The sequence below is a fragment of the Phocoena sinus genome, chromosome 11, assembly GCF_008692025.1.
Source record: "Phocoena sinus isolate mPhoSin1 chromosome 11, mPhoSin1.pri, whole genome shotgun sequence".
Taxonomy (NCBI): domain Eukaryota; kingdom Metazoa; phylum Chordata; class Mammalia; order Artiodactyla; family Phocoenidae; genus Phocoena; species Phocoena sinus.
In genome coordinates, this window is record NC_045773.1 from 83,124,421 (window position 1) to 83,196,509 (window position 72,089).

The 72,089-nt window shown below is 39.1% G+C and overlaps 3 protein-coding genes across 7 annotated transcripts in view; 2 read left to right on the forward strand and 1 right to left on the reverse strand.

Moving 5' to 3' along the window:
• The window catches only part of TRIM38 (tripartite motif containing 38), a 14,262-nt gene extending 13,367 nt beyond the window's left edge, over nt 1-895 (reverse strand). The window contains exons 1-2 of one of the 4 annotated variants that reach the window (XM_032649763.1): nt 575-824; nt 336-371 (exon numbers count right to left, since the gene is read on the reverse strand). The gene's annotated coding sequence lies outside the window, so the exon portion shown is untranslated. Of the gene's footprint in view, nt 1-335 lie in introns of all 4 variants that reach the window. The other 3 variants (XM_032649760.1, XM_032649762.1, XM_032649761.1) reach the window with 3 other exon arrangements.
• An 18,065-nt stretch (nt 896-18,960) lies between these two features.
• On the forward strand, nt 18,961-43,535 carry SLC17A2 (solute carrier family 17 member 2). 2 transcript variants are annotated; one of them, XM_032649241.1, is made up of 12 exons: nt 18,961-19,017; nt 25,696-25,806; nt 27,645-27,856; nt 29,697-29,930; nt 30,016-30,103; nt 38,063-38,149; nt 39,508-39,626; nt 39,749-39,910; nt 40,411-40,543; nt 40,629-40,776; nt 41,567-41,692; nt 42,865-43,535. In XM_032649241.1, exons 2-11 carry the CDS (start codon nt 25,779-25,781, stop codon nt 41,673-41,675), a joined length of 1,320 nt encoding a protein of 439 aa, XP_032505132.1. In that variant the 5' UTR covers nt 18,961-19,017; nt 25,696-25,778; the 3' UTR covers nt 41,676-41,692; nt 42,865-43,535. The 2 variants fall into 2 exon arrangements, with proteins under 2 accessions (XP_032505132.1, XP_032505130.1); XM_032649239.1 differs by lacking the exon at nt 18,961-19,017 and having other exon boundaries at nt 25,779-25,806; nt 41,567-41,657; nt 42,865-42,999.
• A 22,294-nt stretch (nt 43,536-65,829) lies between these two features.
• The window catches only part of SLC17A3 (solute carrier family 17 member 3), a 13,785-nt gene continuing 7,525 nt past the window's right edge, over nt 65,830-72,089 (forward strand). The window contains exons 1-4 of the mRNA XM_032649247.1: nt 65,830-65,914; nt 69,436-69,647; nt 69,851-70,084; nt 70,166-70,253. Of these exons, the coding sequence (XP_032505138.1) occupies nt 65,830-65,914; nt 69,436-69,647; nt 69,851-70,084; nt 70,166-70,253 (619 nt within the window). The remainder of the gene's footprint in view (nt 65,915-69,435; nt 69,648-69,850; nt 70,085-70,165; nt 70,254-72,089) is intronic.

Below are 72,089 nucleotides of genomic sequence, written 5' to 3' on the forward strand. Positions count from 1 at the left end.
AAACCTAGCCCTGTTCCCTGCTTTCCCATTCCTGGGATTTTGTCAGGGAGGGCAGCAGAGGACGGAGGAAGAGAGTGGCTTTTCCTTTGAACTGACAGTGGCAGAATTAAAAGCAGGGATTCAACTAAAGTTACTGGATAGGCTATGTCCCTCTAATAACCAGGACCACTCTCTTGGATCCGTAGAGAATTTCTTCCGGAGACTTCTATTCTTTGGCAGGTTATCTCCCCCAAGAGATACACTAGGCTCCGCTCTGCCTGGGGTGCTTTGCTCCCGGGGAGAAGGACGTCCCCTCCTCTGAGGCCCCAGGGTTCTTGTCCTGGGCCTTCACTCACCTCACATCCTGGATCTTCGGAGATCTGACATGGAGTCTGGCGAAAGAGAAAGCAGACAGGGTGTGAGAGCTATGAAGCACAGTCCTGACCATTTTCAGAGTTCCAGCAGCTGTTATCAGGAAACAAACTCCCTTCCCCGTGCCGCCCACCACCCCCCCCCCACACACACGTCTCTTTTCCCTCCACCAAAAAAACCTGGGCCCGGACCCTTCCCACTCCCTTCACCATGCAGCAGGCACATATGCACTGCTAGCTCCCTCCGCAGCTGCCGGTTCCTGAGATCTGGGTGAGGAAGTTAACTCAGACTGGACTAAACTCAGAAGTGAAACTGCGGTGGGAGGTGGCGCCCTGTAGATCCGGGGAGGAAGCTCGTGAAATTGCCGGTGTCTTTTGCACTCAGCTTGTCCTGAAAGGGAGGGGAGACAGTAGGAAAAATATTTTTCTTTTACAGCAATAAAACGAAGGGACAACTTAATAATTCAGTAAACTCTTTTGTGACCCCAGCACAGAGGATCTAAAAGCAGGAAGTCTGCAGAGTTCACAGACTCTGACGTGAGATCTTTCTACTTTTGCCACCAACCCCCTTGGGATTTATAAGCCTTTCTGGCTGATGTTATGTTTTACTATTTTTAGTCGCCGATTGTTTTAGAACTGCTCTGAAGGGTGTGGTGAAAAAAGGGGCGGTACAATAATAGGGCTCATTGGTATCAGAGAATTTGCTCAAGCCGTTCTCCCATTCCTTTCTGTCCTGATACTGTGTCTCATTTTCCTCCTCGGTATCCCTCCGCAAGATTCAAATACTTATCAATAGTCAGAGTCAGGCACCAAGGACAGCAAACGGGAGCCACTAATGGCCCAGCAGTGAGTGGACTCAGCTGGGGGCCATCACCTGCAATGTGCAGGAAAGACTGTGGCGTCTGGGATTGAGTACTTGGTGCCTCAGCTCCAGCCTCTCCAGTTCAAAGTAAGAGCAAAAATACTGTCCCCCAAAAAAAAAAAAAAAAAAAAAAAAAAAAAAAAAAAATACTGTCCCTACCCAATTTAGAGTTATTATTTAATGGGCAAAAAATAAATAAATACATAAGACCCTGCCACATTTATAGCCTTAGGTGTAAGATGTATTTATGATAAGTGCACAATAAGTGTTTGCTTAGGAAATAAATATATGCAGTGGCCCAAAGGAGCCAGTAAGGAAGGCTGAGGACACAGGCAGGGGAAGTTAAATTTGGCTTCTGAGAGCTGCCTGGGGTAAACTCTGGGCCCCTGGCCTGGCAGGTCAGCTGCTGACCTTGAAAGCTCACAGAAGCCTGTGCTCAGGCCAACGGACCCACAGATGGGGGCTGGGGGGAGTTGGGTGCAGCCACAGTCCTGCTGGTCCAGCAGCTCAGTCTGGAGGCAAAATTGTGAAACAGGTTCTTCTCTTCCCACCCAAACAGGAGTCTCTCTTCAGCACCGCATCCTCCTGGGTGCCCACAGAGCCTTCTGCAATTTTGCCACCAGGTGACTGAATCATCGTGCTCAGGCATGTCCTGTAGTAGCAGGCCCGTCCTGTAGTAGCAGGCCCTGCACACAGTACAGGACAGATCTACTCCTGAGGCAACCAGCACACAGACAGAAGAGAAAGAACGAGCCCCTGTATCCCTGATCCAATGATGACTCCTTACAGATTCCCACGACTTTCATTGTTGTGGCTGTGACTCTGGACGTAGGCACAGCTCACCCCAAATTTGTCCTGTCAAAGGATCAGGAAAAGGAAGCTAGTGAATGCCCAAAAGAAAACAGACTGCCACTACAGGCAACACAAGCAAGACAAAAGCATCAACCTCATGATGGGGAGTGTCTTGTGACAGCTGCCCCATCTTGCACCTGTTTCCTGTTCCATGAAGGAGGGACTGGTTCACACAGAGAGCTGCAGGTCTTAAAGGGGAGAGGGATGCAGATGAGGCTTCAGAGATTTGTTCTCCAAAGGTGAGCCTAGGGAGAGACCAATCGGAGCTGCCCCATGGAGGATGCATCCCCTCCAGTAAGTGAGGCTGGGCTTGACCCTGTGAGTCTGGGCTGTAGGAAGCTGAAGACCCAGAATGGCGAGTGGGTCACTGGAGTCTCCTTAAAAAGGCCTGGACTCTGGCTGCTCCTTCTGTGGGGAACAGTCATCCCTTAGATATCCCTAGGGTGCCTTCCCTCAACTCCTTCAGGTGTCTCTTCTCAGCCAGGCTTACTCTGACCACCCAGTTTACAGTTGCACCCCTCCCCCCACTCCCAAGCCCTCTAACAGTGCTCTTTGTTCCCATGGCACTTATTACTGAATATTTTATTTATTTTATTTATGTTGCTTATTGTCTGCCTCCTGCATGAGAATGCAAATTCCACAGCGGTAGGGAGTTTCGTCTGTGTTTTTAATTGATGAATCTCGAGTGTCTAGAGTGGTTCCAGGCATAGTGGTATGTGTTAAACAAGAGAGTAACTTTCTATGCTGCACTAAACATACATCATAGGAGGTGTGCACACATGCGTGTAATGTATGTAGTGTGGCGTGGGTGAGATGTGTGATGGTTTGTGCTATATGTAGTCTGTGATGCATGCTTGCATGTGTGTGATTTGTGTGATACGGTGTCTGGTACGTGTGTGTATAGTGTATGTTGTGGGGTGTGTGGTGGTGTGTGCTAGGTGTGGACTGTGGTACATGGTTCGTGTTTGTGTGATATGTGCGCTGGGGTATGTCTGTGGAGTGTGAGCAGAGTGTGTGTATGTACATGTTGGAGGTGGTAGGCAAGTTAACATGGCGAATAGTGCCAGAAAATACCAGAATCCATGATGGCTACTGGTTTTCTAGAGAGCTGTTTCTCTCTCCTGTAGGATATATTAATGATGTGAACTGGAAGAAAATGAAAATGAAAGAGAAGACCTAGGCTTCTGAGAAAGAGAGCTTAGCAGAGGTTTGATAAGAGCACACTGCAAAAGTGATCTTGAGGACAAATTTTTCAGATGAGCAAAGGGGAGAGAGGAAGCAACACCCAGAGGTAAAAAGAGAGGACACAGGATTATAGGTTTTAAAAAAATAGCCTGAGAGAAGACTTATCTGAGCTATTCAGAATGATGAGCATGACAAAGACTTCTCCAAAGAAGTCTTAGCATCCTTTGCAAATAGTTTGTACCTATATCTCTCATGATATGGATGACTGTTTCACTGCAGCCTGCTCTGAGGTGAGCTGGGACTTAAAGACAGCATTTTCCTTGGCTGGACCTAGGAAGAGCTGGTAATAGCACACCTAACAAGAAAAGGATGTGTGCTCTCACCATTTCTATTCAACATTGTACTGAATATTCAAGGAAATAAAAGGCATCCAGATTTAAAAGGAAGAAGACAAATACTCTATCTGCCAATAACATAATTTTGTATACAGAAAATCTTAAGGAATCCGTATACAAAAAATATAGATCTAATAAATGAGTTCAGCAAGGTTGCAGGATACAAGATCAATATATAAAATTTCATTGTATGTCTATATACTAGCAATGAACAATCTGAAAATAAAATTAAGGAAATAATCATTTATAATAGCATCAAAAGTAACAAAATACTTAGGAATAAAATGAACAGAAGCAAAACAAAATTGTACACTGAAATTTGTAAAACATCATTGAAGAAATTAAATTGACCTAAATAAATAGACATTGCATGTTCATGGATTAAAAGGCTTCATATTTTAATTAGCAGTACTTCCCAAGTTGTTCTACAGACTCAGTGCATGCCTATCAAAATTCCAGCTGGCGTTTCTTTTAGACATTGGCAAGCTTATCCTAAAATTCATCTGGAAATACAAGAGGTCCACAATAGCAAAAACAATCTTTAAAAAGATCAGAGTTGCAGGACTCGCAGTTTGCAATTTCAAAATTTACTATAACACTACAATAATCAAGGCTATGTGTTACTGTCATAAGGATAAACCTATAGGGCAATAAAATTTAGTAAAGAGTCTAGAAATAAACCCATACATTTATGGTCAATTAATTTTAACAAGAGTGCCAAAACAGTTCAATGTACAAAGAATAATCTTATTACCAAACAATAGTGGGACAACTGGATAATGCATATGCAAAAGAATGAATTTGGAGCCCTACCTCACACCATATACAAAAATTAACTCAAAATGAAACAAAGATCCAAATGTAAGCACTAAAATTCCATACAACCCTAAGAAGAAAACTTTGGGGCAAATCTTTGTAATCTTAGCTTAGCAATGGTTTTTTGGATGACACGAAAAACACAAGCAATAAAAGAAAAAACTAGGTGAGTTGGAGAGCATCAAAATTAAAGACTTTTGAGCTTCATAGGACTCCATTAAGAAAATGAGATGACAGCCCACAGAATGGGAGAAAATTTTTGTGAATTATATATCTGACAAGGGACTTGTATCTAGAATGGTAACTTGTATATAAAAGTTCCTACAACCCAATAACAAAAAGATAAATAACCCAACTTAAAAATGGGCAAAGGATCTAAGTATACATTATTCCAGAGAAGACATACAAGTACCCAATAAGCACCTGAAAAGATATTCAACAACATTAGTCATTATGTAAATGTAAAACAAAACCACGAGATACCACTTCACATCCTCTAGGATAGCTATAATAATAATTTTAAAAACCCAGACAATAACAAGTGGAGAAATTGGAACCCCATACATTGCTTGTGGGGATGTAAAATGGTGCAACGTTTTTGGAAAACAGTTTGGTAGTTCTCTAAAAAGTTAAACATAGAGTTACCATGTGATCCAGCAATTCTACTTCTATGTAAATACCTAAGAGAATTGAAAACATACTCATGTAGAAACTTGTACATGATTGTTTATAGTAGCATTATTCACAGTACCCCCAAAGTGGAAACAACCCAAATGTCCATCTACTGATCAATGGACACATACAATGTGTTAAATCCATACAGTGGAATATTATTAAGCCATAAAAAAGAATGACGTACTGATACATGTTCCAACACTGATGGACCTTGAAAACATACTAAATGAAAGAAGCCAGACACAAAAATAACACATATTGTATGATTCTTTTTATATTACATGTCTAAGATAGGCAAACTCATAGAGACAGAAGGTAGGTTAGTAGTTGCCAGGGGCTGAGAGGAGGTAATGGGGAATTGCTACTTAAGGATATAGGGCTTCTTGTTGAAGATCTTGAATGTTCTGGAATTTAGATAGTGATAATGATTGTACAACTTTGTGATACACTATAACCACTGAATTGTACACTTAAAAAGGTGTGTTTTATGGTATATGAAATATATCTTGATAAAAATTTAATATTGGAAAAAAACAAATATGCAAACAAGAAGGAAAATATATCCTAGGATAAGAGAGGAATCAATCAATCAAAAGTCACCCAGAACTAACACAGGTGTTGGGATTAGCAGATAAAGACATTTCGAATGTTTTATAACTGCATTCCATATGTTCAAAAGTTAAATAGAGACCTGAAAGATTTTTAAAAGACACAAATTAACTTCTAGAGCTGGAAACTATGGCATATGAGATAAAAAGTACTCTGGATAGGATTAACGACAGATTAGACTTTGTAAAAGAAACAATTAGTAAACTAGAAGGCATAGCAATAGAAACTATATAAAATGAAATGCAGAGAGAAAGAGAATAAAAATAAAAAGTGACTATGGCACCAATGAGCTGTGGAAAAGCTTTAAGTCTCAAATATATATGTACTTGCTGTCCCTAAAGGAGAGAAAAAATTGGAAGAAGGGATAAAAAAAGAATATATGAAAAAATAATGGCTGAATTTTTTTGAAATTTGGTGAAAACTATAAACCTACTAATCCATGAATCTCAATGAACCATAAGCATGAGAAACAGGAACAAAACTAAACCAATACATAACATAACTAAATTCCTCAAAATCAATGATAAAGAGAAGATTCTTAAAAGTAGCTAAGAACAAAAGTCATATTATGTATAGAGGAACAAACATAGATCACAGATTTCTCATTGGAAACAATGCAAGCAAGAATACAGTGGAGTAAAATCTGTAAAGTAATGAAAGGCCTAGAATATTTTACCTAGCAAAAATATTTTTCAAAAATGAAGGTGAAATAAGGGCTATTTCAGATACATGAAAGGTAAAGGAATTCGTCTAGTCACATGTAGGAATTGAATGATGTTCATTACACCATAGATGTAAGTTTTCTGTTTTATTTTTTTAAATCGCCTATACAATTAAGTATTTTGTTAGTGGATAATCTTGTTTTTTAAAATTGACTCAGCCCTTAGCTGAAATACTGTAAAATATTTTTTCTTTATCTGACCAAAAGCAATAAACACCTAATCAGCAGATTAGAACTATGAGAAATATTAAAGGAAGTTCTTTAGACAGAAGATACCAAATTGGAATACCAATCTGCACAAAAGAATAAAAAGCACCAGCAATTGTGACTTCACGGGAAAATAGATAAAAAATGTTTAATGTTATTTAAATCTCTGTAAAAAGTGGTTGACAGTTTTAGCAAAAATAGTAACAATGTAATGTGGGATTTATAAGATATAAAAGTAAAATGCAAGGTAACACCAGCACAAAAGAAAGAGAAATGGAATAACAATTTTAAGGTTCTTATTCTATATAAGTGGTATATCACCTGAAAATGGACTGTGATAAATTAATGGTGTACACTATAAAGTCTAAAGTAACCACTGAAATTATAAAACAAAGAATTATGGCTGATAAGCCACAAAAAGAAATAAAATAGAATCAAAAAATATTCATGTTGTTCAATAGAAGAGAATAATGAGGGAAAAGGGAAGAAAGAATAGATGGAACAAATGGAAAAGTAATAATAAGGTGACAGACTTAAATCTACACATATCCATAATCATATTTTTTTAATAAACTTATTTATTTTTGGCTGCATTGGGTCTTTGTTGCTGCGTGCGGGCTTCTCATTGCGGTGGCTTCTCTTGTGGAGCACGGGCTCTAGGGGTGCGGGCTTCAGTAGTTGTGGCACGCAGCCTCAGTAGTTGTAGCTTGCGGGCTCTAGAGCTCAGGATCAGTAGTTGTGGCGCACGGGCTTAGTTGCCCCGCGGCATGTGGGATCTTTCCAGACCAGGGCTTAGAACCCGTGTCCCCTGCATTGGCAGGTGGATTCTCAACCACTGCGCCACCAGTGAAGCTCTCAATAATCACATTTAACGTAAATGATCTAAATACTCCAATTCAAAGGCAGAGGTTGTCAGATTGAATACACACACACACACACACACACACACACACACACACAGATCAAGCCCCCTCTATATGTTGTCTACAAGAAACTCACTTTAAACAGGAATACACAAATCATCCCCCGTCACTTTTCACAGGTTTATTGAAACTTCCTAACTAGTATCCATTCATCTATTCTTGCTTCTCGCCCTCCAGTCCATTCTGTGTGCTTGGTTGTTTTACTATTATTTTCTTCATTGTTCTGGTAAAATTATTCGTGGTTTTGAGGACTGGGATGAAAGTGCTTTCCTCCAGAGGTGATTTGTGTTTGCTTTTGCCTGGCAGCTAGCATACTACCAGTCAAGAAGTAAACTCACTTCAGGGCTTGAGGGTTTTTTGCTTTTGTTGTTGGTTTTTTGATAACCCAAGTGATGTGAAATTTTACCCCAAACATGTATAAAAATTGGCTTGTGGTTACAACTTACCAGAGTGTCTCTCTCTCTCTCTCTTTTTCTTTGTTCCCTGCTCTACTCAGCACCGGCGTTCCCAGAATTCTTGCAGTTTCCAGGAAGTGAGATCTGTTTACTTCTAATTCACCTTTATCACCCTTTGGAATCTCAGTTTTATAGGTGGTGATGGAGGTGTGTGTCTTCTCTTAGATACACCACCTTCACAGGATCTAAGCTTTGATTTTTGGTTATCTTTGTTTTCTAATGTAAACAGTTTAAACTATAAACTTTCCTCTCGGCACTATTTTAGTTGCCTCTCACAAAGTTTTATATGCCTTACTTTTCATTATTCTGTAGTTCAAAATACTTTATAATTTTTCTTATGATTTTTAAAGTGGTAGATTATTTAGAAGTATGTTTAATTTCCAAATATTGGGGGTTTTCCCCTAGATATCTTATTTTTTATTGATTTCTAACTTATCCCTCCTGAGGTCAGATAACATACTCTATAGGATTTAAATCCCTCTAAATTTATTGACTTGTATAGTGGCCCAGAATATGGTCTATCATTAGGAATGTAACCATGTGTACTTGAAAAGAATGTGGATGCAAATATTCAGTGTAATATCCTATAAATATCAATTCATTCAAGGTGATGGATAGGGTTTTTCAGATCTTCTATGACTTTTCATATATTTTATCTAGTTATTCAATCATTACCGTATGAAAGGTATTAAAATCTCCAACTGGGATTGTAGAATTGCTTATTTTTCCCTTTAATTCTTTCCATTTTTACTTCAAGTATTTTGGAACTTTGTCATTAAGTTCATACACGTTTATGATTATGCTTTCCTGGTGAACTGACCCTTTTACCAATATAAAATGTCACTCTCTATCTCTGAAAATGTTCTCTGTCTTCAACTCTACTTTATCTGTTTTTAATATAGATAATCCAATCTTTTTATGCTTACTGTTTGCATAGAACATGTTTTTCTATACATTTATTTTAAACTTATCTGTGTTTTTATATTTCAGGTGTTTTTGTTCTAGCTAACATATGTTCAGTTCTTACATTTTAAAAATCCATTCTAATAATCTTTGTCTTTTGATTGAAGTATTTAGACATTTAACATTAACCTTTATTTTTCTTCCCATACTACACTGGCTAGTATATCCCATACAACACTGAACATAAATTGAAATAATTGGCATCCTACTTTTATTCCTAATCTAGGGGGGAAGGACAGAAGTGGAAAAAACTTTCAATAATTTATCATTTTGTATAATGTTTCTTGTTTTACTGATTTCTTTTTCATTTAAAAATATCATTATATTTTGCATAAATTACTAGTATAAAATATTTTCCAGGAAAATACCCTATAACATCAGTCAATTTTGCTTCCATCTTTCTTTCACATTTTATACAAGCTACATAAGGGACACATTATTGAAAGTAAACATATTTTACCTGGCTCCTTAGTGCCTTATCCGTTTATATGTTTACCAATAGATGGCACTCTTGCATTTTTGGTGGCTTATGTGCCTATGGTTTTGCCTTTATGAGAGCATAACTACTTCTTTGACCAATATTGAAGAAATGCAAATTTAATCTGGCTCTTAGGAATGATTTTAAGTGATTCATACTAACAATGGCAATTAAATCCAGTCATTTTAAAATGTATTCATTTATTCACACAATGAGTATTTATTGAACAGCTTTTTTATGCCAGACACTAGGCTGGACCCTATGGATATATGAACTAAAAAAAAATGTATTTCCTTTAAAAGTTTCCAGAAAGTTAAAATATCTTTTAAAAATTAATTATATTCTAAATGTTATACAAGGTAAGAAAAAGTGTTGAGGCTGAGGAAGAAAAACAAAGAAGCAAGTTAACTCTTGGCAGAACTTGGATACTTCTGCAGAGGTGATAACCTCTGAGCTATGTTCTGAAGACGAAGTAAAAGTTCACCAGGAGAAGAAGGGAGTCTAGGAATTACAGAAAGACTCTTGTAAAAATGTCAAGGGTCATTAAAAATACTCCATATTATTTGGAAGTTCAGGACTGAGAGCCTGGACTACCTGAGGTAGATTGATTTCAAATAAATCTGGGGGGACTTCCCTGGTGGTCCAGTGGTAAATAATCCGCCTTCCAATGCAGGGGGGACGCGGGTTCGATCCCTGTTCGGGGAACTAAGATCCCACATGCCGTGGGGCCACTAAGCCTGCATGCCACAACTACTGAGCCCGCAGGTGCCTCAGTGAGAGAGCCTGTGTGCTGCAAACTACAGAGCCCACGCGCCACAAGTAGAGAAAAACCCGCACGCCACAACCAGAGAGAAGCCTGCACACTGCAACGACAGATCCCACATGCCGCAACTAAGACCCAGCGCAGCCAAAAATAACAAAAAACAAAAACAAATAAATCTGGGAATGAAATAGTCAGGCATCCAGCAGAGCTCACATCTCCTTCCTCCCCTTTCCCATGCACATTTTCTTTATGGAGTGATTACGTGGCTGGGGAAATTCATAACCACCGTTGGTCCAGAGTGCTGGGGTAAAGTGGAGAATGAACCTGTTTGTTTGCTCATTCCAAGCTAGGCCCTTCCTCTTTCTCACCTAATCCCCTCCCTTCAAAGGGGCCCAGACAGCCTAAGTCTAGATCTCAAGGACCCCTTACCTGCAGACAGAACCCGATTCCATCCAGAGATGAACAAAAACCCTTCCCTGACACTTAGCCACAGCCAAACTCAATCTCAGCCTCCCCTCTCATAAGTCTCCCACCTCTAGGAAGACTCCTCTACATTCTAACACCCTTCAGGACAGTGAAGGTGCTGCCAGGTCCCTAGATCTATACCTGATAAAGCAGTAGCGGGATGATAAGGCTTTCAGCCCTTGGATCAGACCCTTTTCTGTGGTTCCTATGTACCTTACACTTGTTTCGAACTCTGTTGCCAATACATCTTTGGTGTTCAAGGGCACATTGCTGGGAAGTTTAAAATATCAATCTATAAAACACCTCACCTATAATCTTTAAAAAGTCATTGTCATGAAAGATAAAGAAGCTGAGGAACTTTTCCAGATTAAAAGAGACTAAAGAAACATGATAACTAAATGCAATGTGTGATCCTGAATTGAGGGAGGGAAACGTTATGAGACACATTGGGACAGCTGGCAAAGTTCAAATTTAGGGATAAAGTATTAAAGCTAAAAGAGGATGAGACCTACAACTTATTCTCAGATGCTTCAGCAATTATATGTATAGAGAGAGATACAGATCTATAAATAGATGGATAGGTGGAGAGAAGAGTAATATTAACAATAGGTGAATCTAGGTAAAGGTTATATGTGAGAGTTCTTTGTATTCTTCTTGTAACTTTTCTGTAAGTCTGAAATTATTTCAAAATAAAAAGTTTTTAAAAACCACAAGTCGCACTGACCCTTGACCCATATCACTAAGAGTGCAGACCAAGTAGGGGCCCTGTGTCTTTAGGCTGCAAGATGGAGGAATCCTAGGAAAGAGATAAGCCGTTTTGTTCCTCCCTATTGGGGCTGTGGCTCTATCTCTCTCTTTGTCTCTGTCTATGTCTGTCTCTATATCTCTGTTTCTCTCTGTTTCTCTCTCAAACACACACACACACACACACACCCCTCTCTGAATATCAAATCACACTATCACTCTTTAGTCCCGTCTTCCTCTCTCTCCCCTCCACGGTTTTGTGTTGTGGAGGCTTGTTTGCTTGCTTGCTTGCTTGTTTTGTTCTTTTTCTCTTTCTGCAGCTGAGAGAACTCCCAGACCAGCCTTTTGCCCATTAGAGTTATGATGGCTCCATTCAGCCTTCAGAGAGAGAGATCTGGGTCAACCCAGGGTCAGGCACTTGGGGTTCAGCAGTGGGAGCATTTATCCAGTTCAAAATTATGCATTCTCTCCAAGATATAATTTGAAATAAAACAATACTAGAACACAAATTTGATCTATGCTGAAAGTTGAATCATATTTTTGTATGTATGTTTGGGGTAGAAAGTCATGCATGCACACCCACACACACTCCTGCTTTGCCAATTGACACAGTGGTCAGTTTGGTAACACTTCACTGGGAATTAGTATTAGAGTGGGAAAGGGTACAGTCTAAAGCCAAGACTCCTATTGCTTCATCCAGCATTTTCTGGAGTATCTGTCCTGGGTCTGCTTTAGATACAGTGTGTCCGGGGCTTCTTTATACATGTAGAAGAGGGCAACGGCTTTCTTTGGGAAATGAGTCTGTGACCTCTTTTTTATTTCTGGTGACTGGTCCACGGTCTAGCTCAGCTGTCCAGAATAAAATCTCCACCTGAAGGGTTTTAGAAATTTCAATAATGTTCAGCCTGGCTGAACATTAGAATCACCTGAGGAGCTTTTCAAATTCTCATCACCCAGGACACACTTGAGAATAATTACAACAGGATCTCTGGGGTTTGGCTGAGGCACTAGCGCTCTGTAAAGCTCCCCAGGCAGTTTGAATGTTTATCCAAGGTTGAGAACCACTAGGTTAAGGCCAAGCTTTATAATAAAAATTTAGAAAGCAGTCTTCATTTGTCTAGAGATGCAGCAGCTTTTTTTTTAAAGGGGAAGTTTTGCTGCCATCCACATGCTTAAGCGTCACTCCTGAGAAGCCCGGCACCTGTGTTTTCCTAAAATTCCCCAGGTGATTCTGAAGCTCCCTCCTAGATTAGAGCCACTGACCCTGGAATGTCTCCACTGCCAATCTCCCCCTTGAAACTTGGGAAGTGGTAAGTTGATTGTTGGAAGATCTTGGGCCTTTAAATCCTAAAAAATATTTTCTATCTCATTCAGACTAACATTTGGTACAATGCAGCAAGTTGAGTGAATTTTGGAGACCGAGGTGTTTCGCAGCTTTTGCATTGGAAGATGCTCAGGTGGTAATTATATAGTTAAAACTATAAGCTCGGCTGAAGGCTTGAGAGGCAGTGTGTTTCGTTGGATATGGTCTAAAATTTCAGTTAAGAATCCAGACAAATCCAGGTATCAAACTTCAGGGGTAACTGCCTATCCTGAGACCCAAGTCATACAAAGAAATTAGGTGGAAAATGACATTGGGGAGACTTGAGGTTATGACGGATTGACATTTTTCTAAGAGGAACTTCTGCCTCTGTTCTGGAGGAGATAGAGTTGGTACTCCCAACAGCATCAATGCAGGGTTATTGAGGACTTGGGGTGTTGCATAAATTAGAGAAATAAAAGCAGAAGAACTGGAGACTAGGATTGCATAAAGTACAAGGACATAGGCCTTGTTGGGGAATTGCCTGTTGTAAATGTGAAGTAATGACCACCCTGGAAGGCAGTCTGGTAGTAAGTTTTACAACTGAGCCACTTATTTTACTTCCAAGACATTATCTGAAGAAAATAATCAGACCAGTGTGTAAAAATATATGTTTTCTTTTTGTTTTTTTTTTTAGTTTTTAAGTGTCTTTTTAAAAATATCTTTACTGGAGTAAAGATGGTTAAGATGAATAAAATTCACTCTCCTTTATTTCATTTCATTATATTTTATCTATTTAATAGGTAAAATATAAATAGAGGAGGGAAATAACAAAACTTAGAAACAGTATAAACATCTCTGTAAGCTAGAAAGTAAGGAGAAATCTTTGCACAGGGCTGAAGCCACAGGCCTACCGAACCCCAGGACTGAGAGCTGGTAGTAGTGTCTGGAATTTGACCTCTCAGAATTAAGAGGATAGAGATAAAGAGTGGTCTCTGTAAGGACATGGGACCAGAGACAGGCTCACTGTTTGACATCTAGTGCTGATAGACTCTACTGCTCATGGGTATTAGTTATCTATTGCTGCAAAATGAATTACTAGAAACTTAGTGGCTTGAAAAACTGTGTATTTATTTTTACCCAGTGTCTGTAGGTCAGTTCAGACATGGCTTAGCTGGGTTCTCTGCTTCAGGGTCTCACCTGGCTGCAATCCAGGTGTTGGAAGAGCCTGAAGTCTCATCAGAGGCATGATGGGGGAAATATCCACTTCCAAGCTCCCTCGAGTTGTTGGCAAAATCCAGTTCCTTGCAGCTACAGAACTGAAGGTTTAAATTTCTTGGTGGAGGCTGCCTCAGCTCCTACAGGCTCCTAGATTCTGCCTGGGTGGGTGTTCCCTAATACAACTACTTGTTTCCTCCAAGCCAACGAAAGCATAAGAGAGCAAACCTGTTAGCAAGATGGAGGATAATATATAATATAATAATATATAATATAATATAATATATATAATAAATATAATAATATAATATAATATAATAATATATAATATAATATAATTATATAATATAATAATATATAATATTAATAATGGAAATGACATTCCTTCACCTTTGTTATATTTTGTTGGTTGGAAGCAAATCACAGGTCACACCCACACTCAAAGGCATGAACACAGGCATGAACATGGAGGAGACAGGGGTGACTGAGGTCATCTTAGAATCTAACACATGATGAAAGAGGCGGCAGATCATTCTGTGACTGATGACCTCCAGGGCTATGGGCCTTAGCAAGATAGAGTCCTGAGGAGGCAGCGGGGCAAAAACAGACTAAGGCTGGCAACTGGGACCTCAATCAAGCTGCCCACAGGATCAGAGACCAGATTTGGGATGACCAGAATATTATCACAGGGCAGGAGACCTGGAATGCTAGGGTAAGCCCTGGAATGGTCTGGAACATGAACCTTAAAATGCAGATGAAGGTGGCACAAAGAATTCTAGACGGTGTAAGGTAAGCACTGAGAGAGACGGTGAGGGGAGAGAAGAGAGAGACCGAGAAAGAGAGATAAGTAAAGACTAATTTGGTCTGTACCCCAAAATTTCAAAATTTATGAATATAGACCTAAAAGGCAGCAGTCAAACTCAACAAACAGAACATGAATTTACTTTAAAAGAAAATAATTTTAGTCAGACAAAGGTAACTATGTTTAGACTGCTCAAGGAAATAAATGAAGGATTAACTTGTAGTTAAAATCACCAGGAAATTACGAAACTGAAATAAGTAGAAATTAAACAAGAAAAGTTGACTATTTTTACAATTTAGAAATCCTAGGAAACATATGGGCATTGAAAGAAGGACCTCTATTGCTAAATAAATTTTTGACTAAATATTATTCCTGGAATGAATTATAGACTAAATACAATGGAGAGAGTATAAGACCATTTCTTTCTACACAAAGTAACAATGGGCCAGCAGCATGGGAACTTGCACCATCTGGAAGCTTGATACAAATGCTAAACCTCAGGCCCACCCAGACCCATATATTTAACACTTTAATAAGTTCCCTGTGTAATTCATATGCACATTAAATTTAAGAAGTGCTATTTTAGGGCAGTGGAAGAAAATTTTGAGAGATTTGTTCAGAACGCAGAACAGAAAAACAAAGAAACCCATACATACGTATATGTATGTACATGTACATACACACATAGACAAATGTGTGCATATGTAAACTTACACACACACACACAATTCTACATGCATAGGCTATAACTGTTGCTTTTTTGTAGTCACCTTTTTGTTTAGTTTTATAGGTTTCTTTTAGCATCTCACTAGTTACCCAAATCAGATAACCAAAGTTAACAGCCAGGTCTGGCTCATAGAATCTCATACAAAAATACTCATAGAGGCTTTTCTTGGGTAAATAAATTTGAAATTGGATAAATAAATTAAAAATTTAGAAAAAAATGGATCTCTTTCAATGTACTCTGCATCTGCTTTACTCATTTAAATTACATGATATTGGGCTTCCCTGGTGGCACAGTGGTTGAGAGTCCGCCTGCCGATGCAGGGGACACGGGTTCGTGCCCCAGTCTGGGAAGATCCCACATGCTGCGGAGCGGCTGGGCCCGTGAGCCATGGGCGCTGAGCCTGCGCATCCGGAGCCTGTGCTCCACAACGGGAGGGGCCACAACAGTGAGAGGCCTGCGTACCGCAAAAAAAAAAATTACATGACATTGTACAAAAGCATCCAAGCCAAATGGTATAGATGCAACTCATTCTATTAAACTGTTGCTTAATTTTCTGTGATAAGGCTGTATCACAATGTATTCTGTTAGTCCCATTGATGAACATTTAGGGTATTTCCAGTGTGTCCTTCCATCTTTTCTTCTTCTAGTTGGCTTTTTACTGAATCTGTCTATTAATTCAGAAAAGATCAATATTTTTATGATATTAAGTTCTCCCACCCAATCATATAGTATATAGTTCCATTTAGCCAGATCTTGTTTTATGTCTTTTAATGCAATTTTATTGTTTTCTTCCTTTGAGTCATACTTTTCTTGTTCAAATAATTCCTAAAAAGTTTAGAGTTTTTGTTACTAGAGAACATTAAAAGCTTCTTTCAATTTCCATTCTTGGCTAGTTATTTCTACTACTGAGAAAAGCAATTGATTTTTTTTTTAATGTTTGTCATGTTTCCTGTCAGTTGACCAAATTTCCTTCATGCCTTTGTACTTTAATCCCCAGGGATGTTGAACAATTCTAATTCCCCACACCTGCCTCTATGGCCTTGTTCTTTCTGGAAAGTCCTTTCCCTATATTACTGGCTCTTTCACGGCACCCATGAAGACTGACCAGACTGCCTTCTCCAGAAGGCCTTCCTCTGACACGCCTGTGTTGACAGGGGTCCTTATTTGTTCTCTCCTAGTGCTTTGTGCACGCTTATACTGTTAGTTTTTATTACTTTTCATCCTAGTTGTCTGTCTTTGTGTATAGTCTCGCTCAGTGGACTCTGAACTCTGTGGAGTCATGGGTCAGGTCTTAAACAAATTGATATTCTCAGAAGCTAGCATCCTGTCTGGAATATAATAAATTCTCAGAAAAGAGTGTGGGATTGAACTGCTCTGATTAGAAACAGCTGCTAATGCCAGGCCAAAGAGACTTAACTTTTTAAGATTCTGATCTTTTCTGTTACATTACTCTTGATATTTGTAAATAAGTTATAGATACTTATTAAGTGTGGAGCTCACTGAGTTGATTTGACACTTTGTTATGTGAAAATCATGATGGGGCCTAAGGGGTTTGGACCAGCTACAGAAATCTTGATTTTTAATGGCAAGCGTGACTCAAGAATTCATCCATTCAATGAACTAATGTTTATTGAATATATTCTATAGTCCAAATACTGTGCCAAGAGCTATGGATATAGAAGTTCTCAAAATACACAATTCCTTCAGGGAGCTTGCAAAATTCAACTATAGGATTACACTATTTAAACAAAATATGTAGCTTGAAAAATACAGTTTGAACCTTTTGGCATTGGACACTGTTGATCACTCTTTCCTTATTATATTTAGTCCTATCTTGGGGATCCAGTCTCAGCTACTTTTTCTGCCAAGGCTGCTGCCAGGTCATGCTGTACCTTTGCACAAATTAGAAAATGTCACACCTTCATTGGGGCAAACCAGGCAAAAGAAGTTCTCATTTGCCCTCTTTTTAACTATTTTTATTGGCTGACCAAGTACAGAATGACTTTATAATAAGTCATAACCAGAATTTTCAATTACAGGAAGGAAGACACTGTTGTTTCAGCTCTCCATGCTACTTCTCCACTTTCCAAAAGTGGACTGAGGTAGGCTGAGGAATGCCACCTGAAGATTTTCACATCCTAATCCCCGCAACCTGTGAACATGTTTCCTTGTATGGCAAAGGGGACTTTGTGTGTATGATTAAGGATTTTGAGACATGAAGATTATCCTGGATTTTCCAAGTGAGCCCAATATAATTACCAGGGTCCTTATAAAGAGGGAGGTAGGAGGGTCAGAGTTAGAAAGCTTTGAAGATGTTATGCTGCTGCCTTTAAAGATGGAGGATGTGGCCATGAGCCAAGGAAGGCAGGTGACATCTAGAAGCCAGAAAAAATGAAATAGATTCTCCCCTAAAGCCTCCAGGGACAGTGTGGCCCTGATGGCGTCTTGATTTTTGGCCCAGGGAAACCCATTAGGGACTTCTGACCTTCAGAACTGGAAGAATAAATATATGGTGCTTTAAGTCACTAAGTTTGTGGTAATTGATTACAGCCACAATAGAACACTAATACAGAGGAAACAAGTAGTTAAGCTAAGGTGCTGGTTCCAATAGGCTCCTTGGGCAAGACTAACTGGGACAGGGAAACTCAACTAAGGCAGTTTAAAGCTAATAAAGGCAGAAAGGGCAGGACTTCACCTCATTTTATAAGGGCTGAGAGTCAAACTGGGAAGACCCAGTAGCAACCACAGTCCAAAATTTAAGAATCTCAAATAAAACACAAGTCCAAATACCAAGAGTCAAGTAGAGACTGGATGAGAAAGAGCACAGATAAGAAGCAGGAAGGAAGGATGCAGGGTAGCTTCATGGGAAGATGTCAGAGTAGCCAAAGTTCACATTTATTAAGCTGTGGGCACCAAATGCTTGAGGAAAGTCTAGCTGATTTAACAGAACACTTTTATGGGGGCATCTCATTTATTGAGGACCTATTACTGGTTAGCATATGTATTTCATTTTATTTGCCCAATAACCCCATGAGTTGAGCATTAAGCCCTTGTTATACTAAGGTAGAAACCAGTTCAAGGAGGTTAAATGACTTGTCCAAGGCCACAGAAAACACTAGGAAGTGAAGGTGGGGTTGACCTCATTCCTCCAGTTCCAGGAGCCCTGACCTTTCTTCCACATCATGCTGCCTCCCCTTCAGGAAAAAGTCGTGTTGACTTTTTCAGCTGTCTGCAGACTTCAAAGCAGAAAAAACATGGTGTCATCTTTTGAGATATTCTATCAGCGAGAACTTGAAAATGAAGTTAAAAATTAAGCGGCAAAGCCAAACCCAGGCTCTCTGCTCTGAGAGCGTAGGGCTAAACCTAATGCAGTCTGCCTGCCGTGTGATGCAATATTTATCCTTGTGAAATTGTGGAATTATTTGAAAGAGAAGAAGGGACAAAAATGCCTTCTTTCTTCAAGGTAGCCTATAGTCTAGGGCTTACAATACTGATTTAATGGTGAAGGTAAGTGCATTTCTTCTTTTGGGATCAGAGGATAATTACTAATCAATCAGAGATCCATTAAAGGGAGGGAACAGTTTAAGGGAAAGTCAGAAGAAAACATTGTCAGCAGCCTAGGGATCTCCACCTGGGAATATGGTTTCTGATTTCAAAATGAAGAAGAAACTTTCTAAAAAATGTAATTGACTCAGTCAAGACCCTACAGCAAGGTTTGAGAGGCCACCAGTGTCAATGGACTCTGTGGACAATTGTCACTTCTCCAAGGATTCCGTAAGTATTTACTGTGACACCTTGATGAATCAAACAGGCTTTGGCTGCAGAATAAAATACTGGATCAGAACTAACGAAGTTTGGGATTGGGGACTGTGATTCATGGGCCTTTTCAGATTTCTGTGTATAGTTGAAATTGTCTCTCAGGAAAAGGAGAATATGAACAAGGTTGTGGATAAGATTGAAGGCAAGAAAACCTCTACATTTGTGGAGATCACCTGGTTTGTTGCCCTCATTGTACAGCTGAGGAAAGGTGCCCCAAGAGATTATGGTTAGTACCTATCAGTGCTGTGATGGGAAGGCCTAGGGGAAAAGACCCAAGGAAGGTGCCCTCTCCCATCCTGCCCAGGGAAAACCCCAATTCCATAGCAGAGATGGACTCATACAGGCCTGGAAGACATAACCTGAGGTTGTTCCTTGGAGGAAAGGTGCCCAAACACTCCTGTGTTATTTCTTGGTGAGCAGAGCTGTGAGTCCCCTGTGGGCAGGGCCCAAGTTGCACCTTAATTTTGACCTAACCCTGCCTTCTAGGATTACCTAATATTGGTGCTTAATATATATATATATATTTTTTTTTTTTTTTTTTTTTTTTTTGCTGTACGCGGGCCTCTCACTGTTGTGGCCTCTCCCGTTGCGGAGCACAGGCTCCAGACACCCAGCCTCAGCGGCCATAGCTCACGGGCCCAGCCGCTCCACAGCGTGTGGGATCTTCCTGGACCGGGGCACGAACCCGTGTCCCCTGCATCGGCAGGCGGACTCTCAACCACTGCGCCACCAGGGAAGCCTGCTTAGTACGTTTTTCTTTTTCTTTTTTTCATGATTACGTTCACATGAACTAACAGCATGATGTAAATGACCTACTGGAATAACCAATTTTGTTCCAGAACTACCAATCTTTCAGAAAGGTAAACAGGTGATAAAAGAGGCCTCAGTTTGACTAGCATGGAAGAAATTACTTCTTGGCATGTTCTCTGGTGTTGGTAGCAAGGTGCATCCCTTCCATGTCATCCATCTTCTGGATTCTAGTCCAGAAGAACCCACTTCTAAAAGGAAACATTTAAAACCAATTTAACAATCAATCAAAAGCATTTTTATAGAAATTTCATTTGCTGTAAACCTGTATTTATTAATCTGAGAGGGCCCAAGTGCCAATCTTGTGACTACGTATTATTATTTCTGTTGTTAATATCAATAACATTTTACAATGTATGATATTTTACATTGAGAAGGCGTGTCTCATACCTTTGTTTTCATTCCCAATAGTCCTGTGAAGTAATATTATCCCCATTTTTCCTATGAAACTGTGACAGCTCTGGGATCTTATAAAATCTGCTCTGCTTTACTCAGACTGTAAATGACAGAGAAGAATTGGTCCTTGGATACCCTTTGACCTGCAGGTTCCTGCTCTTTCAACCACGTGTAACATTTACTTTGAGTAAACTAGGGGACTCGGCTAACAGAGGTGATGCAAGACAGGCTCAGTATTAAGGGAAATCTAAGAGCAACAGAAAGACCATTATAACAAAATAGTGAGTTCTAGACTAATAGTAAGAGGACAAAATTATTTTGTTTATGCATGTCATCTTGTCTATGTCTATATTATTTTTATACCAAATATAACTCTATTTTGTGTCATAAAATTATTTTTAAAGTATAGAATTTTTATTTTACTTAATTTTAATTCATTTTTTCCGTGTCTATTTACAGGTTTTTTTTTTTTTTTTTTTCTTTTGCAGTATGCGGACCTCTCACTGCTGTGGCCTCTCCCGTTGTGGAGCACAGGCTCCGGACGTGCAGGCTCAGCGGCCATGGCTCACGGGACCAGCCACTCCGCGGCATGTGGGATCTTCCCGGACCGGGGCACGAACCCGCGTCCCCTGCATCGCCAAGCAGACTCTCAACCACTGCGCCACTAGGGAAGCCCCTATTTACAGCTTTGACGCTAGGATTCACTATTTTTTAGAAATGTCACTCCTGAGTAGGAAGGTCCTTGACAATGTTTATAATTGGGCTAAAACTCATTCCACTGTCTCTAAGTGATATCAGTTATGCCAATTCTCAGATCCCATATTATCATATGCTTCTGTGATTATTTTAGAAAAATAGTTGCCATTACTATGTCACAGAAGGACCCTCTTTTCGATTGGTTTGGGATGTCTGCCTGATTTCTGCATTTGTCTCAAACACAGGAAACAGGGCAATTAACAACTGAAGTTAGCTATTAAGGCAAATTTCAAAGTAGCATTTGAAACGATGAAAGCCAAGGTAGGGATGGCAGCAGATGGAATGGGAACTGAAGGGATGGGTTTGTGATATAATTCCACTAATCAAAAAAGCAAGAAAGGGCTTCCCTGGTGGCGCAGTGGTTGAGAGTCCGCCTGCCGATGCTAGGGCACAGGGGTACGTGCCCCGGTCCGGGAAGATCCCACATGCCGCGGAGCGGCTGGCCCAGTGAGCCATGGCCGCTGGGCCTGCGCATCCGGAACCTGTGCTCCGCAACAGGAGAGGCCACAACAGTGAGAGGCCCACATACCGCCAAAAAAAAAAGCAAGAAAGAGTAGTCTTTTTTTTTTTTTTAATATTCAAAACTCAACCTGAAAGTATTTTCATCATCAAATTTCCTTCTGGAATAAATGATTAAAACTTAATTTAAAATCATAGATAAACAACAAGGGTATACTTTAGAGCAGAGGGAATTATGACAATTATCTTGTAATAACTTAGAATGGAGTATAATCTGCAAAAATACTGAATCACTATGCTGTACACCTGAAACTAATATAATATTGTAAATCAACTATACTTCAATTTTTTAAAAAAAACCTTAACTTAAAATCATATAAATTCCTATCTGGAATACCTTAAAATGAAACTACCCAATTGTATTTTAAGCTTGTGCTTAAAATATGCCCATAAAGAGGAAGTAGTATTAATAGATAGAAAAAAGCAGTAGTCTGGGCATCGGGAGACCTGGTGCTGACTCAGTATACTCTGTGACTCGAAGCAACTTTTCAAGCATTCTGCACATCAATCTCCTCATCAAAAAGAAAAAAAAAGAACAGTTGGGTCAGAGAATCTCCAAGTCTCTTTCAGCTCTAGAGCTCAATGTTTGTCAGATTGGTTGGAGAGGTTGGTGGGAAACCTTTCATTGGAGTACAAGTACTTGTAGCTGAGTGTACAGTTGAAAAATTGCCTTCTGCCAAGTCTTGGGATCTTACATAACAAGAGAGATCAAATAGAAAATGGTCCAAACTCCGGGTCAACCAGGTGACCGCTCCCGTTTCTTCAGCTAAGATCTGAGTGTAGAGCCCTGAACTGAACTCCTGATATCATCCAGATGTTAGCAGGACTGGAAAGCCTTCCAAAGCACAGCAAAACTTTTTGACCTACCTCCTAGAGAAATGGAAATAAAAGCAAAAATAAACAAATGGGAATAAATGGAACTTAAAAGCTTTGCACAGCAAAGGAAACCATAAAAAAGATGAAAAGACAACCTTCAGAATGGGAGAAAATATTTGCAAATGAAGCAACTGACAAAGGATTAATCTCCAAAATTTACAAGCAGCTCTTGCAGCTCAATATCAAAAAACAAACAACCCAATCCAAAAATGGGCAAAAGACCTAAATAGACATTTCTCCAAAGAAGATATACAGATTGCCAACAAACACATGAAAGAATGTTCAACATAATGATTTCTCACTAATCATTAGAGAAATGCAAATCAAAACTACAATGAGCCACATCTTCTTTATCCATTCATATGTTGATGGACATTTAGGTTGCTTCCATGTCCTGGATAGCACAGGTAGATCAGCTTTGTGACCACATAGAAGGGTGGGACAGGGAGGGTGGGAGGGTGGGAGATGCAAGAGGGAAGAGATATGGGGATATATGTATATGTATAGCTGATTCACTTTGTGATAAAGCAGAAACTAACACACCATTGTAAAGCAATTATACTCCAATAAAGATGTAAAAAATAAATAAATAAAATGAAAACTACAATGAGGTATCACCTCACACCAGTCAGAATGGCTATCATCAAAACATCGACAAACAATAAATGCTGGAGAGGGTGTGGAGAAAAGGGAACCCTCTTGCACTGTTGGTGGGAATGTAAATTGATACAGCCACTATGGAGAACAGTATGGACGTTCCTTAAAAAACTAAAAATAGAACTACCATACGACCCAGCAATCCCACTACTGGGCATATACCCTGAGAAAACCATAATTCAAAAAGAGTCATGTACCACAATGTTCATTGCAGCTCTATTTACAATAGCCAGGACATGGAAGCAACATAAGTGTCCATCGACAGATGAATGGAGAAAGAAGATGTGGCACATATATACAATGGAATATTACTCAGCCATAAAAGGAAACAAAATTGAGTTATTTGTAGTAAGGTGGATGGACCTAGAGTCTGTAATACAGAGTGAAATAAGTCATATAGAGAAAAACAAATACAATGTGCTAACACATATATATGGAATCTAAAAAAAAAAAAAGGTTCTGAAGACGTAGGGGCAGGACAGGAATAAAGACGCAGACGTAGAGAATGGACTTGAGGACATGGGGAGGAGGAAGTATAAGATGGGACGAAGTGAGAGAGTAGCATTGATATATATACACTACCAAATGTAAAATAGATAGCTAGTGGGAGGCAGCCACATAGCACAGGTAGATCAGCTCAGTGCTTTGTGACCACCTAGAGGTGTGGGATAGGGAGGGTGGGAGGGAGATGCAAGAGGGAGGAGATATGGGGATATATGTATATGTATAGCTGATTCACTTTGTTATAAAGTAGAACCTAACACACCATTGTAAAGCAATTATAATCCAGTAAAGATGTTTTAAAAAAAGCACAGCAAAGGCCAACATGTTTCCTGGTGCTGACATTCTCTTGTTGGCAACTGGGCATCTATCTGTGTACATTGTAACAAAAAAAGAAAATTTCAAAACTCAGATGGGGTGATCTTGTTCTCAAAATTCTAGAGCTATTTGGCAAGTAGAAAACTATCCTGACTGGCTTTATGAAGCCTAATTATTGTCCCTTCAAAGACACTGAGTATAAAATAACTACTAATTGTTCAAAAAATCACTTGATAAGTATGGAAAATCATAAAGAATTACGTGACCACAGTGTGTCTGCAGCCCAGAAATAGCCATTGCTGGCACTTGTGTGAATCCATTTCTCTCTTCTTGGATGTGAGTGTATCAACACAGGCATAGTGCTTGTTTTGTATACTAGAGTACAGGCATTTCCTTAATATTATTCCATATCTTTGAAAACATTATTTTAATAGTCCACTATAAGAATCTATTAAAATTGACTCACCAAACCCTTATGGTTAGGTTAATTTGTCTCCAATATTATGTTGTAATAATACTGCAAAGAATATTTTTGAACAAAATTCTTCACCTGTCTTTTTCATTATGATCCTCCATCCTCCATTCTTAAGTGTGCAGATAAGTCTTGTTAAATTTATGTGCAGAAAGAATGCAAAGCTTTGAATGATGCAGTATAAACATGATACATGTGTTTGTGAGGTCATGGATGCTTCAGTTGAGGAATGACTGCAAAACTTATGATATTCTTAGCACGAGGATTGTACCTAAAAGAAATAAATGTATGAATCCGCAAATGTTGAAATGTATGAATATAAAAGAAATAAATGTATGAATCCGCAAATATTGGGGTACAGGTATCAAATTAGACATGTCCATTTTGAAGTCATGAATTCTCTTTACCTGTCAAGTAGCTGGATTTATTCATAATTATAGTAGAAAGCCCTCATTCAGGTGATTTGAAGAACTTTTCAGCCCAGTAAAGTGTCCAAGTTGTGTTAGCGAAGACAAGAATAAACATTTTAAACCATTAAATACTATTAGTATCATATATATGTGTTATGCAATGTCATTCTTCATGTTCAAAGAAGGAACCATGGGACTTTGTTCTGGTTGTACGGAAAGATGTACAGAAACATGGCCAAAATGAAAGAAAGGGCTGCTCTGGAGCTTTCCTCCCCAGCTCTTGGGCTTAATCTTCCTGTCTTCTGACCTTGCCTCAAGCCATAATGCACCTTACCTTTGCATGGTTCTCTGTGGTTTGCAATTTTCTCATTCAGTTCTTGCAGCATCACTCAGAAAGGAGATTTATTTTTATTGAACAGACAAGGAAATGGCCAATTAGAGAATTTAAATGACTAGCTCTATGTCACTTAGCTGGGACTTAGATTTCTTATAAAAATAGAGTCCTCCGTAAGCATAGCAATAAGGAAGCGTACTGCAAAATGTAAATCATATACCTGTGTTGGGTCAAAACTTTCACTGATGATGAGAGAATGCAACATTAACATGAGAAAATTATTTGTGTGTCTTGTTTTGGATTGTTCTTCTTCCCCATAGATAAAAGCCCGGCGTGGTAAAAGAGATTCAGGGCAGAGGGAATCTCCCCCACAAAGTGTGGTACCATTTCCCAGAGGAGCCAAATGGATGAGAAGCCTTCCACCAGGAAAGGTAAAGTCACCTCTCTCTCTCTCTCTCTCTCTCTCTCTCTCTCTCTCTCTCTTTTTCTTTAAAATTTATTTATTTGGCTGCACCGGGTCTTAGTTGCGGCATGCGGACTCTAGTTCCCTGACCAGAGATCGAACCTGGGCCCCGCTGCATCGGGAGCATGGAATCTTAACCACTGGACCACCGGGGAAGTCCCAAATCACATCTTGTATTTGCAGGCTACCTTATGGAAGAGTGGAAGTTTTATTTCCACATCCTCGTTCTGCATTCCTTCTCCTTTGTTTTTTATCAAGCCTCCCTGTTGTGGAGATTCTCCCAGTATAACATTGGACCAGATCCAGCCCCTCATTCTGTTACCTGCTACTATTTCCTTAGGGAGCCCCAATGAGGTATCTATGAGAAATTACGTCAAATGATCACTGAATCCCAGGACATAAGGAATGGAATGAGTCCAGAAAAAGTCATTTTAAACAAACCCCTAACCCATATATGAGTTCCTGCTACAATATCTTTGCTATGTAGCTGGTTATTTCCCATGAGCTTTGGAAACCTCCAGTAATAGGGAAATAATTCTTTTGCAGGCAACCAAATCTCATCCCTGAGCCTATTTGGCCATTAAAAATTATTTCTCCATTATATATACTTTTTTATATGTTTATCTGTTTCTTCACAGGTTCTCTCTTTGTTTCTCTTTAGTCCCATTTCACCAAATGTGCAAAAAAATTTAATCCATCATTCACATGGGAACCCTTTCAATATAGGCCCATTGTTCCACTTCACAGGGACCTAAAAGAATGTGTTGCTCTTGTAACAGAATGACGGTTCCTCCAGTACCGTATCACCTACAAACAGTAAAAATGGTTCCCCATATTAGTTTTTTTTTAAGCTGAATATATGTGAAGGCAGAGCCTAGTGACATCCAACAAAAATACTTCCAAGTGAACATTACACTAAGGAGTTAGTGGTTGTGCTCATTTATACACTATATATCAGGTATTTTAAAAGAGAGCCCTTGGGACTTCCCCGGTGGCGCAGTGGTTGAGAATCTGCCTGCTAATGCAGGGGACACGGGTTCGAGCCCTGGTCTGGGAGGATCCCACGTGCCGCGGAGCAAGTAGATCCGTGAGCCACAACTACTGAGCCTGTGCTCCACAATAAGAGAGGCCGCGATAGTGAGAGGCCCGCGCACCACGATGAAGAGTGGCCCCCGCTTGCAGCAACTAGAGAAAGCCCTCACACAGAAACGAAGACCCAACACAGCAAAAATAAATTAATTAATTAATAAACTCCTACCCCCAACATCTTCAAAAAAAAAGAAATAGCAGAAAATTTCGAATTAGGCATGAGCATGAATTAAAAATAATAAAAATAAATAAATAAAAGAGAACCCTTGGATGGTAGCTTAATTCAAAGGCAGCTCTCTAAGTATAAACTTTCAAGCTTTATGGTAGATGTATATGCAAAACAGATGGGACCACAGACTTGAGACTAGGAGACTCAGGTTCTGTGACTGGCTCTTCCCCATCTTCCTCATTCACTTTATTTTGGAACAATGTGACATAAATGCCTTCATTTAATTTTTCTTATATTTTCATCTGCTTCCCACACCTCTGAAAAAAGGCCGTATTTGTTTCACTTTATGGTAAGATCCCCGATTTATTGTCTTGAAGCCAACTAAAGAATATGACAAAGAAGGGTTGTAGTTATGATTATTTCGGTGAAAAAAGATAGTGGGACTGCATGAAATCATCTGTAGTTTTCTCAGACTTAGCAGTGGGAGAAATGGAAAGAAGGTGATCTCAGTCAGGATACTCACTGCAGACATCTGTGTTTTTCTCTAGTTCCTGAATTCTGTTCATTACGCTATGGACTGGCTCTCATCATGCACTTCTCAAACTTTACCGTGATAACCCAGCGTGTGAGTCTGAGCATTGCAATCATTGCCATGGTGAATAGCACTCAGCAGCCTGGTTTATTCAATGCCTCCACAGAAAGACCTCTTGCATTCACCCTCAATCACTCCAACAGATCCACCAAGGAGTTTAATTCTGGAGTAAGTATAATGGAGAACAAGGCTCTTTGTTGAGAGGGAAAACCCAGTTTGAAAGGAAGAATTGTATCTTGATTCTGTGGCATATAGAAGCATGAATTTTCAGTGGCAAACTAAAAAGGACTGGAAGTATTTTTCTTTGAGATATTGCTTCTCTGTGATTAAAATAGTCTCACTGAGATTATTATGATTACAAGGTTGGGGGTAGGGACTATAGGAAAAAATTGTGAACACTTCTAGAAAGGAATAGATTACTGGGTATCTTCAGTGAAAAACTAGGCACTAGGATGTATCTAAGCACATCCTTCTGCCTGATTTTAAGCAGGTCTCTGTACTTTTCATAGTCTTTGAGCCATTTTACAACTCAGTAAGTTCTATATAATAAATAGTAATGCAAATGATTCTTGCCCATAGCTCTGCAAATGCATTTTGTTCTGAGAAAAATCAATTGCTACTCTCCTCCACTTGCCTCTCAGTTAAATAAGCCAGTTTTGCTATATATTTAAAATCGATTTCAGCATTACTTCCCACTTATAAATGTGTGGGCCTTTGAATTCTCCTTTGGGCCAGTTGTAACATCTTACCAATTCCCCCATTAATCAATGAGTTAAATAAAATCTTTATTACATGTTCGTTTTTAATTTGTATAAGAATCATGATTATAACCCATTTAAATTTTTTCTTTAAACTAACATTTATTTTACATTTCTAAAGTCATCCTCATATTTTATGATTTTGTTACCTTGGAGCCAGCTTACTTATAATGACCTCTCTGTCTCCAGTCTTTCTTCCATCATTCATTCTACACATTCACACACCTGTGCTCAAGAATCCAGAATACCTTCAAGTCACGAACTCCTCTCTTGAGATGCTGTACTTCTCCAGAACCTGGGCCCACTTCTCAGCACACTCATGTCTGCTCTCAATGACCCAGGGAGAGTCTTTGCTCTGAGCAAGTTAGAGTCCTGGTTAGTTTCACTGGGTATCATTCCAAATACTGCAAGTCCACTTTTGCTGTTTTTCTTCAATAAGAATGAGTTTTCCTATTTCTCTTTACACAAATCATAGGCATTCTTCAAAGAATGGTTCAAGTACTCCTTCCTTCCTGGGACCTTCCCAAAATTGTTCTTCCCTTTTCTTAAAGTCCCTATTTTACTGCCGTTCACCCTCAAACTTGAATTCTGACATGAGTCATATATCTTGTATTATTTATAGTTATTTTAAGTGGACAAAATATTTCATATTTTACATTGTTTGGCTCTTTACTTCAATTTATACCATGATGCCATGTATCTAGTGGTCTACCAAAATTATTTATTGGGTTACATCAGAAGAAAATGTGATCTTATTAATGTGTAATATGTGTCTTAGGAAGTCACCTCTGCCAGGGCAGACCATGGTTCCTAAACTTGGTTTTAGGGACTAATTTTGATAAGCATTCAGTAAAGATGTGTTTTCCTTATTATTTAAAATGAGAGTCAGCATGTCACCTGACTTATTTACTAGAACCAAAATAGTTAAAAGAAGCTCTTTCACTATATTTCATTTACATCTTCCTATCAACTACCTATGTAATCATTTCTTTATCTCTTTTCTTCTTCATTTCTCTATTTTTTTTTCCTTTTCTTCTTCATTTCTCTATTTTTTTCTCCCTCTGAGAGGAGCAAATTAGAGATATAATTGGTTGTTTGGAAAAGGTGGAATATTTGTTTGGTAAAAAATGGAGGAAAGCCAAAATTGATATTTTATAGGAGGGTCAAAACCCCAAGCAGCTCTGGCTATAAATTAGAATTTTTATAAAAGAAATTCTTAGCAAGAATTTTCCTTTTTTTTTTCCCCCCAGGCCTCTGTATATGAATGGAGTCCAGAGACTCAGGGTATCATCTTTAGCTCCATCAGCTATGGGATAATACTGACTCTGATCCCAAGTGGCTATTTAGCAGGGATATTTGGAGCAAAGCAGATGCTTGGTGCTGGTTTGCTGATCTCCTCCCTTCTCACCCTCTTTACACCACTGGCTGCTGACTTTGGAGTGGTTCTGGTTATTGTGATTCGGACAGTCCAGGGCATGGCCCAGGTAGCCGGTTACTTTCTCATTCTGTGCGGGATATGGATTCCTGAATTCTACTAGAGATCAAGAGTCTTAATGATTTTCATTTCAGGGAATGGCATGGACAGGTCAGTTTACAATTTGGGCAAAATGGGCTCCCCCACTTGAACGAAGCAAGCTCACCAGCATTGCGGGATCAGGTAAGGATATGCATATAGATCACAACTTTGTAATCTGCTTCACCCTATTACATCTTTCCTTCTATGCATAGGATGGTTTGGGGGACAGGGAGAAAAGTGCTGGAAAAATATTCAACAATGTAAGACAGTCACATAACAAATAAGACAGATACATCTGTGCTGTAAAGCCACTAAGACTCAGAAGCAGAAAAGACCATTGAGCATTGCGAGGGTAGTCAGAAAAGCATTGTAGGGAAAACTTTAGAACTTTAAGAATTTGCAAAAATAGAAAAAAAAAACCAAGTAAACTGCATAAACACCATTTTAGCAAAGATATGCAAATGAGAATTAAGACTATCAGTGGTAAGGAGATAAATCAGTCTGGAAAGTAGAGTTTCAAGAGCCCACATTATTCTGAGTTCTTTACTCTTCTGAGCTAACATTCACAATATCCCTTTGAAGATAACTTTTAACTCTCATTTTCTTTTCTTTTAAATTTATTTTATTTATTTTTTACACAGCAAGTTCTCGTTAGTCATCCATTTTATACACATCAGTGTATACATGTCAATCCCAATCTCCCAATTCATTACACCACCACACCCCACCCTCCGCTGCTTTCCCCCCTTGGTGTCCATACGTTTGTTCTCTACATCTGTGTCTCTATTTCTGCCCTGCAAACCAGTTCATCTGTACCATTTTTCTAGGTTCCACTTATATGCATTAATATACAATATTTGTTTTTCTCTTTCTGACTTACTTCACTCTGTATGACACTCTCTAGATTCATCCACGTCTCTAACAAGTGACTCAATTTCATTCCTTTATTAGCTGAGTAATATTCCATTGTATGTATGTACCACATCTTCTTTATCCATTCTTCTGTCTATGGGCATTTAGGTTGCTTCCATGACCTGGCTACTGTAAACGGCGCAGCAGTGAACATTGGAGTGCATGTGTCTTTTTGAATTATGGTCTTCTCAGGGTATATGCCCACTACTGGGATTGCTGTGTCGTATGGTAGTTCTATGTTTAGTTTTTTTAAGGAACCTCCATACTGTTCTCCATATTGGCTGTATCAATTTACATTCCCACCAACAGTGCAAGAGGGTTCCCTTTTCTCCACACCCTCTCCAGTATTTGTTGTTTGTAGATTTTCTGATGATGCCCATTCTAACTGGTGTGAGGTGATACCTCATTGTAGTTTTGATTTACATTTCTCTAGTAATTAGTGATGTTCAGCAGCTTTTCACGTGCTTCTTGGCCATCTTTATGTCCTCTTTGAAGAAATGTCTATTTAGGCCTTCTGCCCATTTTCTGATTGGGTTGTTTGTTTTTTTAATATTGAGCTGAGTGAGCTGTTTATATATTTTGGAGATTAATCCTTTGTCCATTGATTCGTTTGCAAATATTTTTTCCCTTTCTGAGGGCTGTCATTTCATCTTGTTTGTAGTTTCCTTGGCGTTGCCAAAGGTTTTAAGTTTCATTAGGTCCCACTTGTTTATTTTTGTTTTTATTTCCATTACTCTAGGAGGTGGATCAAAAAAGATCTTGCTGTGATTTATGTCAAAGAGTGTTCTTCCTATGTTTTCCTCTAAGAGTTTTATAGTGTCTGGTCTTATATTTAGGTCTCTAACCCATTTTGAGTTTATTTTTGTGTATGGTGTTAGGGAGTGTTCTAATTTCATTCTTTTACATGTAGCTGTCCAGTTTTCCCAGCACCACTTATTGAAGAGACTGTCTTTTCTCCATTGTATATCCTTGCCTCCTTGTCATAGATTAGTTGACCATAGGTGCTTGGGTTTATCTCTAGGCTTTCTATCCTGTTCCACTGATCTATATTTCTGTTTTTGTGCCAGTACTATATTGTCTTGATTACTGTAGCTTTGTAGTATAGTCTGAAGTCAGGGAATCTGATTCCTCCAGTTCCATTTTTTTCCCTCAAGACTGCTTTGGCTATTTGGGGTCTTTTGTGTCTCCATACAAATTTTAAGATTTTTTTGTTCCAGTTCTGTAAAAAATGCTCTTGGTAATTTGATAGGGATTGCATTGAATCTGTAGATTGCTTTGGGTAGTATATGTGCTGCCGAAGCGAGCACTGCTTTGGGTAGTATAGTCATTTTCACAGTATTGATTCTTCCAATCCAAGAACATGGAATATCTCTCCATTTGTTGGTATCATCTTTAATTTCTTTCATCAGTGTCTTATAGTTTTCTGTATACACGTCTTTTGTCTCCCTAGGTAGGTTTATTCCTAGGTATTTTGTTCTTTTTGTTGCAGTGGTAAATGGGAGTGTTTCCTTAATTTCTCTTTCAGATTTTTCATCATTAGTGTATAGGAATGCAAGAGATTTCAGTGCATTAATTTTGTATCCTGCAACTTTACCAAATTCATTGATTAGCTCTAGTAGTTTTCTGGTGGCATCTTTAGGATTCTCTGTGTATAGTATCATGGCATCTGCAAACAGTGTCAGTTTTACTTCTTCTTTTCCAAATTGTATTCCTTTTATTTCTTTTTCTTCTCTGATTGCCGTGGCTAGGGCTTCCAAAACTATGTTGAATAATAGTGGTGAGAATGGACACCTTGTCTTGTTCCTGATCTTAGAGGAAATGCTTTCAGTTTTTCACCATTGAGAATGATGGTTGCTGTGGGTTTGTCATACATGCCCTTTATTATGTTGAGTAGACTCCCTCTATGCCCACTTTCTGTAGAGTTTTTATCATAAATGGGTGTTGAATTTTGTCAAAAGCTTTTTCTGCATCTATTGAGAAGATCATATGGTTTTTCTTCTCCATTTTGTTAATATGGGGTATCACATTGGTTGATTTGCATATACTGAAGAATCCTTGCATCCCTGGGATAAATCCCACTTGATCATGGTGTATGATCCTTTTAATGTGTTGTTGGATTCTGTTTGGTAGTATTTTGTTGAGGATTTTTGCATCTATATTTATCAGTGATATTGGTCTGTAATTTTCTTTTTTTGTGACATCTTTGTCTGGTTTTGGTATCAGGGTGATGGTGGCCTCGTAGAAGGAGTTTGGGAGTGTTCCTTCCTCCGAAATTTTTTGGAAGAAGGATGCGTGTCAGCTCTTCTCTAAATGTTTGATAGAATTCACCTGTGAAGCCATCTGGTCCTGGACTTCTGTGTGTTAGAAGATTTTTAATGACTGTTTCAGTTTCATTACTTGTGATTGATCTGTTCATATTTTCTATTTCTTCCTGGTTCAGTCCTGGAAGGTTATACCTTTCTAAGAATTTGTCCATTTTTTCCAGGTTGTCCATTTTATTGGCATAGAGTTGCTTGTAGTAGTCTCTTTTGATGCTTTGTATTTCTGTGGTGTCTATTGTAACTTCTCCTTTTTCATTTCTAATTTTATTGATTTGAGTCCTCTCCCTCTTTTTCTTGAGTCTGGCTAAAAGTTTCTCATTTTTGTTTATCTTCTCAAAGAACCAGCTTTTAGTTTTATTGATCTTTGCTATTGTTTTCTTCTTTTCTATTTCATTTATTTCTGCTCTGATCTTTATGATTTCTTTCCTTCTGCTAACTTTGAGTTTTGTTTGTTCTTCTTTTTCTAGTTCCTTTAGGTGTAAGGTTTGATTGTTTATTTGAGACTTTTCTCATTTGTTGAGGTAGGCTTGTATAGCTGTAAACTTCCCTCTTAGAACTGCTTTTGCTGCATCCCATAGGTTTTGGATCATCGTGTTTTCATTGTTATTTGTCTCTAGGTATTTTTTGATTTCCTCTTTGATTTCTTCAGTTATCTCTTGGTTATTTAGTAACGTATTGTTTAGCCTCCATGTGGTTGTGCTTTTTACGTTTTTTTTTCCCTGTAATTGATTTCTAATCTCATAGCATTGTGGTCAGAAAAGATGCTTGATATGATTTCAATTTTCTTAAATTTACTGAGGCTTGATTTGTGACCCAAGATGTGATCTGTCGTGGAGAAGGTTCCATGCACACTTGAGAAGAAAGTGTAATCTGCTGTTTTTGGATGAAATGTCCTATAAATATCACTTAAATCTATCTGGTCTACTGTGTCATTTAAAGCTTATGTTTCCTTATTATTTTTCTGTCTGGATGATCTGTCCATTGGTGTAATTGAGGTGTTAAAGTCCCCCACTATTATTGTGTTACTGTCAATTTCCTCTTTTAGAGCTGTTAGCTGTTGCCTTATGTATTGAGGTGCTCCTATGTTGGGTGTATATGTATTTATAATTGTTATATTTTCTTCTTGGATTGATCCCTTGATCATTATGTAGTGTTCTTGCTCATCTCTTGTAACATTCTTTATTTTAAAGTCTATTTTATCTGATATGAGTATTGCTACTCCAGCTTTCTTGTGATTTCCATTTGCATGGAATATCTTTTTCCATCCCCTCACTTTCAGTCTGAATGTGTCCCTAGGTCTGAATGGGTCTCTTGTAGACATTTATATATGGGTCTTGTTTTTGTATCCATTCAGCAAGCCTGTGTCTTTTGGGTGGAGCATTTAATCCATTCACGTTTAAGGTAATTATTGATATGTATTTTCCTATGACCATTTTCTTAATTGTTTTGGGTTTGTTTTCGTAGGTCCTTTTCTTATCTTGTGTTTCCCACTTAGAGAAGTTCCTTTAGCACTTGTTGTAGAGCTGGTTTGGTGGTGCTAAATTCTCTTAGCTTTTGCTTGTCTGTAAAGCTTTTGATTTCTCCATCGAATCTGAATGAGATCCTTGCTGAGTAGAGCAATCTTGGTTGTAGGTTCTTCCTTTTCATCACTTTAAGTGTATCATGCCACTCCCTTCTGGCTTGTAGAGTTTCTGCTGAGAAATCAGCTGTTAACCTTATGGGAGTTCCCTTGTATGTTATTTGTCATTTTTCCCTTGCTGCTTTCAATCATTTTTCTTTGTCTTTAATTTTTGCCAATTTGATTACTATGTGTCTCGGCATGTTTCTCCTTGGGTTTATCCTGTATGGGACTCTCTGCACTTCCTGGAATTGGGTGGCTATTTCCTTTCCCATGTTAGGGACGTTTTCAACCATAATCTCTTCAAATATTTTCTCGGGTCCTTTCTCTCTCTCTTCTCCTTCTGGGACCCCTATAATGTGAATGTTGTTGCGTTTAATGTTGTCCCAGAGGTCTCTTAGGCTTTCTTCATTTCTTTTCATTCTTTCTTCTTTATTCTGTTCTGCAGCAGTGAATTCAACCATTCTGTCTTCCAGGTCACTTATCCATTCTTCTGCCTCAGTTATTCTGCTATTGATTCCTTCTAGTGTATTTTTCACTTCAGTTATTGTGTTGTTCATCTCTGTTTGTTTGTTCTTTAATTCTTCTCAATCTTTGTTAAACATTTCTTGCATCTTCTCGATCTTTGCGTCCATTCTTTTTCCGAGATCCTGGATTATCTTCACTATCATTATTCTGAATTCTTTTTCTGGAAGGTTGTCTATCTCCACTTCATTTAGTTGTGTTTCTGGAGTTTTATCTTGTTCCTTCATCTGGTACATAGCCCTCTGCCTTTTCATCTTCTCTATCTTTCTGTGAATGAGGTTTTTGTTCCACAGGCTGCAGGATTGTAGTTCTTCTTGCTTCTGTTGTCTGCCCTCTGGTGGATGAAGCTCTCTAAGAGCCTTGTGCAAGTTTCCTGATGGGAGGGACTGGTGGTGGGTAGAGCTGGCTGTTGCTTTGGTGAGCAGAGCTCAGTAAAACTTTAATCCACTTGTCTGCTGATTGGCGGGGCTGGGTTCCCTCCCTGTTGGTTGTTCGGCCTGAGGTGATCCAACACTGGAGCCTACTGGGCCTCTTTGGTGGGGCTAATGGCAGACTCTGGTAGGGCTCCCGCCAAGGAGTACTTCCCAGAACTTCTCCTGCCAGTGTCCTTGTACTCACGGTGACACACAGTCACCCCCCGCCTCTACAGGAGACCCTCCAACACTAGCAGGTATGTCTGCTTCAGTCTCCTATGGGGTCACTGCTCCTTCCCCTGGGTCCCGATGTGCACACTACTTTGTGTGTGCCCTCCAAGAGTGGAGTTGCTGTTTCCCCCAGTCCTGTCGAAGTCCTGCAATCAAATCCTGCTAACCTTCAAAGTCTGATTCTCTAGGAATTCCTCCTTCCGTTGCCGGACCCCCAGATTGGGAAGCCTGACGTGGCGCTCAGAACTTTCACTCCAGCGGGTGGACTTCTGTGGTATAAGTGTTCTCCAGTTTGTGAGTCACCCACCCAGCAGTTATGGGATTTGATTTTATTGTGATTGCGCCCCTCCTACCGTCTCATTGTGGCTTCTCCTTTGTCTTTGGATGTGGGGTATCTTTTTTGGTGAGTTCCAGTGTCTTCCTGTCAATGATTGTTCAGCTGTTAGTCATGATTCTGGTGTTCTTGTAAGAGGGAGTGAGAGCACGTCCTTCTACTCTGCCATCTTGAACCAATCTTAACTCTCATTTTACAAAGGAGGGAATTAAAGTATGCAGAGATTAAGTAAATTTCCCAGAGACAAATAAATAGCTGGCGGTAGAACTGAGATTTGAGACCCAGCAATTTGGTCCCAGAGTGTACACTCTCAATCACCATGCTACCCTCCCCCACCAGAGCTTGTGATCGTAAGGACTTGATAACTACCTCATTGCTATTTGCCCCAACTGGTAGCACTGAGAATGTGTACTTGAAGAACAGAACTGAGGGTCATCAAGCCTCTCACTCCCCAATCCAATGCATGGCTGCATCCTGCAGATTTTTACTCCAAAGCCACCGTCCTGTGTGGCTCCTTCCATTGCAGTTGTCAGCATCTCCTCTATCTACAAATGCTCAGTTGGTCTTCTCTCTCCTCTAGCTTTGTTTCCTTCAAACTTCTCATCAAAGCCAGGTTATCTCCCTAAAGCACAGACAGGGCATTTTTGCTAACCTGCTTGGGAATCTTCAGTGTGTGCCTTCATGATTACAGACGACTGACCTCCTTATTGCATGGATATAAAGGTGCTCTACCATTTGGTCCCAACCTGCCTTTGCACTCAACATCCCTCTGTAAGCAATGCTCAGACTGTAGCATGTATAGTCTGCACTTAAATTCTCTCTGGCTCTATTTCTACTGGCTCATTTTCCTGGAAGGTCTTTTGCTCCCAGCTTCTTTTACCAAAATTCCATCCATCCTACTCTTAGCCCATGTAAACAGTTTGTGAATCTTATCATCAGTTTTAATTTTCTCATGTATACTTTCAAAGAAAATTGTAGTTTTATTATCATATTTATATTCCACATTCTTTTTTTTCAAATTGCATATATTGGGACCCATTGAAGGGGTCATAAAATCAATTAAGTAGGTCAAAACCAGTATTTTTAAAATGAAACTGAATAGAATAGAATGGAAATTTTGGGAGTGAATTGCACACGGTAAGACTAAGTATTGATTCATGAAACTCTTGTTTGAAGTGTGTGTGTGTGTGTGTGTGTGTGTGTGTGTATTTGTGTATATATTGTGTTGCTGTGAAAGATACATTTCTTATTATGGGTCTCTGAAAAATATGTTCAGACTCCAAGGTCTACATTGTATTACACTTATAATAGAGAATTTTGTTCACGTTTTTCTCTGCAACTGGGCTGAAATCCCCTTGAGGTCAAGGACTTTATCTTATTAATTTTTGTAAGAGTTTCCTTTTCTGTTGCCAACCTCATATTGCCCCTGCCAGAATGTAACTCTAATTATAAGGAAATACTGGTGGGCTATGTTTGCAGAGAGTGTCTATGACAAACAAAGGGATTTGTATTTGGTCACATTGGAGTTAAGGAGCCATTGAAGTGTCAAGTGGCATATTGTTATTATTGATTATTTCTGATTACTTCTCATGACTTTATTGGGGGAGATCTGTGAGCTGGAAGAAAGACTCTCATCACCCAGTAATTCTAAGTCTGCCACCTCTTTGTTGGGACAACATCCAGGGAAGTCACTCAGTCTCAACCTTTGCTATTTTCCTCAGTGTTTTTTATCCCTCTTCTCTTCAGGGGCAGCGTTTGGGTCCTTCATCATCCTCTGTGTGGGGGGACTAATCTCACAGACGTTGGGCTGGCCTTTTATCTTCTACATCTTTGGTGAGTCACTTTCTCTTATCTCCTAACACCTCCACTTCCCAGGCATTTGTTTTTATGCTTACGTTACCTATCGCCCACATTCTTCCCATTTGAGAGAAAATGTCCATTGTTAAATGGGAGATGACGAAGAATGTTGAGGATTGGTAGATTTCTTAGTCTAGTCTAAGAGATGACCATCTGCATGGTGCTGACTTCTGAGAAATCAGGAGTGTAGCCTCACACACCCACCCCAGGCATCTTCTGTAGAATCTCTGCCACCACGTCTGAAACACCAGGTCTAGTTGCTCTATATGGTTAATATGTCAGAGCTGGTGAAGCACATTTTCAATATGTCTTCATATTTTATTATAATTATTATTTCTGCCAAGATGCCCTTAACCTATTTTGTACCAGGTGAATCTTGCAAAGCTCAAATTAAATGAGCTCACCTCCCTATGGAGACTACCAAGACTTATCCCATCAGATTAAGTCTTTCTGTCCTCTATGATGCTTACTGATAATTTCTTTTCTAGGCTGTGTTGGCATGTAATTATTTATTTCCCCTTCTCCCTCTCCACTAGATTATGAAATGACTGAGGCAAGAACTTCATTCCATATTTTTTTTTATCACTTTGGTACTTTCATAATGCCTGACTTATAGCTTTATAAATAAAAGAATGGATAAATCCAGTAATTGGAGGAAATTTAAAGAACATTAGTCCACAGAGTCTTTTAACATAGAACCTCTTCAGGTGACAAATCTCAGCAATGAGACAAGTTTCTATTCTCAATATGGTTCCAGCTAGGATGGCTTTCTCATTAATGATGCTAATCCCAGGTCATTTTTGTCCACACATGTTGATCAGGTACTGTCAAGAAATATTTTTCTGGAAATCCATAATGGATGTATTGTTTGAATACAAATAACACTGTCATTTGCAAATGTGTTGGAAAATTTTCCTTGCTACACTCATTTTATGGCAGGTTGTTTTGTATATGGATGAATACTTTTCTCTTCAATCCTGACTATTCAGATCTTCTAAAATAAGACAGTAATGTGTGCATTAAGAAGTTGTTGCTAATGACACACCACGATATATCCACTGGAGTCTGAAGAGTAACTAATCAGCTATACAGTGGTACGTTCATGCTCCTGCTCTGTCAAGAGGGCTCTGACATTGACAAGTGGCACTCTACATTTAGTCAAAAGGAGATTTGTAGATGAGTTGAGATGAAGAAGTGGGAAACTTTAGGTCATGATGGTGGAACAACCATGAATGGATATGTGTGTTTTGGGGTGATGTGTGCTACTTCAGAGGAAATTCCCTTCCCCTAGCACACAAATCTACCTGAAAACTAATTGGATCCCAGCTTCCCAGGTAGCATTGGCTGTGTCTGCTGTCTCCTGTGGTTCATGGTGATTTATGATGACCCCATGCATCACCCATGCATAAGCGTCAGGGAAAAGGACCACATCGTGTCTTCGCTGGCTCAACAGGTACAGTGCAGCCCTTCTACCTGTGGGCCATGCAGAGAGCTCCAGGGTAGGGTGTGGGGCTCTCAGGAGAGGCATCCTCTGTCCTGTTCTAATACCCATACTGATTAGATATTTCCTTTCAGTCCAGTTCTCCTAGACGATCTGTCCCCATAAAGGCTATGGTCAGATGCCTACCACTTTGGGCCATTTTCACGGGTTTTTTCAGCCATTTCTGGTTATGCACCATAATCATAACTTACCTACCAACGTACATCAGTTCTGTGCTCCACGTCAACATCAGAGATGTGAGTATGCTTCCTGTACTTCTATGAACATGATAATGGCAATAAGAAGAAACAGTTCTTTGCTGCCTACTACATTCTGACTTTACACATAACCACTCATTTAACCCTCACGATGATTGAGAGACATTGTAATGATTTCCATCACACAGGTGTAGAAATGGGGACACAGAGGGGAGATGACTTGCCCTGGATTACACAATTACTGAGTGGTAGAGCTGCTGCAGTATCTGTGTTCTTAACCACTCTGCAATGCTGCCATACTAGCTGATGCTTCAATTTCCCTTAGAAATGAGTAGTGCTTTTCTCTGGAGACCAGTGTAATGCAAGTTCTGGCTCTCTTACCTGAGGAAGTGTTCTCCTCATGTGGAAAAGGATGCTAATTTCCTTAAAGCAACTCCAAGTGTCAGGAGGGTGGGCTAATGGTTGGTCTGTGTAACTGATAAGCTCTGGTGCCATATGCGCCTCTGTAACTACTTACTGTATACATTTCCTCCCTTCAGAGTGGTGTTCTGTCCTCCCTGCCTTTTATCGCTGCCTCAAGTTGTACGATTCTAGGAGGTCAGTTGGCAGATTTCCTCCTGTCCAGGAAGCTTCTCAGATTAATCACCGTCCGAAAACTCTTTTCATCCCTAGGTAAGGATGCGGGGACTCGGTTAACCAATCCCTTTATCCACACATGGTCAGAGAAGTTTCCTGATGGTGTGTCCCCATTGCCCAGGGCTCCTCCTTCCATCGCTGTGTGCTGTCGCCCTGCCTTTTGTGGCTTCCAGTTACACAACAACTATTATTTTGCTGATACTTATTCCTGGGACCAGCAACCTGTGTGATTCAGGATTCATCATCAACACCTTAGACGTCGCTCCCCGGTAAGGTTTGACCTGTTTGTTCCCCTCCCCCAGGCCCTTCCGGAGGTTTAGGCCTCAGTCTTCTCGCAACTGCTTCCTGTTGTTGACACGCACAAAATGATGGCAGAGTAATAACAAATAACTAGAAATGTCAGTATGTGGCCATGACCTAAGGTGTTTTTAGAGAAACAGTGCCCAATCTTGGCCAGTAACAAGTAAATGAAACTTCCTTAGCTTCTCCACTAGAGATTAGACTGTGTGTTCTGGGAAAGGACCCACACACGTGTTTTGGAAAAGCTTCCAGAGTGTTGATGATATTAGCTACCACATATGTATACACCTGTCCTGAGCCAGATCCTATTCAAAGGACTTCTCACGTATCAACACATCTGGTCTGCATAACTACATGTCCTATTGTTATTCTTACTTTATAAGGGAGATGATTGAGGCACAATAAGTTTAAGTGACATGCCTGAGGTCACACAAGGGCAGAGCCAGGATTTGGACCCAGGCCGTCTGTCCAGTGTATGTTTGTCCAGTGTATGTTGTCTCATCCACTGCGCAAACTGCCTGCCGTGCTGAGATGCTGGAGTGGGAACCTGGGCTCCTGAGAGACAGAATTGTTTCCTAGTTGTTGAGTCGGTGGATAGGTGATTTCAGGTTTGGCAAACAGACATTGCCCTAACTATCTTGAAGTGAACAGAAAAAACTGCGTTAGGCTAAATGACTTTACTATTAGAGCTGGACTGCATTAAAATTGAGTTGCTGAAAAGTGATAGGCAGCTTTCTATATAAAATCATCTCCCCGCAGGTATGCAAGTTTCCTCATGGGAATCTCAAGGGGATTTGGGCTCATCGCAGGAATCATCTCTTCCACTGCCACCGGATTCCTTATCAGTCAGGTTGGGCCAGTTTACTGAACATCTGCAAGTGGCAGGTATTGTTTTAGGCACTGGGGATTCACAACAGGGCCTCTGTTCTCAAGGATTGTATGGTCTGATGGGGAAAATAAGCCTGGATGCCAACATAATTACTCTATTCTTAAGGGACTCTAAATCAGAGTCTGGTAGTTCACATTTCCCAGGGAAAGAGAAGTAAAAGCTGAATTTCTAAAAATGAATAGGTATTAGATTAATGAAAATGAGCAGTTCAGGCAGAGAAAATAGCACATATGACTTCCTAGAGGAACAAAAGTATGAAACAGCTCTTAGTTATGACCAGAGTGAATGATACATGTCAAGGATAAGAGATGAAGACACAGGATCAGAAGGGGAAGGTTATGAACAGTCTGTTCAGATTAATTCCAATTTCTAAAAAAAAATCACAAAATGGAAACTCAAAGGGTCCCAAGGCCAGCTTGAAGAGAGGTTAAATTTTGGGTGGAAAGAGAAAGGCTGTGACACAAAGCAGGGAGCATAGCCCGTGAGGCTTGCTCAGTACCAAGTGTGGGCTGGTAGGGAGGATGCAAAGGCAGAACTAGGCTGGGATGGCAGGATGACATGATCCAACTTACAGAAAAAGATTTGTTTTGTTTTCAATACATCTCTAGGTGATCTATTTTCAGGTTGATTTTAACCAAATTGCTAGGAATCCACTTTGACTATAATGCCAGAAATGAACTGTGACTTACAAGGGCTGGATGAGGAAAATCATACAGTCAGACCAAATGTAACTCACATCATATTGAGATGTCCATCCAGGGGGTTGGTGTGATTGATGTCAACAGTCAAAAACAAAACAAATCAGAGAGAGCACAAGAGTGAAAATCTTAAAGCTGTTGTTTTAGGCATAATTTTAAATGAGTAATAATGACATTTTCAAGAATGTTGAGATCCAAATTTCTAGAAAAACATTAGTGTAGGTTAATTTATTTGGGTTTAAAGAAAAGCTCATCCAAGCCAGAACCCAGTGTTCATTTTAGCATCCTCTTGTTTCCACCAGTTTCATAAAACCTTCTTTGAGAATTCAAGGTGCTCAGTGGTTATTGCATATTGTTCCCTAGATTCTTTGTGATCAGTGTTGCAATATACAAAATGGAGGATTTCTAGAACTAGTGGAGAAGCAACTGTGAGGCTGATAACTCTGTGTATTTTTTTTTTTTTCCTCCAGGATTCTGTGTCTGGATGGAGGAATGTCTTTTTCCTTGCTGCTGCTGTCAACATGTTTGGCCTGGTTTTTTACCTCACATTTGGACAAGCAGAAATCCAGCACTGGGCCAAAGAGAGGACTCTTACCCGTCTCTGAGGATATAGTTGCAGACTTAAATGTAGTACTGACCATTAGCTTTTTCAACATTTTTTACTTATCATCATTCTTTTTTCATATTCTTGGCCATAGGCTCAGCAGTTCTCAATTTCGGTTACATGTTAAATTTCCCTGGTGAGTTTCTAAAACATACAGATGAATGGGCTCTACTCAAGAGATTCTGAATGAATTGGTCTGGGATAAAGCCCAGATATCACTAATTTTTAGACACTCCCCAGGATTTCTAACATGCAGCCAGGGTTGACAAACTGCTAGACAAACTTGAAACATCAATTCCTGTTGCCTTTGAATTTTCCTTTTTGTAAGAAACTAGATAAAAAGCTGTGTGAAAATAATCACTGATAAGTACCTTCATGAGGGCGATTATAGACACAGAGAAGATCTACTAGAACCAGAGTTGTATGTTCTAGAGCTCAGCACAGAATTTTAAGGCTGTAATCCACAGCATTAACATTTTTATACACTGAGAAACATGGATGTTTATTTATGTGGTTACATTCTATTAAAATTCACATGCTAAAATTAAATGGGCCATTTAAAAATTATTTACATTAGGATTATTTCCATCAGGCAAAATAGATACTTATTTATCCTAGCTAATTTCCAGGAGATTAATAACCAGGAAATGACAAGGAGAAGATTAAATTAGGCTAATTGAAAATCATGGGAGAGAGAAGATAGAATTGCAAAGCTTACAATGTAAAAAGAATGGATGTGAAGGGAAGCAATATGGGCAGTTCTAGAAGAGACATCGAGATAGTTTGGTCCATAGAATGAAAATTAGAGGAAGATGACAGATGCATTTTCAAATGAAATGAAGACTTAAATGGAGGAGAAGAATACTGAAGGTATAACAAGATGGAAGAAATCATGGGACAATATCACACATCAGAGAAATTCCTTTTTAGGATTGAAAAAGATCATTTGACCTTCTCCAGATTTTCCTTATTTGCCCAAGATTCTCAGATACTCATCATCAACCCCAACAGGAATTAATTCTGTCTCCTAACCTTTAAAACACATCCTCTAGGTTGTCTCTACACAGAGAGCTGATGTCAGTTTTGCTGCAACTATTCCAGAGGAGAAATTCTTAGCATGTTTAGAAGCCAAGTAGAACCACAGAGACTAAAGCCTTGAGCTAGTTTAGCAGATAAAGAGAATCTCCTAGTGCAAATCCACCGGTATTTTTGAGCAGGTGCTTTAAAGAAAACAGATTGACAGGCTATGAGGGTGATACTGAGATAAGAACACTCTGGCTCTGTCTTCTGGGTATTTACAGTTTAGAGAGGGAGGAGAGTTTGTAGTAAACAAAATGAAGAATAAAAGAGAGGAGTAGTAAAATGAATTAAATTAAATATAGGCAAATTAAATACAGGCAAAAAAAAAAAACCCAACAGACAACACAATAGGCAAATATTTTGAACAAAGACTTCATAATGGAGAAATTCTAAGAGGCCTATAAACATATAAATCGGTGCTCAACTTCCTTAGACATTAGATAAATGAACATCAAAACCACAGTGAGGGCTTCCTGGGTGACACAGTGGTTGAGAGTCCGCCTGCCGATGCAGGGGAAGCGGGTTCGTGCCCCGGTCCGGGAAGATCCCACATGACGCAGAGCAGCTGGGCCCGTGAGCTGTGGCCGCTGAGCCTGTGCGTCTGCAGCCTGTGCTCCGCAACGGGAGAGGCCACAACAGTGAGAGGCCCGCATACCACACAAAAAACAACAACAACAACAAAAAAAAAACCACAGTGAGATACCACTACATGCTTAACAGAAAGGACAAAATAAAAGAAGATGGAAAACAGCAAACGTTGGCAAGGTGTGGAGCAACTGGAATTCTCACACCTTATGACTGTAAGTATGAATCAGAACTCGGGGAAATCTTCTTAGCAATATCTCCTAAAGCTAAATTTAGACATTCCAATGACTTAGACCTTTCACTTAGAAATGTACTAGATATTTGGAAAAAGATGTACAACAATGTTCATAGGAGCACTGCTTATAGTAGCCCAACAGCAAACAAAGTGTCAAGAGATCAATGAATAAAAAGAAATTATGGTGTATTCATACAGCAATGAGAATAAATAGACCACAATACACAACACCATGGATGGATCTCATAAACACAATTTTAAATGAAAGAAGACAAAAAAAACTTATTTAAGAAGTTTAAAAGTTTAAATAGTTTTTAAAAAAAAACAAAAACAGACAAAACTAATCTATTAAAAGTCAAGTTAGGAATTCCCCTGGAGTAGGAATGGAAGGGGGCACTTCAAGGAGGCTCCTGAGATGCTGGTAATGACCTATTACTTGGGTGCTAGTCACATGGGTGTTTTTACTTTGTGAAAAGTGTATATTTATGATTCGTACATTTTTGTGTATATAAAAAGTAAAACATTTACTTAAATTCAGTGTTTCATCCACTTCAAAGTTTCTCCTCTCTTTTCAGCTTAGGTCTGACAAATGGAGCAGTTGGGAAGGAGGCGTGGTCTCTACTTTCACATGCTCCCTGATCATCTCTCGCCTCCTCCTTTGCCCGACCCTCCAGCATCAGAGCAGGAAGGAAGGCAGCAGGACAGTCTGTGTTGTCAGCTTTTGGATTAAAGTGTAAGTTCCCAAACAGCAAAATGAATGAGCTTGGGCTTCCTAAGAAATCCAGTCCCTGGAAGCATTGGTTGTCATCGGTGGTAAAGGTAAGAATGATGGCTCAGCACTTCTAGGCTTTCTGAGCACCTGCTATGATCGATTCCTGAAAAATAACATGTGTGTCAGAGACGCTTCAGTTATCTTTCTCCATTTGATGGTTTGAAAAAGTTACCATTCACATTTCCTAATGGCTTCAGAATAGATGCATTCTGAGTTGATAGGAAGCACCTCTAACCCATCTCCCCCATCCTAAAGAGTTCTGATTTAACAATTCTTTTCTAACATTCATTTCTAACATTAATGTGAGTTAGTTCGCTTTTCTTGAATAGCTTATTGACATCTATTGAACAATGAGATGATCTGCTTTTTCTCTTTTGACTGTTAAATATTATGAGTTATATTAATATAGTTCTTAATGTTGAGCAGACTGTTCCTTGAGTATCCTTTTGATAAGCGAGAGGATTTGATTCACTGATAGTTTATTTAGGACTTTGGCTGCTGTATTGGCATATGACACTGGCTCTGTATGCGTGCGTGCCATATCTAGATATGGGGCTTATGCTGATTTCAAAAAAAGAAAGGGAAACTTTCCTTATTCCCCAGTACTCTGAAAAAATTAACTAGAACAGAAATTTTATCATTGTTATTATTATCTGAAGGATTGAAAGCATTGGTTTGTAAAATTATGCAGGCTTAAAGCTACTTTGAGGAAAGTTCTTTGATAAGGTTCTTAATTTACTCATTGGTATGGGCCTGTTAAGGGGTTCTATATTTTCTTCCATCAGTTTTGACAACTTAAGGTATCTTGGAAGACCATCCATTTTATACACAATTTAAATTATATTTGCAAAATATAATTATCAATTATGTTTTATCAGTTATCTTTTTACAATATATTCATTTTTTCTGTAGCTGAGGTTTGAGCTTCTTTTGCACCTCTGACGTGATTCATGTGTGCTTTTTTTCTGCTTCTTCATTAGACCACTTATGATTTATTTATTTCTAAGAGATCTTGTCTTTTATTTTCTAATATAGTAGCTTTATCTTTTGTCATTCTTACTGCCTATTTCCCTTTGTTTTACTTCCTGTAAATTTTGTTTTGAATATTGAGTTCATTTATTTTTATTTAATTATGAAAGAATTTAAAGCATAGAGGAAGAATTCTGCTCCAAGTCCTCTTGTGTGGGAAGATTACATTTTACTGTTTTGTGACCCCAAATTTATTGTTTTCTAAACGCATTATTTCTTAAGTTAATAACCTGTGGAGTAAAAGAGCAATTGTTGACTCCTACCTTACGTACAATGAGGAAACTGGTTCACTGAGACATCCGAATATCCCACCTAAGTGCAGTCCCTTGTTTTCATTGCTGTTCTCTGAAATTTTGCTCTAACTTGTTGCAGTTAATGTATTAGTGTTGCATTAAGTACTTTGCATACAAGAACTGCATTCTATCAAGCATCATAATTGTCACTGTTACTTGGATATAATTCAAGGGTCAATAGGGTGAGGCAAGCCAGGTGCCCAGGGAGGCACTCTTCCTCAAGCTCATTTCGTGCAAGCACAAGATTGGCACCTGAGAGTGAGTATCTCCTTAATTTTGCACCATGGACACCTCTCGCTTACCTTAGCCTAGCCCTAGCCACTGACACTTCTTTTCATAAACACTACCCCCACTTCTCAAAATATTTCAGTGGAGATTATTTTGGAACTTGGTACTTGGATGAATCCCATAATAGTGGAGAATTTCTTTTTTCATATACCATATTATCATTATGGAGACTTAATACATTAAAATATTAACTTAGCCAGTATTGACTTCCTGCAAGTCTTTTCTGGTGTCTAATATAATAAGGAAGTCTGGTTAGCCAGCTACCTTTTGTAGGAGAGATATATTTAGGCTCAGTGGTACAGGATTCGCTCTTTAACCTGGAATTCCATACTTTCCCCAAAATGTGGTAAAGTGTAAATTACTTTCAACCAATGTTGCCTTGAACATTATGAATAATTTGCTTTTCAGCTAGTGGTCTTAAGAGTTTCTTTCCTTGTATTTTTTTTCTTTTATTTTCTTTTACTTTGCTTTCTTCATGGACTTCTCAGTGCTGAAAGCACATGAACACATTTCCCAAGGTCTTCCCCGACTTCCATAAGTTCCAACTTATTTCCTAAAATTGCCTGAAAATATGCCTATGTTCGCACTATCCCTCTTTCCATTGAAAAAGAAAAAGGCATCCACACTTTATTGTGGAACAGTACCTAGAATGTAAACAAATGGTTTCCAAATATTGGTTTGGGGATTACCTATTAATGATTAATATTCATCTGGCTTTTGGTTTTCCTGCCTTTCCTTGTCTGCTGTGTGTGCCCTTATTAGAGATTGGCCAGAGTTGTAATGCTCTGAGTTCAGAACAACTGAAGCAAGGCAGGTTAGGGAACTGGTTCTTTCAAATGAAGTTGGAATCTTTTCCTAAAGTACAAAGTTTCAAGATATATTCGATAAAATCTTCAGACAAAAAAGTTACGTGATTTCTTCTAGATTTGCTATAAATTATACAATAAGATGGTTAAAACTTTTTTATTAAAATCAAATCATGTCATGAAATATTTATTCTAATTGTAGTCATTCCTCATTTTATGTTTCATATTTTCTTTTATTTACAAAGCAAGTCATTTCTATTTTTGATGAAAAGTTTTAGATGTCAAGTTTAAAATATTCAAGGGAGTACCTGAAGTTTTCAAAATTCTTTTATGTGGTACACAATCAAAAGAGTTTGAAAACCACTCCTCTGTACAAATTGTCTATTTCTAAGCAGTAACCATTCTAATATTTACTATTTCCAGTTTGCTTTAAAAATTTGCCATAGCATTATTTGTTAATTAAAATCTTTCTTTAATACTATCAGTTTCTTTTTCCTCTCAGCTAGTGTCATATTTTAATTTTATAACTTGCCTCAGACAGTACAGATTTGTTCTGAGTTCTTTAAAAACGTTTTAGGAATTTACTCTTACTTCCTTGAGAAAATCTCAAGAAAAATGTGCCCATCATCTATACCCCATGATGGTGATTTCCTTTTTCTCATATTGAGAATTTTTAAGAAATGTTTTCATCAATGAGGCTGGATTGTTTAAGCCATAGTGGATTTATTCAAAGAAATTGAAGGAGGGGCTGCTCCAAGAAACCTGAAGCGAAACCTCAAGAAGCAGGCAGCCTCAAAAGGTCTGAGCTACAGCAGCTCACTCCATTGCTAAAATATATGGTTTACCCTATGTTCTCCATTCTCCTGTCCCTCTCCTTAATAGTTAAGGTCTCAGGAGAGAATTTAATGGGCGGAATTTAGGTAAAGTGCTCACTCCTTGGCTTTAACAGAGCCTGGAAAGCTGATGAGCGGAGTCTCAACTGAGCCTTTCAGCTTCCAGAAGGGGATCAGAGCACCATGATTCACTATCGCAGTATGGTACACACAACGGGCAAGAGCTAGTTCCCCCAAACAAAGTTGTGATACAAGTAAGAAGGAGTAAGAAATATTGGAAATAGATTTTATATAAAATCTATTTTTTTTCCTTTTTATTATTGTGGAATAGAACTAGTTCTACCTAAGCCAGCTATTTGCCCAACTAAAGCGGGGATGGTTTCTCCTTGGGAACCCCCCTTGCTGCTCCGACCGCCACTACGATTCTTAAGACCTGAGCTCTTTGCCAAGTGATATCAGTTTATATGATGAACAATTCATTTAAATGACTCAGTTGTGCCAAGGGAGCAGAGGCATGGACATCCCCAGCAGGTGAATGTAACGGCTTCCCTTAGTTTTTGTTGAGACCACTTTCAGAGTGGTCATGTCCTATTGTTTTTCTTAAGCCAGGGGAGTGCCCACTCCCTGTTTATATGTGATTCTTTGGTTCCAGAAAGCACTCCCTAGTTTTAAGGGTGAATTATCCCCAATGGTCCAGCCCATCTCTACCTCTAACCCTGGCCCCTAGGGAACCAGAAGAGAAATTGGGTACCCTAGACATAGTCTCAGTAAAGCAGAGAGGCTGAACATCACTGAGATTAGTGGACAGTAGCCATACTTACAACTCTGTTATCACCCAGGAGCTTGAGAATTCCAGCCATTTTGGCAACTGAAGCTATAAATTTTGTTGAGGTTCTTGGAACCAATCCTGAGGATGAGCTGTTTAGCCATTTCAGGGTATGGTGTATGTTGATGCTGCCATCCAGAAGTTGTATGTAAAGGGGTCTTTGGCCTCACATACAGGTATAGGGAAGAACCAAAATGTGTCAAACAGGTTCAGATTGGTGGCCTAGAATATTATTTACGTGTGAGGTACAATGAAATTGAGGAACTCTTTCTTTTCATGCAGGTATCATCATTATTCATATATTTCTTCAAAGTCAATTTTTATCAATCTTTATGAGTTCTTTTACTCTTTCAGTAATTCAGTAGTTTCTTCTCAAGATTAGTCTGTAGTCTTAAGGTTGAACCTCTCCATGTTAGTTCATAAAACGATTGGTTGCTCATGATGTATCCTGGCCTCCAGATGGGATTCTCCTGTTTTGTTGTTCATTTATCTATGCTTTGAGCCACTTCTGGGTGACTGGAGGTGAGGTGCTGGAGGTACAGTGATAAGTGATGCCATTGCTGTTCTCACCACAGAAGTCAACATCCTAAATGAGGGCTTATAGCCCAGTTCCAAAAATACACGTCACATGCCTGCCATGTAACCTACTTGGGCGAAAGTAGTGACAGGGACAGACACACAGTCCCTATCCATGTGAAATGGAGGAAGACATTAAAAAAACTGCATATTGTATACAAGTGATAAATGCTAAGGAGAAAAACTTAAACAGGGAAGCAGGACTCATTAAAAAGGTGACATTTGGGTAAAGTCCTAAAGAGGGGAAGGGAAGGAGGGGAATTGGCTTTGGGGGAAGAGCACTCCAGGCAGAAGGTTAAACAGTGGATTCTAAATCAATCACATATTACAATTAGGGTGAGAACTAAGGGAATGTGATGAAGAAGAATTAAAAAGATTGGAGGGAGGAGAGGGTGGCCAAGGAAGACCTCACTGAGAAAGTGATCGTTGAGTTGAGCTGAGCTCTGAAAGTTAGTGAGAATTACTAGATAAAGGAAAATGGTAAGTACGTTCCAGGTAAAAGAACCAGCATGAATAAGAAGAAAAATGATAAAAATAATAGTATAGTAGCCAGCATTTTGGAGTGCTTATTATGTGCCAGTTAATTCTTACAACAATCCAACAGGTAGGTAGGATTTTTACCCTCATTTTATAATGAGGCAACAGAGGCAAATAAGATATTACATAACGGGATTTAGAATCCTGGCTGTCTGGTTGGATCTTAATGATCAAGAAATTTTGGAAGATATGAAATGGTTCTTTTCAGAAACTGAGGATAGCAATGATTTTGAATAAGTTGACACCCTTCTGGAGGTTACTGGTTTACGATACTATGCAGGGTGCTGAGAGCCTTCTTAGTGTGTAACCAGTGTTTTAAGAGAACTTGTAGAGAAATAGCAAACAGTTGGGAGAAAATTTAATCCAAATTTAAGCCTTGCTTTAGTTAAAATGGCTCCACTTAACAAGACAGAAGGTTATTATCTGGCATTTGACTTCCAGTGAAGGCTAATAAGGCTAATTAACGAAAAGCTTTCAGAACACAACAGAGCACAAAGAAACCAGAACTTTTATGGTGTCCGTAATAGTTCTGCACCCCACAGCGTGCAGAACTCCACGTGTTCACGCGTGGTGTGCACAGAGGCAGCCTGAGGTTAACACCTGCTTATCTTGTAGGTTGCCCATTTCTCTCCTAAAATCAATGTTCCCAGCTGATCAGCTTATCAAGAGAGCCCTAACTAAACACAACAGCAACAGTGGGAAGGGGTTGCTTTTGGTAGGCGGTTGCCTGACTATGCTGTGTGGTGAACATGCTCTACCTGGATCCATCATGTCCCGGTCTCCTGGTTCTCCAGTGTTCCTGGTACCTGGAAGGGAACCCCGGTACCCTCATAAGCTGAGTGGGTTCTCCTGTCTGCTTTACTATTGAAAACTCTTCTCTAGGTCTGGGCTTTTGTCCACTTCTATTTGATTTGTATTCCAGCACATGATTTGGCACTGGATATGTCACTGCTGCTAGCTCAGCAATTCCAGGGTCATTGCCCCATTGCCCCATAAAAGGATTCCATAGCATCTGCCAGCCTCCTCCTTCTTTATACTTAGATTTCAGCATTGCCATTTCTCCCCTCAGGTGTTACAGCTCTCTTTTCCCCCTCCCCATGTGTTATTGGCTTTCCACTAACTCCTCCTTTCCCTAGATTTGTGTTTTCCTTGCTCGTAATCATCTCACCTATCCAGAAGCACCTGCAAACCTTAATTCTTTGGAGGCATCAAACCCTAAGACTCTCCACTAGTCATAATATAGACTTCCCAAGCCAGTACAGTCTTTTATATATATTCTCCATTGTACATGCTTTCCCACATGGAAAACTCTTATGCCAACACTCCTTCCCCTAGGAAGCCTTTTAAAATATTCCCCAAGCAGTCAGTCACCCTATTTGGTCCTTTTCATGTCTCATTTTAAAGCTCTGCACTTTTATTTGTTCTATTTGAATGAAATCTCCTGGAGGGTGGTAAGCATCTTTTTCTTTTCAGCTTTTAACAATAGCCTGATACAAAATGGATGTGTGATAATAACATTTTGACTGGTAGGTACATAACTGAATGAATATTTTAGATTCCCTGGTGCTCTCAATGTTCTGTAACATAACAGAAAAAGAAACATCTTGAAGTACTTGCCTTAAATTTTATCTACACTGTGATTTCCAACCAAATGAAAAAATAAGTAGGGGTAAAAAAAAAACAAACAAAGGAGAAAATACATATAACTGAAATTGGGGGTAGGTGTGAGGATGAGGATGATGAATCTTGGGCAATTTTCCTGTTTCCCAAATTATTTGAAATAGTATTAAAGTTTTTTTTAAATGTATACTAATTTATTTTAAAAGAGGTAGCCTGTCATCCTTTCTGTTAACAAGAAAAAATATGTTAAAAAAATTGTCTATGGAAGGATACGAGGAAACATACTCTGGTTTTTTTTCAAGAGGGAAATGAAGGATTGGAAAACATCGCTAAGCAGAGTTTTTTTAATTTGTTTTAATTTTGTTTGCTTGCTTTTATTATCTTATTTTTATAGGTTTGAATTTCAAACCACATGAAATGTGTTTACATGTTCAAAATAATGTTATGTTTCAGATAGAACTTTTGAGAGTTCCCTGGTTGGCCTAGTGGTTGGGATTCAAAGCTTTCACTGCCGAGGCCCAGGTTCAATCCCTGGGTAGGGAACTAAGATCCTGCAAGGCACATGGTGTGGCCAAAAAAAAAAACCAAAAAACTTTTGTTTCAAAATACACAATATTTAGTACTAAATAATTCTGTATTTTAGAGTTAAAAGTACTTAGGGGACAGTTAATAACAATGATCTCATTTTAAATGATTTTTACTGAAGGATCATTTATAACAGGAAAGTTACACATATCAACAAGCTAAATTTTCACAAAGGACAGGCCCATATAATTAGTTCCCAGATTAAGAAGAAAACCACTACTACCATCTAGTAAGACCCTTCAGGCTCCATTCCAGTCCCTAGGTCTCTCAAGGTGACCCTTATCCTGACTTAAATTAGCATACAATTTTTTATTTTGGAGTAATTTTAATTTTCAGAAAGTTGCAAAGATAGTACAGAGAGTTCCCATATACTTCTCACCCAGTTTCCCCCCTCGTTAGCATTTTACACTATTGTGGTACATTTGTCAAAAATAAGAAACTAACACTAATACATTAATATTCACTAAACTCCAGAGTTTATTTAGATTTTACCACTTTTTCATCAATATTTTCTTTCTGTCCCAGGGTCCAATCCAGAGTACCACATTGCATTTAGTTGTCATATTTCTTTAGCCTTTCTTGTTTTTCAGAACCTTAGCAGTACTGAAGAGTCCTAGCTAGGTACCTTGTAGAATGTTCCCCAATCTGGGTTTGTTTGTTTTTCTTATGATTGGAAACAAGTTATGGATTTTTTGAAATAATACCAGGGAAGTGAAGTGTCCTTCTCATTTCATGATATCAGATAGTACATAATATTCACATGACATCATTGTGATGTCAACTTTCATCACCTGGTTGAGGTGATATTTGCCAGCTTTCTCCCCTGTAAAGTTATTATCTTCCTTTTCCTCACTCTATTCTTTGAAAGTGAGTCACTAAATCTAGCCCAGCCTCAGCTTATCAATTTTTTTCCCCATGGATTATGCTTTTGGTATTATAGTTAAAACTGTGTGCCAAATCTCAAACTATAGCTAAAACTGTATGCCAAATCTCAAACCATACATATTTTCTCCTATATTTTACTTTAAAAGTGTGATGTTATGTATTACATTTAGGTCTGTGATCTATTTTTAGTTAGTTTTTGTGTAAATTGCGAGGAATGTCTCTAGGTTCTTTTATTGGCATATGCACATCCAACTGTTCCAGCACCATTTGTTGGAAAGATTATCCTCTCTCCATGTCATTCCCTATGCTCCTTTGTCAAAAATCAATTGATAATATTTGTGGGGGATTATTGACTCCAAATTGCAAAAGCAGTCTTGATTTAAAAAAACAAAACTGGAGGTATCATTCTCCCTGACTTCAGACTATACTGCAAAGCTATAGTAATCAAAACAGCATGGTACTGGCACTAAAACAGACACATAGATCAATGGAACAGAATAGAGCACCCAGAAATAAAGCCACGCACCTATGGTCAATTAATTTATGACAAAGGAGGCAAGAATATACAATGGAGAAAAGACAGTCTCTTCAACAAGTGGTGCTGGGAAAACTGGATAGCTACATGTAAAAGAATGAGATTAGAACATTTCCTCACACCGTATGCAAAAATAAACTCAAAATGAATTAAAGACCTAAATATAAGACCTAAGACCATAAAACTCCTACAAGAGAACATAGGCAAAATGCTCTTTGACATAAATCATAGCAATATTATTTTGGATCTCTATCCTAAGGCAAAAGAGATAAAAGCAAAATAAACAAATGGGACCTAATTAAACTTAAAAGCTTTTGAACAGCAAAGGAAACCATGGACAAAATGAAAAGACAACCTAAGCAATGGGAGAAAATACTTGCCCATGATAAGACTGAAAAAGAGTTAATTTTCAAAGTATATTTACAGCTTATACAACTCAATATAAAAAGAAAAATCAGAAAATGGGCAGAAGACCTGAACAGACATTTTTCCAAGGAAGATATACAGATGGCCAACAGGCACATGAAATTATGCTCAACATTGCTAATCATCAAAGCAATGCAACTCAAAACCAAAATGAGATATCACCTCACACTTGTCAGAATGTCTATCATCAAAAAATCTACAAATAACAAATGCAGGCAAAGATGTGGAGAAAAGGGAAACCTATTACACTGGTGGTGGGAATATAAATTGGTGCAGCCACTATGGAAAATTGTATGGCAGTTCCTCAAAAATCTATCAACCATATGATAGAATTCAGCAAGATGGCCAAATACAATATTACAGCACAAATTATCAGTAGCATTCCAACACAGAAAAGCAATGAAAAATATAATGGAAAAATTCCTTATTATATTTCCACCCAGATTAGTTAATTTTATATCAGATAAGGTAATAGACATTTTAAATAGAAAGGATACGAGTTTACAAAGAATGTCAACTTCACAGAACCCTGGACAATTCACAAAGAGGTAACACAGATATTTATATTAGAAATATAAATTCATTGTGATAACTATAAAATGAAAATGTTGATGGCTCTGAAAAGAGCTTTTGTCTTATGCTGTTTAAATCCTCCTAACAGCAGCTTATTTGGGTAGAACTGGTGTACTTGATGATGGCCTTGATATCATCAGATACAGCATGCTTAGTCAATTCCCTGGGCAGGAGCAGGCTCACAGACAATCGGATCTCCCTGGATGGTCCAGAACCTGTAACAAGAAGCCAGGTAGGAAGCACCTCCTACTAAGTGCTTGAAGGTATCTTTGGCAAAATACTTCTCAATACACTTGGATGAAATGCCCATGTTGGGGTATACCTGTTTCAAAAGGTTAATAAGGTAGATGGACATCTACTTGTCTCTAAGCCATCTCTCCTGCAAATCTGAGTTTTGGTAAAAGTTTTCTTAGAGTCGTTTTTAGAGACAGCAATTTTTCTTAGAATCATCTATGGAGATAGCAAAATCCTTAAGGGAAGACCCAGGTATAATATATCCAGCCTTCCACTACTTCGAGGTAAAGAAAATGGCAGTTGGGACAAAGTGGGACCTATTTACAATTGCTGTAGTCAAATGAGGTGTTAGGGCAACCCAATCTTTGATTGGATGAAAAGTAGAAAAAAGAATACATGTAAATGAGCTGCTTGAAGTTCACGCTGATTGGATAGTATTAATACTTGGCATCAACCACTCAAGAAGCAAAGTCAACCAGACAGCCTAGTAGCTGACTGTGACCTCTACCAAGAGCACTTTGAAATGATTCTCTCTACAGCACCTACATTTTGTAGATTTCAGCTTCAACCACTTGAGAGAGACTGACCCCCTTAATCTAAATCCATGAGGAATAATGTTGGCCTACTTTGGGTCATATATCCACCCACCCACAATCAACTGTTGTTAGACTGGACCATCCCTAGATTGAGCAAGAACTATTTGACCTGGGGGAGGAGAATGATCTTGGAAAACATGGCACCTGGGCTGAGGCCACAGTGTCTCCAGGACTGATTGAAAACCTCAGTAAGTTGGAAAAATACTAAACAATTTATAGAGAAGGAGTTGGATTAGCATATTAGGTAACAGATTAAATCAAGGCACCATCAAAGATTGAGAACATTATGAAGACGGTATTTAAACACCGAAGAAAAGCTTTAAACATGGCATGAAATGACATTTAAAGCCTCTAATCAAAAAGTAAAGGATAGAGGATATCATTTCATAACTGGTACATCAGAGCACATGCACACAGTACTATACAACCTTGGAAACAAAAAACTGCAAAAGACCTATTTTATTCATAAGGAAAGGTGTCAATGCTGAGAGAAAAATTAAACTGCCTTTTTTCCCTGCCGTGTTAACTTACTAGTTGACTGGGTGATTCACAACCAATGATATTCAAGTCTGGTTAAAAACAACTCGCCGCTGGTGTAGTTGTTGATGGCTTTGACACCCTCAGACACAGTGTGCTTGACCACTTCTCCAGGCAGTAGGATTCATAAATGTCTGCACATGTGGTAGAAGTTAGTCTAAAACTTGCTTTTTTTAAACCTAACGCTAGACTACCTTAAGCTTCTTTAACAACTGCCATTGTCTGACAACCAGAACGTAAGGTCAGTTCCCAGACTGGACTGTGGAATAGAGTCTGATCTGGAGTGAAGAATGAGGCACACCTGCAAACCTTTGACCTTGGAGTTCAGAGGAGAAATGGGTGTATATTGCCATTAATCTCTGTAGAGTAATGAAAAGTGATTATGTGATTAAGCAAACATTTTCTTTTCTTTTTTTTTCTTTTGGAACATCAAAAGCACAAAGTTTAATTTATTATCCTAATTGTAATAGACTTTCCTGTGTTTTGGTCTTTTCTTTCCTGTGACTACTATCTTCAATAGCATAAGATTTTGCAGTTTGAGTTAAGCATTCCTGTTACTGTAGTTGCAGAAGTAAGGGGCATTGAAACTAGAAAGTAGAGTAAAAGAAAGCCATATCTAAGGACAAAAGCAAGGAGTATTTGCAGTATGGCAATCTAGCACATACTTGAATGTGTTGTGTAGATAACAAAAGACATACCATTCTGATCAGCTGATAAAAGTCAGAATAATGGAGATGGTCTTCCAATATGAGCTTGATGACCGGATTGACCCCATTTGTTCCTAGCGACGGTGAGGCAAACAGGAGTTTGACTTGAACTTGGAGAAAAAAGGATTTGCCAGTACCGTGTTGTGGACTTTAGATTCTGAGCAGACATGACACATCATTTGGGTTCATGGTTTCCGACCTTTCGAGTGTGTGTGAAAAAGCAGCCAAGCTCCAGAGAGTGACCGTTACCATTTAGTCAAGTCTTTCATTTCAGGATTCAGATTCATCCGATGTGATTTCTCGACAGCTGCCCCTGAATCACTGCTAGACATTATGAGGGTTGGGGCAGAGTGTGCACATGAGAGGTGCTTCCTCTGCCGGAGCCTCCTAGACTAGAAACAGCAGGCTCTCTGTGATTACAACAGGACTGTACACTGGTGCCCTCTGAAACAGCAGCCAGAATCAGAGCCCACATCTTACTGAGCTGTCGTGTCTAATTAATTTTTATACCTTATTTTTTAAAAATAAATTTATTTGTTTATTTATTTTTGGCTGCATCGGGTCTTCGTTGCTGCACGTGGGCTTTCTGTAGCTGCAGTGAGCAGGGGCTACTCTTCGTTGCAGTGCATGGTCTTATTGCAGTGGCTTCTCTTGTTGCGGAGCACGGGCTCTAGGTGCACGGGCTTCAGTAGTTGTGGCACTCAGGCTCAGTAGTTGTGGCTCACGGGCTCTAGAGCGCAGCTCAGTTAGTTGTGGTGCACGGGCTTAGTTGCTCTGCAGCATGGGGGATCTTTCCCAGACCAGGGCTCGAACCCGTGTCCCCTGCATTGGCAGGTGCATTCTTTTTTTTTTTTTTTTTTTTCAGTACGCGGGCCTCTCACTGCTGTGGCCGCTCCCGTTGCGGAGCACAGGCTCTGGACGAGCAGGCTCAGTGGCCATGGCTCACGGGCCTAGCCGCTCCACAGCATGTGGGATCCTCCCAGACAGGGGCACGAACCCCGTGTCCCCTGCATCGGCAGGCGGGACTCTCAACCACTGCACCACCAGGGAAGCCCGGCAGGTGCATTCTAACCACTGTGCCACCAGGGAAGTCCCCGTGTGTCTAATTATTAATGACAGTTGTTCACAGTCTTATGAAACAGCTCTGAGGATAACTTCAACAGTTACCACAGGAGAAATGTGCACGCTATCCTTTCTAATAATTCTAGTGACTAAAAGGAAAGCAATTTAAAAACCAACCCTTTTCAAAAGGAAAACATATAAAATTTTTAAAAGGTAGATATCACAATCTTAAGTCAAGATAATATTTCTCTATCTGTATTCAAGTGTTTGAAAATTAATTAGAGAAATGAAGTGAAGTTGGATTTTTTCCCACACAGAGACAACTTACGTCTATTTCTACCAAATCAAAGCAAGTTGAATGCAAGAATGCTCCAAGTTGAGCATTTTAAGATGAAGTTAAAATTAAATTGCAAAACCAAGTCACATTTTCTGACTTGGATAATAATTCAGGGTTAGATGTATTTGAATTCTAAAGTTGTTTGATTATTTATTGCAGGGTTCAGAGTCTTTCAAAAAATGACTCAGGGGAAAAATCTTTTACACAGGAAGGTGAAATTTTCATCCCTTTCTTCTGTATAATGGACTTAGTTATCCATGGCTTAAATTCCCAAAGTGCAGATGGAACAAATTGGTTTTTTTTTCTCTCCTTATCTCATAATGAATATACATAAAACTTACTTACCTGAAGAATTGTGAGGAGGACATATAATAAATGCTTGAAAAATAGTACCTTGGAGGACTTCCCTGGTGGCGCAGTAGTTAAGAACCCACCTGCAATGCAGGGGACGTGGGCTTGATCCCTGGTTAAGAAGAACCCACATGCCATGGAGCAACTAAGCCTGTGGACCACAGCTACTGAACCCGTGTGCCACAACTACTGAAGCCCGCACGCCTAGAGCCCATGTTCTGCAAAAGAGAAGCCACCACAATGAGATGCCCAAGCACCACAACGAAGAGTAGCCCCTGCTCGCCACAACTATAGAAAGCCCACACGCAGCAATGAAGACCCAACGCAGCCAAAAAGAAAAGAAAAATAGTAGCTTGGACTCCCCAAGACCCAGGCACCTCCTTCAGAATCCTTGATCTCAGTAATAGACTTTGCCAGGGTCCCACTCCTCCACCAGAATGCTGGGAGGGGATTTACTGTCCCATGATATAGTCCAAATAGGTATAAAGAGTCAAGCTCAAAATCAAAAGGAGATCTCCTCAGGGGCCATAAACTAAGAACTAAGAAGGAACTTAAAATCAAAGTGATGAGCCAGAGCTTAAGCCAGGAGAGCTCAAAGAAATGCAGAACGAGGTTTAATTCTCCATGGCTGGACACTGACTCTCATGCTCACATAGGGAAAGGTGTCTGGGTTGCAAGCACAGAACATGCAGGGAGCTGGAAGTGAACTATCTACATAAAGCTGGAGATCTGAAGACATTGCTTCATCTCTGAGACAAAGACAAGCAGAACCATATGCAAACTTGGAAAGCAGTGAGGATGTTTTCAACTGCATGGGCACGTAGTTAAAAAGAAGTCAACATAAACTGAGAGAGGTTGGCTTCCACTGTGCCATGTGGGTGTTCCAAATACATGTTGCTTATTCTCCAAAGTGAGTTATAGTGTGACCCATACCACATGATAGCATGTACACAAATTTAGAAACGATACAAAGCATTATTTTATATAGTTTGTGAACATACCTATAGATAGTAAAAATAGAAAAATGTGGAGAAACCTCACTAAATTTATGTGAGACATATTATTGTTCGTGTGTGTGTGTAAAAGAGAAAGGATCAGGGAAAGCAATAGGAGTGAAGTTCAACTTTATCTGTTATAGTTCAATATTTCAAAGAAAAAATTAAAATTTCAAAGGGAAAAAACAACAAAGAAGGGAAAAAGTACTAAACTGCATTTAATTATAATATTCTCTTCTTTTTTAACCTTTTCAAAAGAGAACTAAAGTCATCGAAGACACAGTAAAGTAAAAACCACACGCAAATGTCTGAACTAGAGAACGCATCTGAGGTTTTGAGGAGATACACCTGAGGACAAAGGTCGAGAATCACATGTGTGCAGAGAAGCAGGCAGAACTGCAGAGGGAGTTCAGATTCCGAGTACTCAAGGCACACTCTTCTGAAAATTTCCCCAAAGGCCACTTGGCAAGAAGCCTTCTCATTCAACTTCTAGTTTGATGAATCTCATTAATGATTACCGAGTCAGACCCCAGGTGGCAAAGCATCTTCAGCTTCCTGCTGGCAAAGCTGTGGAGGGAGAGAGCGTGAAGGAAGAGCAGGTTCTAAGTCGAAGTCCTTCCTCAGACACAAAGTAAGTCACTTACCTTGGTGTGCTACGAAAGCTCTCAAAGGGTCCTTTCCTGTGTAACAATTGGCAATTTTTGTATACCCTCCAAGTCGCAGGTTTTCTCATATTGAGTTTTTTAAAAAAAGTAAATGAAAATGTAAAAGCCTTATCTCGTAACAAGGCGGAGAGAAGAGATGTAGAAGCAGGAAGCTGAAATATTGTCCCCGATCAGCCATAAGCTTTGAGAAAATGCCAACTGTGGAAGACATTTCCAAGAAGCAGGCGCTCTAGGGAAATGTTTAAAGGCTGAGTTTTGGGAGTTTAATTTGGGGCTTGTGAGCAAACATCAGCTCTTTCATTTGCCAACGGATGAGCTAGCTGAAAAGGGTCAGTAATAGCTCCATCTGGGATTGATGTAAACTGCCTGGGTTAGTAGTTAATAACAGTAGCTATCATAATTTCTGTTGCAGCAACAGCTGGTGGGAGAAGAGCTGCAGAGTGGTTGTGAAGGAACACTTCAGATAAGAAAGCCTTGGCAATCACAGCGCCATCTCTTACATGAAGATTCATTGCCCCCGCGAAGGTTGTGCAGGGCTTTCTCCTGGGCAGATCGACAGCAGCAACAGGACTTAGTGCCAGTGTCCCTGAGGGACTCCATCCTTTTGTAATCAAGTTCGTTGATTTCCCACCCAGATCAATTAGGGTCCAGGGCTTTGACACAAGACAGGGCTGGGGGTGACTCTAGTCTAAGACAGCATCTAGAAGAATGCTGAGTAGGAACCAGTGAGATGGTGTGAAATTTAACCAACTAAAATGGCTGGGGATAGAAGAAGAGATGAGGCAACGGAAAAGTCACCAGGGCCACCAGAAAACGGTAGGTGGGCTGAAGACAGTTGGAAGGAGGTGATCAGGGAGAGTCCTCAAGGCCGAGATGTAGAAGTTACAACTTTTTGATGACACTTGTGCCCTCACAGATGTATAGGGAGGGTACTATTGGTTGCACAGCCCCAGCCTTTAAACCCAGTGGTCTCTGCAGGAAGGTAAACCTCAGTATAATTCCTTGTGAACACTGCTTCGAACCAGAAACATCACAGGATGCCATATAGTATCTGACTCAGGCCACCAGCAGCGTTTTCTGGACCAATACTGGAAAATAAGGTAGCTGTTAAAAATATGTGTGCGTGTGTGTGTGTGTATACACACACATATACAAAACATATATAATATATAAATATATGTATGTAGTTTCTTTTGTATAGTCCTATGCCTTGGAGGCTAGCGGGAGTGGAATTGTATTACCCTCGCAACCGCACTGCCGGGGCATCCAGCCAGAAAACTTTCTTGAGGTCACCAACCTTCCCTGGAATTCAGACGTTCCCTTGGCAGCCACTTGCTCTCAGAACTTTCCCTTATGTGGATCCCTGTTTGTTGCCTATACTCAACCACCTGTTTAACTGCGTGAGTGAATGCTTGTAAAACCTCCTGGGAGAGTGATCTCTGTGTATTGAATATATGGTCACATCTGCTGGGGACTTGGGCACTCAGGTTTCCGAGACAAGGCATGCCTTGTTGTCTAGAACAGAGATAATAGAAAACTGGAAGTAATCTAACATTCAGAATGTTCCAGTCCAAACAGTCCCACAGCAGGGGGATGGTAGAGTCTCACAGCCACAGAGTTACATTGACTGACATCATAACAGAACATGGAAGTGAGAATAAATATCACCCATAGGGAAAAGGTGTTAATAAAAACAACATATTCCTGTTCAGCATTGCCAGGTTGTGCAAGACAATGCAGGTGGCCACATCTTTGTCTTTAGTAAAGTATCTCCCAAGCAATCTTTGCAATTAAAATCAGGGCAATTTCCCTAGGTACAAAAGGCCTAGTTTTTTCAATTGAAGTATACTTGATTTACAATGTTGTGTTAGTTTCACATTTAAAAGCCTATTTTTTGAAATGTTCTGGCCACACCAGGGAATTAGAATGCCCAGTGCCAAGATCTGAAGAGACACCTCACCAAAGAAGATATATTGATAGCAAATAAACACATGGAAAGATGCTCAACCTCATTAGAGAAATGCAAATTAAAACCATGATGAGATATTACTACACATCCTTTAGAATGTCTAAAACTAAAAAGACTGACCACATCAAATTGTTGAGTATGTAGAGGATCTGGAACTCTCTCATACACTGTTAGTGAGAGTGTAAAATGGTACAACCACTTTGGAAAACAATTCATCATTTCTCAAAAAGTTAAACATATACTTACCATATGGTATTTATCCACTCATAGGTACCACTCGTACGTATTTATCTAAGAGAAATGAAAGCACATGTCTAAACAAAGACCTGTACATGAATGTTCAGAGCATCTTTATTTGTAATGGCCATGAACGGCAAACAATACAATTTTCATCAAAAGATGAATGGATAAACAAATTGTGGTGTAACCATGCAATGAAATATTACTCAGCAATAAAAAGGAATGAAGTATTAATGTACACAACATAGATGAATTTCAAATAATTATGCTGAGTGAAATAAGCCAGGAAAAAAGTGAGGACATACTATATGATTCCATTTCTATCAAATTGCTAGAAAATGCAAGCTAATCTTTTGTTTCCAGGGGTAGAAGAGCAGGAGGAATGGGCAGGAGCTAAGAAATGCTTCCGAGAAGTATTACAAAAGGACAGGATGAAACTTACAGGGGGTAACGTATAAGTTACTATTCTGATTGCATTGATTGTCTCATGGGTATACATCCTTCAAAACTTATGGAATTGTACACTTTAAATAAGCATAGTTCATTGTCAGTTATACCTCAATGAAGCTGTTTAAGAAAAACAATGAATAAAAATAGAGAGGAGACATCCAAAGGCCACACTCTGAACTTGACCTGCACCCAAGTAGGATAATTATAACATGAAAAGAAAATAGAATTACATTGAAATGGAATCGTTTTAAAACCATGATTCCATAATAACTCTCTAAAACGAAGGTATTAATGTAAGAAATGCTCATATCATAGTTATAACACAAAGAAGGATAGCATTATTAGGGATATTTTAAAAGTCAAATTTCAATATGTAGAGGGGAATAGACAGAAGTTTGCCCCATTTTTAAAGGACATATGTCTTCCTACAAGTTTCGTTTATACAAAGGATTGTTGGATTTGGGTCCTGAAAGTAGGGCAAGCAGTTGAGGGAAAGTGGGGTCAGGAATAGGAAAGACCAATCAACCCTGGTGACCCACACTCTCACAAAGTGAGAAAGAGAAGCAACATTGCTGCCGTGTGCCACCAGAGAGGGTCTAACTTTATATCCTAAGGGGGCAGCCTATGGCACGTGCAGTAATGAAACTTTTACTGCACTAATGAAACTTTTAATTTTTATAAATGCTAAGAAGCCATGCCTTAGTTTTGCAACACTGGTTTAGACTGAGTCTAGTTAAGTGCCAGTGTTTAAATTTTTAAGAGGATATTATTTATTGAACCAACAACTTTGATTTATTAGTGGCATAAATAGTTACATGTTTTGAAACTTTTCCTTTAAGAGGTTTAACATTAATAAATTGAGCACTAAACACAGCACAAATATTGTAATTCTACACACAGTACCATACAAGAATCCCCTTGGGTATTAAAGATCTTAATACTGTATGTAGGAAAGACGTTTTACTTCTCTTATAAGCAGAAAGGTCAAGATCTCTGTGTTAGTTTTTTCTATAACACTGTAGACCTATCATCAACTTGTGGCCAAAAATGATCAGGGTTAGAATTATATCATCCTGTATATATACACAATGGCATATTATTCAGCTATGAGAAAAAAGGATATCCTGCCTTTTGCAACAGCATGGATGGATACTGAGCACATTATGCTGAATCAGATAAGCCAGACAGAGACAGACAAATACAGCATGATATCACTTATACATGGAATCTTTAAAATCAAACATGTAAAAAAGCCACAGAGAGTAAAACAGTGGTTACCAGGGGATGGAGGGTAGGGAGTAACATTGATGGTATTTAAGGGTACAAATTTGTACCAAGTACTAAAATAGCCATAGAGATTTAATGTACAGTTTATTGAACATAGGTAATAATATTGCACTAAGTATATAATGTGATAAATATCATCACAACGGCAACCATTTTACAATATATAAATGTATCAAAGTAACACGGGATGTACACCTTAAATTTACACATTACATGTCAAATTTATCCAATTAAAACTTGTATCATCTCATTATACAAATTTGGTCTCCAATTATTGATGACACACGTTAGCGACACTCACAGTGGGTCAGACGGGGAAGCAGTGTGGGAGTTATCAGGGGTACCAGAAGCCAGGTTCTCAGGTGCAGTAGAGGAGGCCAGAAGGAGACAGCTCCGCGGTGACCCACATCTGTAGTAGCTCCAACAACGATGGCAATAAACCACATAGCAACCACTTGCTGAGCGCCAGGCACGTGCAGCCTATTGAATCCTTACAGTCCTTGATGAAGGTGCTGCTGCCTCGCTGTTGTTGTCATTGTTCTTGTTAACAGCAGATGGGAAACTAAAACACACAAATTTGCTCCTGGTAGCACTCAGCACGTTAGGTAAATCACAAGCCTGGATTTGAACTTAGAAATGCCTAGCTCCAAATCCAGCGCCCTTAAATCGGCACACAGTGAGTACTCCAGATCCTACCTAATAAACAGTTCCACGCCTTAGACGCAGTACACCTGTTGTATTGAGCCAGGACTAGGTAATGATCCTGCTTATACCCCATGCAGATGGAACGGCCCAGCTTCTGTTTGCCTGTTGCCCACTTTTTAAATGTTTCCAAGAAGTCTCATTTCTCGTGGCTGACACCTTGGATAACATATCACCCTGTAGGTGAAAAACAGTCATCAGGAGAGAAGAACGCAATGGCCACCATGACAGAATTGAGTCCCACGGCAGGGAAGTACTCCCAAGATGTACAAGGGGATGAGAAGCTCAGTCCTGGGAAAGGTAAACTCAACCTTGACTATGTGGTTTTAGGATTTTATGGTGGATTTTTACAATATCGTAATACAAAGAAATGAATTCATGTCTTTTAAGGTGTTTAATTGTTTTTTAAAAATCAAGTACTATTAATGTACATTTCTAAAAAAGTATTTTATTTTTGATGATTACCTCCTAATCTTAGTCCATATGCACTTGCGTTCTTGATAAATGCTACTAAATCGTCTACACATAGTATTGTGTATTCTGCTTGTTATTGCATGTAATATTGTAAGCATAATTGTATTGCTTAAGTAAAGTATAAAAAATTATTTACAGAAACCTCAAAAAATCAAGATATGAAAAAAGATGTTACTAAGCTTAATGTAACCACTGTAATTTGTTTTTATTGCCTTCGTTTACATGTATATTTTATATAGTTCTGTGCTGTATATATTATGTTGTATGTTTTGGACCACACATACTTTTCAATTTGCTTTACAATACAATCATTATTCTTAAAGGATACATATTATTATTCCAATATATCCAATAGATAAAGTATTATTTACCTGAAAAATCCCTGTGGTTGGATATTTAAGTTGTGGAGTTTTGGGGGTTTTTGCTTACCTATCATACAGATAGATTAATTGATAGATATAGTTATATAGATATAACATATTGTATATGTTATTATATAACATATCTATCTATATATCTCATGATATCCTGTAACATAACACTTGTCTACAGTTGGCATTATTACTTCCTCAGGGCTTTTTCCTAAGAAAAATAAAAATTTTAAGCAATGGTTATAAATACTTCATTTCCATTGGCCACTAAAGAGACCTTAGTTTTTAATCTGAAAAATAGTGTGACCACATAGAGAATTTTGAGCAGAAAATGGCGTGATCAAATTTATGGTATGACTAGAGCACTCCAAATGCTGTAATGAGAGTAGACTGGAAGCAGGAAGTCAAGTTGAAGGCTATTGCAAAAATCTAGGCAAGAGATGTTGGTAGCTAGAACCACATGGAAGAGGCTTTAAACAAAAAGATAGCAGTGGCCCTGGTGAGAAGTGGTTGAATTCTACGTACATTTTGAATGAAAGAAAGAAAGAAAGCAGTATGTTCTAGATAGACTGGATGTAGGCTGTGAAAGAAAGAAATCAAGGATAAATTGCAGTGTTTGCAAGGACAGAATTTCTATCACCTGAGTTGGGAAGGAATTTGGGTGGAGCAAGATTGGGAGGGGGAACTTAGGAGTTTAGTTTTGGATCTATTAAGTTTGATTTGTCGATTCGTTGATCAATTGATTTTTAGTAGAGCAAAAAATGATGCATCTTAAATCAATGATAACTTCAATTTGACAAAAGGCAGTATTATTGTATTATATACTGAGTTTTAAAATTTTAAGACATGAGATGTTGTACCAACATTATTTTTCATATATTTTAACTAGACACGGGAAACAAATAAGTTTTGAGGACACACGTGGTAGCCTGTAGGGAACACTTAATATGCAGCAAGCACCAGACTAAGCCTTTTAAATACAGCCTCTAGTGGATCTTTCAGCAATCTCATGAGGCAGGTGTTCACCCCACCCATTTGTGAGCCATTAGTCTCCTGGTTTGCTGATACTCGTTTTCTGTAGCCTTTGGCCTCTAGGATCCCAAAGCAAGCTGGGGAGATCAGAGGCCAAAGAACTGATAAATTATTAGTTGATTTGATTGACATAGGAAGTCATCACCCAGCTCCAAAAAAGAAAGGAAAACCTTTACAAAGACATTATTTTTTAGCTCCTCGCTCTAATTACAGTACACTTCCAAGTTTCTTCCAAATTCTTCCTTCCCCTCTACATTCACTGCAAAGATTTGTGTTCTACTTAAGGAGAAGAGAGTATGGTCTTGAGGGAAAGGCTCTTTTGTAAACCTCAAGGCACCTCTCTTCTTGAAGCTTTGAAGACTTCTTGGTGATGCATGGTGTTGTTGTCCTCTCCTACACCATACACCCATACAAACCCCACAGATGACTGCACTTGGGTCGTGGCAAAGGTATTCTCATGGAATCATCTGTGACAAAATAAAAGCCACTGTACACAAGCAGTGCAGTGGTTACAAGCATAGACACTTGAGCTATACGATTAGCTGACCGCTCTGCACCTGTAAAGTTGGAATAGTGGTAGCTGCTTCACAGGGTTATTGTGAGGATTAAATGAGTTAATGCTCAGCCATCGTGTTACATAACCTATCAGAAACATCTGACACAGCTACTCACTCCCTCCTCCCCGTAGCCATTTTCCCCTTGGCTTCCAGGACACCACACTTTCCTGGTTTTCTTCCTACCCCACTGACCATTCCTTTTCAGTTTCCATTGACAGTTTCTTCCCATTTATCCAACCTCTAAGCATTGGAGAGCCCTAGAGTCAGTCCTTGATTATCGTCCCTATTTATTCTCATTTCCTAAATACCATGGCTTCAAGTATCATCTTGAAGGTTATTAACTCCCAATGTTTTGCCTCAGCCTCTATTCTAAACTCTAGAGTTTTATATGCAACAATATTCTCAACATCTCTTGGGTGCTTAAAAGGCATCTTTGTCTTAACTGTCCAATAATAAGCTCTTTATCATCCCACTGCCCCCAAACCTGCTTTTTCTGCAGAACTCTCTTCCTCATTGAACAGCAACACCATTCTTCCAGCTGTTTAGAACAAGAACCTCTCTAATGCCCTTCCCTCACCCATCTGTAAAATTGAAACCAAGATTCAGTTATTCCCCTACTGCAATCTATCTGGGATCTTATCACATCTTAGTTCCTCTACTGCTACTACCCTAGTTCACGGTTCTTCACTTCTTTTCTGGATTGTTGCAATAGTTTCTTCCTGGCAATAGCCGTCTTTCCTGGAAGTACAAAAACAGATTATTTTAATTTTGTGCTCATTTCTTTTTCTGTTATTTTTTCACTTTCACTGTATTTTTTCGTAGTTTGTCAGTGTCAATTTTTCTCTAATGAGAAAATCTTTCTAGAGGTTTAATTTCAAAATTTAAATGAAAGTTTGCCCTCACTGACTGAGACATATGAGAAGAATAATAAATCTATACCAAAGAACAACTCCTTCAATGTTTAAAATTTACATTATATATGTATATAATATAGTACATATAAATTATATAATTTAAATATGTATACTATACATATTTCATTTATACGTATATATTTACTTTTAATATATATATTCTATATATCCATATCTATATATATTTAAATATGAGTAATTTCATCAACCATAGAATACAGTAACCTAGGAATGGGAGAGACAAAATTGCAGGAAGAACAGAACACCTCAGAGCAAGTCAGGGTCTATAAACCTGTGGTATAAAACACCCTTTGACTCAACTCAGTCATTTTCTGCTTTTGTAATCTTTCTTTCCCAAAGCTGATAGAAGTGCCATTTAAATCATCAGGTGATACCTTTCTGTATTATAACTTGTGAAAAATACATGATGGTTCAATAAAGAAAGCACTAATATAATGTCATAATATTTCCAGCTCCAAGCTTATGTCCCACTCGCTATGGAATAGCCTTCATCACACATCTCTGCAACTTCATAATAGTGGCACAAAATATTATCATGAACATCACCATGGTAACCATGGCCAACAGCACAAACCATCAGTCCCAGTTTAACAGCTCCACTGAGGGGCTGCCTGTTGACTCATTTGATGACCCAAATAATTCCCCAAAAAGTCTTCCTGCGGGGGTAAGCAATGCAAGATTTAAGTTGTGTTCTTATTTTTGCTATTTGTTTGTTTGAATATTTATTTTTTCTAGAGTTTATATGTTAAGAAGTTTTAATTGAGGAAATAGTGATTTGAAAGCAAGTGGAAGATCTAAAGAGGCTTCTTAAGTTATGCAACAGCCTTCCTGTAAATGGCTTGCCAAAGCAATCTCTGTTTCTTTAAGGCCCCTGTGTATGATTGGAGCCCTCAAATCCAGGGCATCATCTTTAGTTCTATCAACTGTGGCGTGATCCTGACACTGGCTCCCAGCGGATACCTGGCTGGAAGAGTAGGAACAAAGCGAATGGTTGGTGCTGCTCTGCTTGGATCCTCATTTCTCATTCTCTTCACCCCTCTGGCAGCTGACCTTGGCCTAGGTTTCCTCATTGCAACTCGAACACTTCAGGGCGTGAGCCTGGTACCCAGATATTTTATAAATATGCGCTGGCTATGAATTTCTCTATGGGACCACATATCAAGAACTCTATTTTTATTTCAGGGGTTAGGATATGGGGGTCAGTTTGCACTCTGGGAAAGATGGAGTCCTCCAAATGAACGAAGCCGACTCTGCAGCATTGCTTTCTCAGGTAAAGACATATAACGGAAATGAGTCCACTACAATCCAACATTCTTTCACTGAGTTCTTCAACTTTTTTTATTGAAAGGTTCTTTGCCTTCTGCTCAATGTCAATCAAGTATTTATAAACTAGGGGGATGGGTCCTTTGTGACATGACTTTTAGTTATTTTCCCCAAGTTGTCATTTGTCATTTGACTTTGCTTATAATGCCTTTTGCCATTTTTTAAAAATACATTTTTATGTAGTCAAATTGATCATTCTTTTCTTTTATGGTTTCTGGGTTTGAGTCATAGTTAGAAATGTTACAAAAGCATCCAACCTGGCTTTTAATGAATATGTATGGTTTCATTTTTTATATTTAAATTTTTGACATATTGGAGTTTATACTAGTGTTCAGTGTGAGGCATGAATCCAACTTAATTTTCTTTGGAATTGCTCTCAGTTGTCCTGAGAACTGCTTTCTGATAATGATCTGTCTGCACAGTGTACTTGGAATGAATATTCTGGAGGAAGAAAGCTTCAGTTACATTGAGTCAACATGAAAAATGGAAAGAGTAGGGCTAACAAACTGGAAATTGCCAAAGTATGGGTGCTGGGTAAGGAGAGAAGGGTAGGAGAGCCAGGGATTCTTCAAGTCCAGAAAACGAGTCACGCGCACACACATACACACCCTGCCTGACCTTATGCCTCTCTAGAGCCCTTCACAACCCTGGAGGATTAGTCTTTGTCATCTGAGCTCATATCCACTGATAGGGGAATGCAGGCTCCAGTTTGGACTAAGGAAACTCACTTTGGTTATCACAGCTGACTAAGGGATATCCTCAAATATAAATAAGGATTGGCTGGGCTTCCCTGGTGGCACAGTGGTTGAGAGTCTGCCGGCTGATGCAGGGGACACGGGTTCGTACCCCGGTCCAGGAAGATCCCACATGCCGTGGAGCGGCTGGGCCCGTGAGCCATGGACGCTGAGGCTGGGCATCCGGAGCCTGTGCTCCGCAATGGGAGAGGTCACAGCAGTGAGAGGCCCGTGTACCGCAAAAAAAAAAAAAAAAAAGGATTGGCTTTCCCAAATCCTCAAACATTTGAAGGAAATCAAGAGCATGAAAGAGAGAAACCAAACTCAAAAACTGCAAGAACTGGGGCTTCCCTGGTGGCGCAGTGGTTGAGAGTCCGCCTGCCGATGCAGGGGACACGAGTTCGTGCCCCGGTCCGGGAAGATCTCACATGCTGCAGAGCGGTTAGGCCCGTGAGCCATGGCCAATGAGCCTGTGCGTAAAACTGCAAGAACTAACCCAAATGAAAAAGAAATTAATAAAGGAATTGAAAGAAGATTTTAAATAATTAACAAATAACATCAGAGAGATCCACGGGAATATGTGTAGATGATATTCATTTTAAAAGAACATACTGCTATAAAAAACAGTTGTTGCTGAGACTTCCCTGGTGGCACAGTGGTTAAGAATCCACCTGCCAATGCAGGGGACATGGGTCCAAGCCCTGGTCTGATTTTTTTTTTTAACTGTGAGATCAGGAAAGCCCTTTTAAGCAAAGGAGTAAATCTAGAAGTCATTACAGAGGAAACTTACAGATCTGACCCCATGAAAACTCACAACTGCTAGGTTACAAAAGACACCATAAACAAAGTTTAAATCGGGAGAATAGAATTGCAGCCAGCATGACAGACAGAGGGTTATTATTCACAACACATAAAGATTCTATAAATTGAGACAAAGTTAAGCAAGTGAAAGAAACAAAAAAAAAGATTATGAACAGTTCAAAAATGAAAAAAATGTTCAACTTCACTATAAAAAGAAAAACTTATATACTGTTTTGCATTCATATTTG

Bases quoted from the DNA above. Each gene is read 5' to 3' on its own strand.
- SLC17A2 (XM_032649239.1), top strand. From the start codon at position 25,779: ATGGATGAGAAGCCTTCCACCAGGAAAG. The intron at 25,807-27,644 runs GTAAAGTCACCT...GTTTTTCTCTAG, and splicing joins GAAGCCTTCCACCAGGAAAG to TTCCTGAATTCTGTTCATTA. The intron at 27,857-29,696 runs GTAAGTATAATG...TTTTCCCCCCAG, and splicing joins CCAAGGAGTTTAATTCTGGA to GCCTCTGTATATGAATGGAG.